The sequence below is a fragment of the Varanus komodoensis genome, unplaced genomic scaffold (assembly GCF_004798865.1).
Source record: "Varanus komodoensis strain SLA01 unplaced genomic scaffold, ASM479886v1 scaffold8, whole genome shotgun sequence".
Lineage (NCBI taxonomy): Eukaryota > Metazoa > Chordata > Lepidosauria > Squamata > Varanidae > Varanus > Varanus komodoensis.
Window position 1 is genome coordinate 26645169 of NW_025336481.1, and position 72089 is coordinate 26717257.

Below are 72089 nucleotides of genomic sequence, written 5' to 3' on the forward strand. Positions count from 1 at the left end.
TAAGCTTGCAGACATGACCCTTAGTTCATAGCAGGTAATAGCAGAAAACTAGGAGTTGGAGAAATTTATGCACCAAGCTTTGTAAATATGAACTTTGTCAATAACCTTCAGAAAAGTGATCTGCATTGAAGAACCTGTGGAAGTCATGGTTTAGGAAAATAATATGGTATTGCCATGGTGTTCAAACTCCAGCACCTTACACTTTGATTTGAGAAAAATCCAGAGCATGAAAGACTTTTATGACTGTCTTCCTTGGTAAAACAAGTAGGGTTTGAAAGTTGGGTGAAACCTCTGAACAGAGTACAATCTATTCTGTACCAGGGATGGGACAAGTGAGTGGCTCTCTGGACATTGCTGGACTGCAATTTCCATCACGCATCATCATTTGCTATGGTTACTATTCCCTACCTCTGCTCTATACATTGCATGGGGCCATCTTGGGTCTTTGCTTTTGAATTGACCAACCAATGCTCTGGTGAGAGTAAAACAGCCTACCAGGCAGTACTCTTACCACCTGTAAAGTAATCAAAATAGTCAGCATCAGTAAAGATTAGAGAACACATTCCAGAGTTTGCATATGGAACTCCAGTCATACTCAACAGAGAATCAGCTTCTTTTAAACCATAAGATGCCTATGGCAAGAGGATTTAATAAGTCCCTTTTAGATAAGAAACCTTCCTGTCCTCACACCAGATCAGGTAATTATCTACTGTATGTTATACTTTTGTGGGTTGCCAACTTAATACCTGTTTTTCATCTTATATCTCCAGCACCCAAATCTGTGCCAGTTCATACCTGTGTCACATAAATCAAGTGGTTCCATGGTGAATCGTACTCATAGGTATGCAGTCACTTTCCTCGTGCCTTCCAATGTCCTTATTTCCCCCTCCTTTGTCACTACTGGCTTTATTGATACTCCATCTCAACAGCATCTTTTCTCTATTTCTTTAATATCAAATAGACTACTGCCAGGTCCAGTTTGAGTACTGGTGAAATACTGATTCCATTAGAATAGTATTCCCAATGTAGTTGTTCCTTCCTTCTTCTTTTCCCATTGTAATAAAATTCCTGGTTTCTGTGTGTTGTTTTCTTGTCAGCTCCCCATTTGGACATTCTGATCACCAAGGTTCACACTGAGCTAAATATTCCTTGACGCACCTTATTCACACTCACCTGAACAAGAACATGGGCCAACCATGAGAGAAAAGTCATACATGCCCCAGCCATGACATCTCATGATCACATGGCTCATAAGACATTCCCAGTTTTGTACTGGCTGTACTGTACTGTACAGTACAGTTTTGTACTGGCTGTACTGTACATGAATTTGGTGCTGCTTTCCTTCTTTCATATATCACTCCATATTTATAAATCACTCCATATTCCAGGATGGCATAAAAATATTATGTTAAAAACAAGATCAATACAAGGTTAAAGCTGTTTCCAAGAGGCACAAAAATCAGTACAATGTTGGCACCTGCCTGACCTCCATGCACAGGGAGTTCTGAAGAATGGAGTCAGTACACTGAAATCTCTTATCTGGGTGGACTTGAGCTGGGCTGCAAGTTCACATGGAGTCACCAGGGGCATGTCATCCAAATACCTCCATGACCTTCTCCAACCTGCAGATGTTTTCAACTTCAACTCCCATCAGCTCCTGCCTGTATTGGAATGCTGGGAATTGTCACCCAAAATGTCTGAACGGTGCCAGATTGGGAGAAAATGGCACTAAACCATCTTTTCTTGCTTGCCAAACTGGAAGCACATTTGGTTGCGAGAGATGGCTTTTTTGGTGGCTTCTCCCAGACACTGGAACCTCTTTCCAAGGAATGCTAGGTTGATTTCTTCTCAGCTGCTTTTTGCCAAGGGGCAATGACATTGTGTTCAGACAGGTCTTGAGCATTTAAACTATATTGCTGCTGAAGGCTCTCCCTCCCTCTCACTCTCTCGTTTTCTCTCTCGCTCTCATTTTTTTCTTTTTAAACTAGCTGCTGCTTTCAATTGATGTATTTGCACTGTATTTTTAATCAATTTCTTACATTTTTATGCATTTCTGCTTTTATTGGACTTTGCTATCCTTGGCTGCCTTGAGTCTCATTTTTGGCAGGAAGGTGCATAACTTTAGTGAATCAGTAGAATAAATGTCTCACGGCTGCACTTTAGGCTATTCAAGCAGCAGTTTAGGGCATGGGAGCTCCTGAAGTGGAGTTTTTGCCCTCCAGCCTTATAATGCTGGAAGCACCAGACCATGAGGAAAGATTCAGCAATGTGGTGCCCTCTCAATTGTGTTTGCAAAATGTGATGGGCTTGGGACCTCACACATAGCCTGAGGTTCTTCTGTTAGTGGAGCATTACACAACCCTGAAGGGGTCCTAAGAACAGCTTTGCTCTTTAATAATCAGAGAAAATGAATTCAGGAAGGAGGAATGTGTTGTTCTTCCTGCCTGTCATTAATATCCCAAGCCATGATTCTTCTCATACACCTTTTCCAGGGCAGAGAGTAGGGAGATTTATGTGCTAGGAATTGCTTCAAGAGCACACATATTTCCCAATCCTATTTCCTGTGTCTGAAACTACTGTATGCTGAGAGATCCTTACCAGAGTACTGTGTCAACAGGGCTCTGCATTTGACCCGTAATTAGAGCCATACCCAAGGACGTTTCCCCCAACAATGGCTTTGCCTCTCTCACTCTCATTTAAAAATATGCCCCTGTTTAATAGCTTCGGCTCATTCAGCTGTTCACAAGGGCCTTGCCTGTCCCAAGGGACTGCATTTTAACTCTACAGGAAAGGTAGGTGTGAGTGGGAGCAGGTGGCTGCCATCAACAGCATCCAGTGTCCAGGCAAAGTGAGCGAGTGCCAAATATACCCTTGGCATGTCGTTATCAGATAACCAGCCACACCTATACTAAAAGTCCCATCCCCGTTAATGTGATCCAGCACAGGAAGAGCCTTTCCCGACCTCCCTGTCATTCACACTCCCATTCTGTTGTTCACCCTAGAACTGGAAGTCGCCTATCTCCTTTGCTGCTGGTGGTGCCAGGGAGAGAAACGTTTCTCTTTATTTCTGTTCTCTCCTTTATAAGAGACGGGTACGGTCCACTAAGAGCAAGGAACTGAGCCAAGTACAAGCTGGCTTTTGTACAGACAGAGAGCAGCACTGCTTCTTTGTTGCACTAGCCCTAGTGCAATGTGCAGTGTTCCCTATTCCCGGCTGCCACCATTTTTTGCGCTAAGCATGGCCTTGGTTAATAACTTAAGTATGCACGGGACTTCAGCCCTGTGCATACTGACTTGGAAGGCAGAATGAATTAGCAATGTGACAAGTTGCAGAAGTATTTGTCATCCTTCTACTTTTCTATATTTCGGTGTGCTAGACCCTGTAATTGAAATAGATGTATTTGGCATTGTCACCACTTGATGCTCAACACTGTGAAGGAGCAAAATATATGTGTTTATTGTGACTCAAAAGTTAAGTAAACAAAACAAACTGGCACTTGTTGGCTGCATAAGCATTCATTCTTCTGAGTCAGTAAGTGCTAGAGGCACCTTTGGTAGAAATTACAGCTGCAAGTCTTTGGAGGTAGATCTCCATCAGCTTTGCATATTTGGATCCTACAAAGTTTGCTCATTCCTCCTTTCAGAACTGTTCCAGCAATGGCAGGTTTGATGGGAACTATTGGTGAAAAGCAACTTGACACATAGTATCAACGTCTTAGGGTCTGGGCTTTGACTGGGCCATTCCAGAACATTCAGGTTCTTGTTTTTAAGCCACTTCAGTGTGTTACTTTGGCAAGGTTTACAGCTAGGCTTATTGTCCTCCTGGAAAGAAAGCCACTGTCCCAGGCTTGCACCCCTTGCAGACGGAAACAGGTTTTCCTCTAGAAGTGCTCTGTATTTGATTCCATCCACTCATCCCATTCCCTTGGAAGATCATCTTCAAACTATAATGCTATCACCATGTTTCACCACAGGTATAGCATTTTCAGAGCAATGATCACTGTTGGTTTTGTGAATTTTGCAGTAAGGCCAAAAAGTTCAGCTTGGTCTTATCTGACTAGACAACCTTTGCTCACATGTTTGCTGTTTATGCAATCTCCAATAGGTTTTCTCAGTAAAGGCTTTCTTTTCAACACTCTTCCATAAAGCCCAGATTTGTGCCCATCCAGGTGACAGCTGTCCCAGGACCTGGTTCTGCCATCTCAGATGTGGGGCTGGCTATGGGGATTGTCACAAAACACACCTGCAGGTCAGAATGGTCCACTGTGTTTAGGAGTGCACAATGTGAAGTTACTGTAGAAAGTCTTCTAGGACTTCTGTAATTGGAACAAAGTAATTTTTTCTTACTTTTTCCCTTTAACACACAGCTTGAAGAAGACCTCTGCTAAACTTGAAGGCTTGCTTACTACTTTGGGATGTTTTTGGCTAGCCTAGAAAAGTTCTCATGTTGTTTTACCTCACACTACCTCTCTCTGCCTGCTCCCAATATTACCAGCAATGCTTCCTGCAGTGCATGTAGTTTGGGGTGAGTGCTTTTGCTCAGTAGCAGAGTGTATGCTTTGCATACGAAGAATCAAATTCCTGACTTCTCTGAGTGGAAAAACACCTGCATAAGACCCTAGAGACCCACTGCAACAATGACATAGGGGGCAGACAGCTGCATTGGGATTCAGGATTGGGACTCTGGTTTTCACCTTGTCCTAAAACAGACTGGGTACCTTTGGTCCAGTCACTGTTTCTCAGTCTAGCAGATAAGAACAGGTTTACCTGTTCTGCTACATCTCACAGGGTTGTTGTGAAGATAAAATGCAGAGGAAGAGAAATATTATTTTATTTATTTATTTAAAGTTTTTCTATGCTGTCCCATTACTAAAAGTCTCTGGAAGGCTTACAACAAACAAAAAACCAAACCACAAAGAACCATAACAACAACAGCACATAACACAACATTATGTGAGTCCCCTTGAATTCCTTGCAGGAAAAAAGGTGGGATACCAACAGAATGGAAGTGTTTAAAATGACTAAAATTAATGGCCCAACTCAGGATAAGGAGGCTTCCTAAGCTGTGGGAACAGAAGGACCCAGTTTTGTGAGGTGTCATTTCATCCACCTTAATCACCACGTGGCAGGACAGAAGTGGTGCAGCCATGATGCCTGTCCTCTTGTTAAGGGTGCCATGATGTTGCCTGCAGATGTTGCCTGTAGAAGTTATTTTCCTTCTTTGGGAAAATTCCCAGTTTCTTTGGGAATTGCTGGACATTCCCAAATCCTGTGGGCTTTGGGAAGTACCTCACATCCCATTCATTTCCAGGGGTCTGCTCTATGGAGGACTAGCACTGGCTACAAACCCACATTTTGGCTGATCCCACTCCCTAGAGGCCTGGTTCTTTTAGTTAGCGGGTCAGAAAGTGCGGCTCAGAAATAACTTCACATCCCACTGGAAAACCTCCCTGCACAGGCAAACACACACGTGGATTTTTAGCGCTCTCCCCCCTCTTTTATTCTCTTCTCCTCCCCCTCTCCCCCCCCCTTCCTAAACGCCTCCTTCAAGATTGCAGCTGGGCCGGGCTCCAAAAGAGCAATAAGAAGAACGCAGGAGTTCAAACTTAGTCACGGGTTGCACAACTTCCATACGCTGGGTGACTATTAACAAGCCGGAGCGGCTGCGGCAGGACAGGAACTGCACCACCAGCCCGATTTTTAAAGAGCTGTTTGATGTTGTTTGTCTACCGTTGGGACTTAGCATGGCTCCCTTTGGAAGGAATCTCTTAAAGACGCGCCACAAAAGCAGGTAAGCCGTGCGAGGAATACAAAGTGGAGGGAGAGAACTGGATGTAGAGCAGGGGAGTCTGAAACTTTGAATTCGGAGTACCTGTTTGATTTACACGCTGCCGAGAAACAGGCAGCTCCCTGCACAGCTCTCTTTAAGACGATGAAGTTGGTCCAGATTCAAGTTCAGTTCTTGGGGCAGAGATGCCCATAGACCGTGTGGGACAGGGTGGCAAGGTGCGTGTGCGCGCGGATCCTTCCTCTTTCTTACCTGTTCTTCCACCCCTCGGAGAAGTTGGCTTTCAGTGGGCAGAAAACTTTCTCCACTCCCTGCGGCATCCTCACAAACTTTTTAATGAGACATAAAAGTCCTATAAGTGCCGTGAATTCTGCAGCACGTTGGCGTTGCTAATCCTTTCTGCAAGCTGGAAGAGAAAATTCCATTGTGGATGGATGACAAACATCCTGGACGAGAGCACGTACTAATAAATGTTAGAGCGCCCCTTATCAGAAAGGAACACTTTTTTAAAAGTTTCTGCGCACGCGATTGTCTCGCTGCAAACACTGGGGAGTCGTTAATTGAAAGGTGCGTGTTTGGACTTTCTTTTTCTTTCTTTCCTCTTTCTTTTCTTTGTTCTGTTCCTATAACCGAGCTGACTTACAGACGCTGTTCTTACTGGATCTGCCCTTTCTCACCTAAACTTTCTCAGAAGTTCGTCTGAAGGCTCTCCGGACTCAAATCTCATATCTCAACGGGTTCTAGTTCCCTTTCACTGTAAGTTTTCTAGGCTAAAGGGAGAAATAGGAGGAGGCGGCGAGGCGGTATGTGGGGGGAAGCTTGATTCTTCGCTGGATGCAAAACTTGAACGTGGTTTTACAGTATATCTAAATCATGAACTAAGAGTGTGCGTCCACGTTGCGTTGGTTGGGTGGCTTTCGGTGCCGTCTTGTGTGCTTAACAGGCTCGTGTTCGCCCTCCACCATATTTCAGGGGCTTCTCTTCGCTCCCCCGCAATAAGCGTGCCTGCTTCTACATGTCCCTCGCCAGTGTTGTAAAGAGAAAATGGCTTGCTCTGGAATTGTGTAATTATTTTTAACTGCTGGTGTGGCTTTGCATCTTAAGTGTAAGTTTCCTTGGAGAGAACCTGATCGTTTGCAGTCGCTTTGGAAATTAGAGTGACTCAACAAGGCGCTTGAACTTGGTATGGGCGGCTAAAGTAACTTTTGGAGCGCTCTCTTGTTACTGTGGTAACAATACTCAGGCTCCTGCCGTCTTGATTTCTGTTTGGCACTTACATGCTTTTGTTTTTTTCGAAAGTGAATACTTCCATTCTTTCCCCCTGTTTATTGCATTAGTCCTAGTACATTTGTGCTGCCTTGACTGCTTTTCAGAACTGTACCCACATTCCTCCATGATAAGACCAATAATTTGCAACCAAATTCCTCCCAGTAACATCATTGTCATGAACATAGGCATATACCACTGTGGATCTCTGTGTTTAGGGATGTGGGGGAAGATGTTTTGTGATTTTAATGTTAGAAAAAGCTTGGTTTATTTAAATCCTACAGATGTTTACCTTGGTTGAAGCCCCAATGGGACTTAAATCTGAGTAAACATATACCACAAAAGTTGTGGGCCTACTTTTATTCTCAGTTAAACATCATAAACAAATAAGCATGCACAGTGCATTTTAAGAAACAATGGTATGGCTACAAACCATTAGAGATACAGGGAAGGGGTGGCACCCCTCGTCTTCTGGGAAAAGGGTGTTAATCCTCAAATCTGTTATAGGCTTGGCTTGTTCTTGCTGGCACAGAGCAGTTCGCAGTGGACAGCAAGTCCTGGCACAATAACAAAGGACAGAAAATAGACAAAGGAGTCCTTCATTGCATTACAGGGCTGGATCTAGAAGAGTAATTGTACACAGTTTGCTCCTGGTGGAGATCTGTGTCTGATCATTCAAGGGCTGCCAACAGAGGCAGAGAATGGATATTGTAAAGGTGAAATGATGACATCGGTATTATTATTGTGCTGCTTTTATCAGCCTATCCCAAATCTTGTCTTAAGCTGTATCTTGAACTTTTGACTGGTACACAGAGCAGTAGCTAGTAATTGGGTATCTTTCCCACCTGTTTTTAGCTCTGTTATGTAAATACTGTTTCTTATGGTTGGAGACATGCAAGGACTCATACACACTGACTGATAACCAATGGCAGTGTTGTCTGTTCCATTATTTCTAAGGCTGAGAAACTCAAGACATTTTTTCATGAGTGACTACAAATAACAGATCCTAGAAGTGCATAAGAAATCCCTTGGAAATGCTCTATAGCTTTAATTTAGGGAATGGGTCTATAGGGTACCCATCTTGCTTGCAGAAGGTTCGTTCCCCAGAATGCCCAGGTAGGGCTTGGAAAGACCTGCCTAGAACCCCAGAGAACCACAGACACTCAACAATGACTGTAGAATGGACTGAGTCAATTAATGTAGGCAACTTCCTACGTTACTAACTATCCAGTATATTCAAAAACAGCCTCCACAGAGTTGTACTGGTGATTACACTTTCCTCCTTTTCCTGTTACTATGTATTTGAAAACCATTCTAGTCTGGCATACTGCTCGACAAGTTCTTTTCAAATGAATGACTTCAGTTAATTTAAGGAAGAGAACTAAGGTGTTTCCAAACAAGGCATCATCCTACCTCTTTTGCTGAATTTTGTGGTGGAATTTTCTTTCTAAATGTAACAACTCCTAAGCCTCTCATGTCCCCCACCCCAATTTTCCATAAATGCCTTCTGATTCACTAATTAGTTCTTTGTTTAGAAGTTCTTTGTTTGGAAGTAGTAAAGTACAGACACTATCAAATCTATAATATATACATGTTTTGTAGATTGTCAGGCACTTTTTGTTCCATTGCAGAACTGGATTTTGCAAAAATCTGTGTATGTGCATTTGTGAAAATTCAGATTTGTACAAATTCATATTCCAAAAAAATGCATGAATCCTCAGACTGCACAAATTCCCCCAAAGTGTGTGTTTAGCCTAAGATGGAAATAGGTGCTTGGTCTGTGTATGTCTTTGTGTGTTTTAAGCTATCTTTAGATTTATCATGACCAAACCTACATAAAATGATGAAACATTTCTTCAAGGTCCACAAGTTCTGGACATCTGTGCAACATGGGATAAGCCCATCTCCTATAGAATCCATAGGTTGGCTTCTTAGAAATCTAAGAACTCATTGAGTCCATTATGAATTTCTCCAACATCCCTTTTTGGAAGCACCCATACATACTCATGTTAACACAGTAGTACTTAGATTCCAGGATTGTTGTTTTGTTTCTTGTAACTGCATAAACCCCATTTAATCCTGCATTAAGTTTCCAAGAGTGGGCAGCCAACTGTTCACGAGCAGCTTATACACAGGATATGAAAGCAACACCTCTTCCCCGTTCTGCATTCCCTGCCACCATCTACTATTTAGCCAGATACTATCTGTGACAGTAGAGGCTCCACTGAGTTATCATAGCAATGGGAAGGGCCATAGCTCAGGGGCAGAGCACATGTTTTGCATGCAGAATATCGCAGAATCAAATGCCAGCATCTCCTAGAAGTGAAGGATAAACTCCTGCCTAAAACCTTGGACAGCCACTGCTAGTCAGTGTTGATAATACTAGGGTAGCTAGACCAAGGGTCTGACTCAGTATAAGCCAGTTTCCTGTATGTAGACTGTTATTTGTGACTACGTGTGTTATTAAAGGTACCGCTAGAACTAAGGATCAGTCATGTGCTTTGGAATTCGTTATGCAGTAGAATGGAGAGATGATTGTATATTGACTGTTCGTTTATGCAAAGTAAGGAATATGTTGAGTTTTGTAGCTTTCAGAAGCTGTGGATGCATGGACTCACAGGAATGTGAATTGCAGCCTCATGCGGATCATTGATTTGGAGCATGTTGTGATTTGTGGGGGTGATCCTTTTAGGAAAAGCACTAATATGATTGCTATATTATGAGTACAAAATCACATCAGCAGGCTTACCTAGCATTTGTTGAGAGAGTGCATGACTGGAGCTGTTTCCAAAAAGAGTGATGAGCATAGAATCATAGAACTGTAGAGATGAAAGGGGCCAAGAAGGCCACTGGGTCCAACCGCATAGTTAGTGCAGGTGTTAAACTATCCCTTTCATATGGCTGTTCAGCTGCATTTTCAGTGTGATCAGTGACAGTTTACTGTTGCATCTAATGGAGTTTTTAGTCTTTCCCAGAAGCATGTGGCACAGTCTACATAACTGATCCAACTGGGGTTTTCTTCCTAAATATGTTCCTTACCCTGAAGTTCCTTACCCTGAAGCAGCACATGAATTTCTGGTTTTCTTATGGCATGCTGTAATCTGGATGTTCATAGTCTGTTTCCTCTCCTTGCATGGAGCAATTGGTTAGAAATATTTGGCTATAGAATATGCCTTATTGAATGGGATTGCACTGGAAAATTATCTTCATTTGATTCTCTGAACTGCATAATTTTAAGGCATTCTTGCAAACAAGACAAACTCTGTAGGAGGTAGAATAAATTCAGATCTTTAACAAAATCAAATGTTCTACCTTTATGAAATGCTTTCAGCCACATGTGGGAAACAAGACTTCAGCTGAAAGCATAACACATGTGTGCCTGCTGTTTCAATGTCAAAGTGTACGTGTAATAGCACATTCATGGACAGTGTTCCAACAGCTATGTAGCCAAAAGGAGACCAATGGTGAACAAGCCAGGTGTCAGCATGCACAGGGCAACCCCAAGGTGTGAAGAAGAGCAAACACACCAGAACATAAGGGTGTGGCTCCCCATACATTCCAATGAGCAAGTTAACTAGCTACAGAATATTTGAACATCTGGTGAGAGAAATGACAAACTGGGAGAGACAATATAGAATGCCATGGAAAAGCCTGGAAGAGGGTCTAACTGGATGATGTATTGGAAGAAGCATTCTGTGTGTCATTATTTTGTTCTAGGTTCTGCTTGTGCAATGGTTCACTCTCTTGAGACAGAAGCAGATGCTTTATTCCAGCAATGCTCCTGTGCTTCAGAGGATCCATGTTATGATACAGGCATGAGCATTAGAGCCGCGCTTCATGATACAAGCAACACTTATTTGGGGCCTGTGTTAGGGAAAACAGCTGAATGCATCCCAGATTGACAGGGAGGGGCTTTCCTCCACAGCACACTCAGTTTAAAGCAAAGTGCTGGGCAACTGTACTAGACAGCTGCACATCTGCTTTGGCCCATGCTAACCATGACTTGCACAGGGTCAGACTGGAAACTGGCAAACATTATCTTGTGGTCTCTGGAGACATACTGATGTAACCCCCAGGAAGAGTTTTCTATTTGTGGCAAAGCCCTAATATCTTTCCTTTTAACAGTTATCATTATCTGCTACTTCAAGAAGGTTAGGCAGCAATTTCATTCCAGCAGAGTAAAAATTACATGACTTGTGCATAATACTACATAATCCATACAAAGAGCTGGAACTGGCTTACACAGAAGCTAATAAAGCACTTAGTCATACATAGAGCAGTTGGGAGAAGAAAACACATTTTCACCTTTTATAGGATGTTGCAACCTGTGAGAAATCATCAGAGGAATTGCAAATGCTTCTTGACTTTTCAGGCATGGAATTAATAATTTAATGTTTAAGTGACATTTATGGAAAACAGGCAATGGGTTATCTATCTATATTTATTTTATCTACTAAATTCTTGTTTCTGGAAGGAGGAAGGTTGGCAGAGTTTTCATAAAGGAAAAGGTTTCATAAAGGATCGCTTTCATAAAGTGATCCCAATAGTTCAGAGCCATGGGAAGTGCTGACTCTCTCTTGCATGTTCCCCTTTGCGCAATGCACTTGGCAGGACCCCACTGCATGGGGAGAAAATCAGCAGGATGGAAACAAATTGGTGAAGTGTCCCATTTCATTATGTGATTAGCAAGCTGAGTTATATTCCTGCCCCTCTCCCCTGCCATAGGTCAATCCTTCTCAGTGGTATATGGCTACGGCATGGTAAGGCCCATAGCTGGGATGCCGAAAGTCTGGCTTCATTCAGACCAGGTAATTCAGTGTGTCTGAATCTGCAAGCTGTGAAACTTTACTGCATCAAACTACAGGTACATCCAACCCATGATAAGATGGCCACTGGCCTGTATGTGTGTATGTGCATGTGTACGTATGGTTGATTTAGAGTCAGATGTAGGTGAACTAGGGCTGGTAGGAGGGGATTCCTCATGGGACTTGGGTGTGATGGCTGCTCTTCTATGGGAAATATTTCTTAGTCAAAGAGGTTGCAACTATTGGGATTAAAATTTCCTAGAAGAAATTGTCTGCTTTGGGGAGCCAAGACTGCTCATTTGTGTATTATGAATCATGTACAGAGCTCAGTTGTTTTTCCAGTACAAAGAAAGCAATACCAGCTGTCCTACGAGTTAGCCTTCCTCCAGCCCAATGGCTCCCAGCTGTGTTGAACTAAAACGCCCATCATGCCAAGTCGCAGCTGTATTATCTGTCACAGTTTTGTTCATTATATTGTTAGACTTGGAGATGACATTCTGTTCGGTGAGCTAGATCTCAGCTTTTCACTATAACTATTTCTTTAACATCGGTGCAGATGATCATGTGTTAGGACTGAAAATGAAGTGACCCCGCATTGTGGGCAGGTGGCTTTATTTCACTCCTTACCTGTTATGTTCATAGATTCAAAGGCTGGGAGAAAGAATAGAGATGGCTTTTGTAAGAAGCTGTGAATTATTGAATTATCTACCATGGTGCAGCTGTGCTTAATAGCGAGGAAAAACCCGGAAAGATAGGTGGTTGCCCATGAAAGTAATACTGTTGACGTCTTCCTTGTGTCTAGGGAGCATAGACTGTTTAGAGAATATAGATAGCTGATGTATGCTATAATTAATGATATGTAGAAAATTTCTATGTTCTTTGAGTCTGTTCGTTCTTTTGAGGTGGTTAAGACACTTGATGCAGATGGGTTTAATTTTATTGATGTGTTTTGGATGGCAGGAATTTCAGTTCTAGTAAACAAGGCCATCTGTTGGCTTGCTGTACAAATCTGTGATCTTGTTTTGATCAGTGTTAAGAAGAACATCTAAAAGTGGGATGTGTGAATTTTAAATGGTGTTGTTGCATGTGCACTTGGAAGTCTGTTTTGCCATTTACTTATTTTCCAAATATAATAAGTTAGTATTTGAGAGTGTCCTCCTGGAAGAAGAGTTAACTTGTTGCAGTGCTGTTGAACGTTTTTAGTTACTTTTAAACTGATACATTGTCATTCACACAGATAGATCCTGGATTTCTGTTGTGTTTGTTCAAAGCTATGGGAGCATTTGTGTATTATGTATGAATATTTTTTCATGTTGTAGCTAAAAACAATTTTAGTTTTTTTTGTTTTTTTCTGTGTATTATGTTGGTTATGGTTTATACAATTTGTTTATTACTGTAATATTATGTATTTCTGTATTTGTGTGAGGCTTTGCATTGTTTTGAGATTGCTTTTTACACTGGGAAGTGATGTTTACATTTAGTACAAGAGAAAACCTCACTGTAACTATGAACTATTCCCTTCTCCTCATTCATGCACATGCATATGCTTGTGCATGTGTGTACACACACACCACACACACTAGAGTGAGTCACGAACAGTTCTAAGACTTCAATGCTCATTCTAAGTTCAAATAGACATGCATGTTATTGCTACAGTCATACCAAGGCTGCAGTCTTTGCACTAGTTGTGTGCAAACGAGTCTCACTGATCATAGTTAGTCCCCATCCAATCTGCCTCGTTCTCTGAGGCAAGCCACCACTGCCTGTCTGCCGCCATCTTTGCTTCTAACCACAGGCAGCTCACTCAATCTTGTGAGAACTGCTCAACATTGGCAAAGTTTTGGGCAAGCCGGCTGCAGTTAGGGGAAAAAAAGACAGCAGTGGTGGGGAGGCAGCAGCCCCAGGGAAATAAGTGGAGGTAGTGGCAAAAGTTCATTCTCCCACTCCTTTGATCTGGTCACGTGAGCAAGTGCTTCATGTTGCCAAATGGAAGGAGCAACCCTGGCCATAATTCTTTGATAGAATCAAAATGAGACATTCAGTCTGGGGCCTTTGTAACCATCCATGTACATTTTACTTGTGCTGCTACATGAGGGCCTTGCTTCTACATACATTCCTTGAAATATGTCACTTATTTTTAACTCTCAGATATTTTGGTGTAATGCTGTTTCAATATCTGCAAGACACATGGCCCATTTAATCCTAAGCTGCCTTGTGTCTCTAAAGAAAGGAATGTCAATTGTCTGAAAGGTTGGCTTTGAACTTCAATTCCTACCATCCCAGGCCAGCATGATCATTGCCCAGGCCAGTTGAGAAAGATGAGAGTTGTAGGCCAGCACATTTGCCATAGATGAAAGCAATCTTGCACATTTCTTTATGGATATTAAAAGGGCTGTTTTCAAAAGAAATGAATTAAGGCAGATAGATTGCATAGGAAGTGGTAGAACAAGAAATATTATGAATATTTAATACTGCAGAATCCTTTCCAATCTTGCTGGAATAAATCAAGGGCTACCATTTTTAGGTGGAGATTCCACAAAGACTTTATGATCATAAATGTTCTGCAGCTGTCAGTTCTAGTAACATTCTGATAAATTAGAAAGGTAAACTTCAGGTAATGTCTGGTTGCATTCAAAGTCTATGGTATTAAGAAAGGACCCTGAAATCAGATGTTTATTTGTAAGCCGCCCCAAGGCTTCGGCGAATGGGGCAGCATAAAAATGTTTTAATAAATAAATAACAAATAAATAAATTTGGGTGTAGGTAATTCTAGCATGACTAGTAAGAACAAGAACAAGACTAGTAAGTTTGTTCTTGACAAACTGACTTGTTCTAGAAGGCAAGAAAGCAAATTAGAATCAGAATTGGACCGTCACTTCAGGAATCTAGGTTACAGCTTGGTGACTTAGGTAAACTAAAGATAGGAGAGGCAGTAATTATTGAGTATACGTAAATTCTCCAAAATTCACTTTGAAGCTCATATCAGCTCATTTCCATTTTTATTTTTGATTTACTTTGGCTCACTTGAAAAGCAAAATGAGAAAAATGCACATTTCTATATGTAATTCTCAAAAGTGTGCACTATTATCTCATTAATTGCAACAGGAAAATGTTTTGATTTTAAATGCATTTTGAAGTGCATGTTTAACAAGATAAATATTGTTCAAACAAAATTCTGAGCTTGGACATTTGTAGACTTAAAACAAAGCAAAACATTTCTACTTGTTTTCATGTTAAGAACTGCAGACAGGGTATGTTTGTATGATATGTGAACAGAAATGAAATACATTGGTAAGATAAACAAACACAGTTTATGCACATTGCCCTTCCATTTAAAGGTATGAAAGTTGTGTCAGAAGCACAGATATTACAGAGTTCTTTTTATGGAGTTAAATAATCAGATGCAATTGAGCACTCCATTGATACAAGCTGGTGTCATGCAAGAAATGGATAAAACAAAAATCTGAGATAGAGTTCTGTGGAACGCAACATGTCACATAAACCAGAAGCATATAGTGCATGTCAGACTGGCTTGAATTTAAGCTTGAAAACCTTGCAGTATATTCTGAGAGTAGTCAAACAACTAGGCCTGTGTTACATACACTTTTTTAAGCAACTAATACTCAACTGAAGTTGTTGCGTGGCCATTTTAATACACCATTAACTGCAATTTTTTATCTTTGAAACGTGCCCAGAATGAGCTGCCTTTAGCTATTTAGAAGAAGTCACTGAAGCTTAAAGCCTTTTCAGTCATCCTTGGTCCCTAATATATTAATCCTGAACTACAAGTCAGGCTATTTACATGCTGGCATTTAAGCATGATTATTTTATCTGTCATTATTTTTAATGTATTACATTTATATCATACCTTTTTCCCTCTTGCAAGGCATGATCCTCCACCTTTTATTTTATCTTCACAACAGCTCTGTAATGTAGAAATTAAATAAGGCTGAGTCAGCAACTGACCAAAGTCACTCGGAGAGCTGAGCTGCTCTCAGTTCAATGCTCTAATCACTAGTAAGTTGCAATTGGTGAGTGAGAATTCTGTTTAACATGCCTGCAAGCCCAAAGAAATTATTTTTTTAATTTCTATACTGTCCAATAACTGATGCTCTCTGGGCAATTCACAGCAGCATATTTTAAAATAATATGAAGTATACCAATTAAAACATACTAAAACATTATAAAAGTTGACAATACTAAAGTTAAAGACAAATAAAACCCAACAAACAAAAATTGTACATTAAAAAGACCCTGTTAAACCTCTCCTAACAACCAGTAGGCACGAGTAACTAATTAAATGCCCTGCTGTAGAGGACAGTATTTTACCTAGCACTGAAAAGATAGTAAAATTGGCTCCAAGTGGGCCTCAGTGGGGAGCTTGCTCCGCATAACTAGGGGACCACCACTGAAAAGGATCTTCTTGTTGCCACCATCTAACCCTCCCTCAGAGGTGGCAGTTGGAGAAAGTCCCTAGAAAGCTCACTCTTTCCCCTTGCTGCCTTCCAACATGACTTCGGAGTGACACCATATTATTTTTATTTTTAATTCATGTACTGTTGATCTTACTGTATTTTATTGTAAACCCCCCAGATAGCCCTCTGGGCTATGGGGCAGTATATACATGTTAAAAAATAAATACATAAATAAAACTTGAGTGTAGTGTCTGGGTAGTAAGAGGTCAGGAGAGGCATTCCGTCAGGTATGGTGGTCTCTAGCCATGACATATTTTACCTTTGTTTTCATGGATGGCAAGGTAAGTGCGTTCTTCACACCTACTTTCCCAGTGGTTGTGTTAATTATGTGATGGGGATGTCCTTAATGGATGGGAAATAATTTCCTTACCAGTGGAATCATATTTTGGCTTCTTAAACACAGACCATAGACTGATGGAAATTTGCAGAAGAAATGCAACCACCCTTGAGAAAGTAAAAGGCTTTTAAAAATGCATCTGACTGAGTCCAAGACTGGTTGCAATCCTATGCACACTTTCTTGAGAGAAACTCCATAAGTCTTATGTTCCTGCAACATTCATAGCATTTCACAGCTATGTAGGAGGCCCTAGTTTGACCTAGAGTCACTGAGACATCTGGATGCCATCCATAGGCATATCGCAATTCAATGATAAAAGTTCAGCAAGGAAGAGTGTCAAGCCATGAAGGGTCATTGCCAAAATATGATGTCTGACAGTGAGGCTTTAGAAAGTCAGAAAGCCTTGTATGATGGCTCCAATAACACGTGAGCAGTGTACTCAGGAAGTTGGGTTTGTAGTCAATGTAATGGGCAATACACTGCCTCTAAAGCAGGGATAAGTATTATGGCCAGAAGCAAGAGAGCACAGGAGTTGCACATCAAAACATCTGGGTGGTGATAAGTTTCCCACCCCTGGTGTAAAGCAGATATGGCCAGAGGTTGATCTACAACTTCCAGAAGTCCCTGCTAGTGTAGCTGATGGCCAGGAATGCTGAGAATTTAAGTCTAAAACATTTGGAGAGCTATTTCTGTCCAGCCCTTCTCCAAAGTGGGAAGACAGTGGCACAGCAGGTTAGCCACTGGGCTACCGATCGAAAGGTTGGCAGTTCACAGCCATGTGACAGGGTGACCTACCACTCCCTAGCTTTTGCCAGCCTAGCAATTCGAAAGCATGTAATATCAGTAAATAAATAGGAACCACTTCAGTGGGGAGGAAACAGAGCATGACGTCATGCTGGCCACCTGACCATGGAAACATCTTCAGACAGGGCTGTCCCATGGCCTTTGAAATGGAGTTCAGCACTGCCCCCTATAGCCATTTCAGCTAGTGTAGTAAACTCTGCAGGGACTCCTTTCTTTCTCCAAAGCAAAAGGACTGCTTTTTAATAAGGTACTTCCTGATTGTCAGCCAAGATTTTAGCAACTGTCTGGAGTCAAGCAGGGCCTACTTTGGTGGCCTGAGACTAATAATTGGTTAGGCCAAATTGTCAAGAGCTGTAATATTTAAGCACATGTTAATACCCTGTCTCCTCATGTTTAGTGATTCACTCAGTGAAAAGAAATTATACATGATTGCAGGTAATGATCTGGTTTTTAGGCTTCCTAGTTTAGCCTCCAATCTAAAAACTCATTCAGTGCAAGAAATACTATTTCATCATTGTACAAATATGTAGAGCATGTGATGTTTAAAAAATAGAGACATTTTCCTCCAAGGTCCCGCATATGAAACATCATATGAACTTCCGAAGTACCATCAAGACAGCATTTTTGTTTTCCTCTCAGTCATGACTTCTTTTGTCTTGCTAATCTAGAAGTGTGAATAGCATAACAATTTCATATCGATACAATTGCTGGGTGAAGAAGCCTGTTCCTGGCTGAGCTCGGAATGGGCCACCTCAACAAAACTCTAAGAAGGAGATAAGCCTTCAGTTGCTTTCCCATGTAGCTCGCTGTCTTCTCCCCGTGTCACCTGCCACTCTGTCTTGGCCAATGAACTGAAGAGAGAATGCAAGACTGCTTACCCACCTCTTATTCTGGTAACAGGGGACCCTTGGAATGTCTTTTCAATGTTTCATTTTTCCTCTCGCTTCAAGATCCATTCACCAAAAAGGCACTGCTTTACTCTGGGAAAAGGTTACCAAGGATGCTGCTGCATTTGTGTTCAGGAAAGGCTTTTGGCTGGAAGAGAATGAGGCTTCACCGCATGAGAGGAGGGAGGAAGGCAAGAAGCAACACCACAAACACTTCCTTCTCTCTCCCCAACTTCATGAGTTTTTGTAAAGGGGCAGAAAGAGCTGTCAATTGTCCCCCCACCCCAAAAAAAGATCTCCACGCCTTTGGTCATTCATGTCAGTAAACCAGCGCATAGGTTACCGGATCTAAAAGAAACAAATGAAACGTGACAATTTCTCTGCACACATCACCTATCCAATTCTCCTCCTTATCCCACAACTGCGTTTTCTTATTTTGGAAACTGTAGTATTCCTTAGAATGGGACACAGCTGTGATAAATTTTTAGGCATAAATCTCATGACTGCAATCTAACAAAAATAGAAGGCAGATAGTGTAGATAGTAAATAGAGTGACCATTTTGTCTTTAAATCTCCTTAGTTTGTTTTTTGCTGCAGCAAACTAAAATGGCTACCACTCTATAAATTGTTTCTATAAATACAAATTGGAATATCACTCTGTGTTCAAGCACTTGCCTATCACATTGCCTATTACACCCATTACATGGGTCAGCACTGCGGTCATTTGAATCAGCCCTTTTAATCAGTTTTTCTCCAAAGATTTGAATGTTGTGAAGCTTGTTTCATATGGAAAAGTTTAATTTTTTAATGTACATTTATCCATATATATGATACGATATATATGATATCCATATGTCAGAATCTTAATTTTGTAGCTAATTCTATCCATGCCTTGGTAAATGGAGTCCTACGTAGTACCTGAGTGGAGAAATCAAAGCAGGACTGACATATAGCAAATATATCTGGAAATAAAAATTTTCTTGGCCTACTCTGTTCTGTTGCTGAAATATTCTTCCTGGATTGAGGAGAATCAGATTGTTAAGTACTTCTGCTTCTCTCTTCTTAATTTGGAGATACATTTCTGTAACATAGGAATAATTCACATTAGGAGAATAGATATCTTCCTCTGTTTCAAAGCACACAATCCTTCTTTGTTTATTCATTTTGTTTCTGGAATATCCTTCAAGCACTATACACCATGTATAATTCTATTCTGTAGCAACATAAAAATAGACACATAAGTTAATTATGTTGCTTCCAGTGTAGAATTTTCCATACCTTCAAATTAAGCTCGATACATCCTCAGTTTCTCAAGTTCTGGAACTGCTAATAGATATAAAGCTACTACCATAAGCCTTGCATACTCCTGCATACGACATTGATCAGGAGTATGGTTGTACATTGATAACAGACTATTTAAAAGAAGGCTAAGGATACAATCCTTTAGGTGTGATAGACCTAATCCTATGGCTGTCTAGATTGTAGACAGCCATGGAATTATCCAAAGCCTTAGCGTGGCCTTGGAGACTTGCTCCAAGACTGGAGTGGGGAAAGGGTTTGGGGAAGAAACACATGCAGTATCATGGCGACACCTCTGCCTCCTCTCCTCGTGCACCAAGGCAAAACACTCCCCTTAATTTTTGTTTTGTTTTTGTACTTCTAGACATGTTGGTTTTTCCCCATGTCTGTTGTTATCTCCCTCTTGTGAGCACACCATTTGGACAATGGAAGGATTAAGCACTCACCTCTGAACTTTGGGGAAAGAGGAAATGATAGGGACATTGTTTTGACAGCAGACAGAAAATAGAGATTGTCTCTAGGGTAAACAGGGACAGTTGGAGCATTTGTATTGCTACAGCCCATTCAGTTCTCTGGGTGCAGCACTCAATAGTGTGAAACCAGAGTAAGATGAACTAGATGGCTTGTGAAAGGCCTTTAGCCTAAACCCCAATATATCATATGCTAACAAGTTTCAAAAATGAGAAACAGGCTTTTCTTTATTTTTGCAGTATCTTTTCAAGGGAAAGACTGGTTTGGTTAGTTTACCCACTAGCAGTTGGAAGGACCATTAGGTCACTTTCAAGCTAAATTATGCAGGAGCCTATCAATTTTCTTTCTTCACCTTTGATAGAAAGCATTCCTACATAATTTAATTGATTCACAGGGTGACTAGAGGGCAGCCAGCTTCTGCTTGGGTAGAGATGAGGCTAGACTATTCATGCATACTGGTTTCTTTGTTGGCGTCTTCCCTGCAAGGAAGAAAATAATAACAATAATTCATAAAACAATTTATTGCACCATTTCTTAGCCCGAAGGCCAAAAACACTTTATGAAAATTGATGTGTGCCCTCCTGTGACAGATACATATTGTCTACTTTTGACTCTAGTGACATGCTGCCAAATGATTACCAATTATACGGACCCAAGACCATGTGACTAAATGGGAAGGCCAGTGCTAAACCCAGTTTCTGTGCCCTGCTATCTTTATCCACTCTAGGTTTTTGCTGCCTCCTTTACTTGGTCACATCTGCATGACTTACTCCCACATCTTGCTCCTTTTTTGCTTTCCTTTGCTAGTTCTGCCTCAACTTCTGTTTGCTTGGGTACTGATTTCTTACTATCCCTCTTTAAACTGCCTCCTTTCTTTGGGGCCCTTATATCAGGCCTTTCCCTTTAGACTCACTTGGAGTGGACAACAGATGGTCTACAGGCCTGTGGCATCCCAGGTTTTTTTGAAGCCACCATGTCACAAACATTTGGCTGGACAGTGGTAGGAAATTCAGCAGTAGGAAAGGGTGTAATTCATGATGGGTGCTGGGATAAGGGGGGAATTGGCATCTAGATTCCTGCATGTTGCCCATCACCTGCTTTAGGACTTTTGCATGTATCCCCATGAGAATAACGATGTAAATATAAAGAAGAGATTGATGGATGAATTGATGATTCCACCAATGCAACCAGACCAGTTCTACTGTGGTTTTCCCCACAATAGTTTCTAGACTTTGTTAACCATTCACAAGCAACTGTTATTACACACACACACACACACACACACACACGCAAGTACAGAACTGTTTGGTGTTAATTCTTTTTCACAGTTAAGTTAAATGGGTCAGGTAGTGAAAACAGGCAGAGTTACAAGCCTAGAACAGAAAATGAATTTTATATGAAAACGTCTGGGGCTTCTCTCTTGGTTTACCTGAGATAACCAAACAATAGCAGCAGGTAACTGTCTCTTAACATTCTTAGCCTTCTGAAATCCAGTCACATAGTCTTTTAAAAAGCAAAATAAAAAGAATAGTCTGTTTAAATGTGCACAAGATATCAGTCTGTTTTTTTCTAAATTACTTTCAAACTTAAAGCATTCAGTGTCAATTTCTTTCTACCCTATGCTGGGTGAACTTATTTTCTGAAGTATCCAAAGGTGGCTACTGTTGATATGCATATACAGGCTAAAAAAGGCAATTTAGTAAGTCCAGCATAATATTCATATTATCCTGAAAGTGCTGGCAAAGTAACAGTTTAAAGAAAAAATGCAAATTATTCCATTATTATATCAGTGTGTTTCCCCCCTATTTAACTAAAGTGTGACAGTGTGCAAAATGTCTATATTAAAATGCACATTTTTGAATATTTTGTGAATATGATCATGAGCATATGAATACACAAGCATTGAAAGAAAATGTGCAGTTCCATTGAGTTGTAGTCTATGTGTAAATCTGTAAAAGTTCTTTTGAAAAATTTAATAATCACAGAGGTAGCTGTGCTGCTAATGATAATGCATGCATTTTTCAAAAAAATATTGAGAGTTAAATCCTGTGGCCCCATGAAGTCATCTGGGAGGCCGTAGGATTCTTCAGAGTCCAGGCACTGAGATCCTCCAGCCTTGGTGCTCAACTCTGAATGCCTAGCCCCTACTCCAATCCCTTGCTACTGGTGCAAAAAGAACAGTGCCACTGTCCCCCACAAGGCTGAAGCTAGGTCACAGCAGGAAAAAGTGTTGTAAGCCGCCCTGAGGCTTCGGCGAATGGGGCGGCATAAAAATGTTTTAATAAATAAATAAATAAATAAATAAATAAAGGCAGACAAGAAACAAAAAGAAGAGTACATGTCTGGTACAAGGCATAACATTCCAAGCATAGGATGCATGCAAGTCTCCGAGTCTGGAAACTTACATGCGTCTGCCCAGGGTGATAGGGTTGCACACTCACTCTGTGTACACATATTTCTCAATGCTCAAGCTAGTATAAAATTACTAAAATAAACAATCTGACCATTAAACAAAAGAAAAAAATTCCCTGCTATTTTAAACTTCTGTTACATTGCCACTTGCAGTATCCTGGTCGATAACTGATAAATAAAACATATTCTCATGTTTCTTCCCATAGGATATGCTTTGTTGGCTTGGTTAACAAACTTTGTTTCTTTGTTAAAGAAAATATTTTTGTGATGATGATGAAACTGTAAAGCCTTAGTTAAAAAGGAAATTACTAATCATTTAACACACACAAATGCTATAGGGTCCTTACAGGAGTAAATAAAAGAAAAAGCCATATTAATATGTCTACTAAACCCATTTTTCTTTACAATGGGTAGTATATATCACAGAGACAGCTCTGTTACTGAAAAGGATGTGGGAAATGGAATAAAACTTCAATTATTTTCAAATGAAAGCTTTTCTTCAACAGAAGAAGAGCAAATCATATGTCTAGATCCACACAACACCTTTAGCAAAATCTAGAGAACTAATCCAAAGTTCCAGGAGATTGTGAATGTAGCCTCAATTTAGTACCGCCCACTCCACCCCACACACACACACAGAGTCCTAATTTTTTATGCAGAATTCATATACTATGTTACTCTTATCAGAATATTATGCAAGAGGCTTATTAAACTTTTCTTCAGCTTCCTTTGGCAATGTCTTTCAGATTTCCATGTTTGCTTTAGCAGTATGCGGAAGTTTGCAATCTATTTATTCTGATCTGTTCAGAGTGGGGGGAGGTGATAAAAATAAATTGTGTCCAAACTGTAGCAAAGCGTGAAAATTTCAGAGACATTACTCACTGTACAGGGCTTTGCCTTACTGAAAGTAGGTACATCCTTATTGCTACAGTTTTTATCTCGTTCTGAATTTGCAGGCTTTCTGGCTACTTGTGCTCTCCAAAAAGTCAGCCTCCTAAAGACTTAATCCAGGATTTCTGCCCCGAAAGCTGATTGAGTTTGTTCTTGTTGAAGCTGGGTGAGTCGGAGCTGAGGATTTAAGCATCTGGAGAGGCTACAAGGACAGGACAGGATAAAAACCATAAACGAAAGACAGCACAGACCACCCTATTTGAAACATCTTACCATAAAGTAAATGCTGAAGCACTGCAATCTGAGAAAATTCTCTGAAATTCCTAACATTCCTGAAATTCCTAATTCCTATGGGTGATCCCTAGGTAAATACGGATCAATATGGGCATTTACCAAACATTCTACCAAAAGAGGTAGAAAAATACTGCCTCTTTTCCAGGAAAATGAAGAGAGTGTGGAAGGGAAGATGGGATTTCAGCACAGCAGTAATCTGTTTTCCGTATTTTCCTGTTCTAATGACAATTGGAGAATGTTCCTGCAAGCATAAATAAAAATTTCAATCATGAACAGTTCCTTAGAGAGTACAAATGTGATATAATAGATAATTCACATAGAATAACATAAACACATAAACATATATGCTCTGTGTTAGCACTTCATAGTTTCTAATGACCATGGTTTTTGTTTCAACTATGAATTGTCTTGTAGAAAAGCAAAGACGAGCAAAGAAACTTGGAGAATTTTTCTGTGTTTCTGGTTTATTTCTGTCCATCTTGCCAACTTTCATAGGAATTTTGTTTTCAGGCTGCTCTTGCTGGGTACATCTGTTTCAGGGCAGAAAGTAATACAAACAAACCAGAGATAAAGTATTGTTTTGGACTCACATATCAGAGAAAACCAATACTTTAAGTAAGCCAGACTTCATAAGCCAACAACAAATCATGGGTTCTATTTGTGGTTTATAGCTGGTTAACAACCATGGTTTGTGTGTGGAGATAGGTTTAGTACCACTAAAGGCAAAGGTTATTTAAAGGTTATTTAAACAAACCATGTCATGGCTTAGTGTTATGTGTGAATCTGGACATAGACAAGCAATGCAACAGGAATCTGATTCTATGCTTGCACTATCCCTGGGAAGTAAGTTCAGATGAGAGAAGGTGATGAGCCCAGGGCTACCTAATTAATGTTATAACTGAACATGGTTTGGATCTCTTGGTCCTCATCCAAGACTCTGGACTTGGATCAATTGATTGTCTGATCAAGTGGACAGTCTACATCTGCATTACAGTTCAATTGACTTCTTCAAGTAATGGTAATTAAAGGAGGAAAAGATAGTGAATCTTAACCTAATTAATATCTAGCTGAAATTATATTGTAAAGGCAAGTGTGAAATGGGTTTTCACCTGACAAGGTTACCCCTCTGCCCCCAGAAATCCCACATAGTTATTTAATGGTGGTTGATTAAATGCAATTTCATGTTTATTTGTGTCTATTTATTTATTTGTATAAATTGCAGATATTATAAAGAGGTAAAAGTATTATAGGTATTATATGTAAAGTGATCCATAGGTAAATACCTAACTATATCAATAGGTAAAATGATTACCATATCTGATAAGATAGCAACTGAACTTGGCATGCAAGTGGAAGGAGATTATCATCCCATGGACCACTATTTTAAGTGAAATAGGAAGTGTGCTTTTCATGCATTTTTTCCTGAGGAAAAGCATGCATTGTGTTAGTTTTCCTTAGTGGACACTGGAGATGGTTTATTAACGATTCTATAGCTGCATTGCTGAGATAGCCACTTTCTCCTTGCCTGGGTCATTTATTCTACTGGGGCCACAGGAGAAGAGTAAATTGTGCACTTACGTTGTTTCACATGTGGACTTGCCACTGCTATGCTCCCTCCCTTTGCTGTTGTCACCACCACTGCCACATCTCCCATCCATGCCATTACCATGGCTACCACCCACTTTGCAGATCTCTATAGAGTGAGCTGGAAGGTGATAGAGCTCTTTGAAGAGCTACATATTGATATTCAGTGAGGACCTGATGCTCCAGTGACACATCTTTAGAGTCTCTAGAGACACCTCCTCCCAACAAAACCTGGCTCAGAGGAAAGACCTCCTTGCTCCAGGCATTTGGGTTTGACCACCTCTCTGAAGAGTTGTGCCGATCCTTCTTCCAGCTGATGAGGCTCTCCAGAGAACTCAGCTGCAGTGCATAGCAGGCAGTGGTGGCCCTGTAGTAGGTAGGTAGGGGGAGTGGGAGGAGAGAAACAAACTGGATTATTCTGGGGAGGAGGAAGACAGATGCAGAGAGGCTGGAAGACTCCAATGAATAAGCTTGAGGGAAGAGAAAGATGGCAGACATGGACGAGTGAAGGAAGGATGGATGGTCACAGTGGCCAGAAACAGCACATGTGTTTTCCCACTCCAGCCAGTTGGAGTGTTTGTGCCGGTACAGTTTACTAATGTTACCAACTAAACTATGTTTTCATAGTAAATAAATTCAAGGCCTTCACTGTTCACTTCATTTTAGTAGTAGTAAATGGCAGGACTGACACAGCTCTTGACTTATCTCTTGGCATTTTGCCTCCTTCACAAGAAGATATTTGGAATGAATTCTAGTTACCTTACAGACACCTTTGGATGCATAATCAATTACATTGTGCCTGACAGATGGTTGGATTTGAGCTGCAGGTGTATGTAATACACACACAGGTACAAGCCCCTATACAAGCATCCTCTTGAAGGTACAGGATTCATGTTGTACTTACTTTTTGTGAGGGACAGGGCAAAGAAAAATAGAGTTAACACAATAGACTTGTGGAGCATTTGGAATTACTGCAGTGAAGAACATCAGTGTAAGTGTACATAACTGTGCACACTGTTCCTTTGTAGTATGCCTCTTATGAATATTGACCCATAAGCCAATTTGCATTTGCAGTAAAAGAATCCAGTGTGAGTTTAGACCAAAATATGGCTCCCAGCATCTCTCCAGTTAGCCCAGCTGAGAATTGTAAGTGTGCACAGTACTGTGTTCTAAGGAAGCCTGAACAGAATATCTTCCAGCATGAACATATTTGTCAACTGAACCAGATTCTTTGGACACCTTTGGTTACACCTGCAAAAAAGACATCCTGCAGAAGAAATGGTGGCCATCATGAGTGCCAGGTTAGTAATGGATTCATTCCATGAGCCAAGCCAGTATTTCAAAATGTCTTACATTAATTGCATGCTAACCATACCATGACCTATACTAGACACCAATGGGAATTCTAGTTTGAAGAACCCTGTTCTGTTTATGTTGTTCTAGCCAAGGAAGAAGCTGGGCATGAAGCTGTATGTGTCTTGCTCAGCAATCAGATTGTTTTGTGCTAATTCTGTGTCTGGGCCCTCTAACTATTATAATGACTTACTTTTCAATATTGCTATGCCATCTCCAGTGATTTCAGTATAAACTGAGAAAGCTGTTTAAATTTGTTGTTGTTGTTGCTGTTAGTCGCGAATTCATGTCCGACCCATCATGACCCCATGGACAACATTCCTCCAGGCCTTCTTGTCCTCCACCATCCCCCGGAGTCCACCCAAGCTCACACCAGCTGCTTCAGTGACTCCATCTAGCCACCTCATTCTCTGCCATCTCCTTCTTCTTTTGCCATCTATTGTTCCCAGCATTAGACTCTTCTCCAGGGAGTCCTTCCTTCTCATTAGGTGGCCAAAGTATTTGAGTTTCATCTTCAGTATCTGGCCTTCTAAAGAGCAGTCAGGGTTGATCTCCTCTAGGACTGACCAGTTTGATCGCTGTTTAAATAGTGGAGCCTAAACTCAAGGGGCCAAACAGTGTGTTGTAATGGACTATTGTTATGGGTAGTGACTCTCTGAGGATTCCATGAGTACATGGTGGGTTTGGCTCCCACCATAAAGGTGTCCTGAGCACATAACTCCATCTCATTCTGTATAAGTTGAATGATAAGCAGCATTGGTTCACTAGCCTGGGCAGCTTGGCATACAATGGGAGCAGCTGTACTGGCTTGTCATTCATACCTGTGAAATCAGAAACTGCATAACCTGAATGGACTCCTAAAATAGTCCTATACAGTCCTTCTTTCCATCATCATCATCACCACCACCACAACTAGGGAGCGATGAGAATTTTTGCTAAAATTTTGCGAAGTACTTCATATATGGAAGACAAGAAACTTGAAAGTTTAAAAGTCATATTAAAAACTCTTTGAACATGGTTAAAGAGCTGAATTCATCCATCTCTAATCACAGGCCATTGTAGTCAGGGGCCTTTTCCTAGTATATTCTACATTTGATTAATAATAGTAAAACATGCAGAAGTGCTTTTGCTTATTTATTTTGTGACTCACTTACCTTAAATACTTAATTATAATTAAGTGTCTGATCTCTCAACAACTACTCATTTATATCCTGCTTTTTCAGGAAGATTCACAATGCATTTAAGCCAACATAGGTTAATTGTTTTCTCCCATCTGAACCACCCTCAACCATTCCTATGCACACATTTGGAAGTTTATTCAAACAGTGGGACTTGTTTTGGTGTGTGCTAAGTCAGGATGAAAGAATACTTTGAACCAATCCTCTTCTAAGCACTTTGTGTGTGTGCTTTCTTCAGAATGGGTTTGGCAGAGCTACTGTGTTTTGTTGGGTAAGTCATATTGAAATTTCAAAGTGCAAACATGTCAAATTCCTAAAGTGACTGCCCAGATAGTAAACCAGAAATGGAACATATTTTGTGAAAGGTCAGCACTTTGTTACAACTTGCTCTTTTCATGTGGGCTATTTGTTCAAGCTTCAGTCCAAGGCTTGCGGTAAAATATTTGGTTCCGTATCTTGTGTGCTCAACTGGCGGAAGCAAGGGTTGGCTGTGCATTACAGTTCTCCTTAGTTCATTACTTCTTGACCACAGTGTTCCAACAGACCATAGCAAATACTATTTCTTATCAGATAGTCCTATTGATTTGTGCATTTCCTTTATTGTTTTGAGAATGGGCTGGAAATCAATCAATAATGCTTTCAAGGTTCACTGCATTCAAGGTCAATCATATGTCTGAGGTGATTTCAGCATTCCAGCTACTCAGATTTGTCATTTGCCTCAGAGACTAAAATTCCTCACAGGCTAAGCCTAGCGAACAAGATTCATGGTCCAGGTAGCTGGAGGATCTGGGAAATGTCTCATTCCTCCTGCAGGTTCACCTAAGCTGTCTAAGGGGAGTCTGACAAATTTATTACACCTGCCAGCAACTGCAGAACTTCCAAACAGGAAGTCCAGGGCAGTGAGTAAGTGGACATAAAATAAATGTGTAAGTCTAATTGCAGTTCCATTTTATGTGTAAGTTTTGCTATTTTCTAGCTCCAGCATAAAACAGGATTCCAAAATAGAACAGAAGCATAGCTAGGTTTTACCTTTCGATAAACATGGAGCTTGAAGGGCTTTGATTATCAAATGGAATGCAGTCTTAACTGGAACATTTCAGCCTCAGGAACTTTGATACATCCATATTTATCTACTGTTTGAAATACACAAAAAGGGGGAGAAGCTGAAAGTTGATATGCCTTTAATTTTTTTGTTGAAAGGAAGTAATAGCAGTCGTGTCTCAGAAATTTTACTTTAAACTATAGTTAGTACACTGCCTGTCTGGGAAAAAGTTACTGAGGCTGAAGGTTGTCTAGAAGTCATATCTTCTGATATGCCCTAATTACAGATCTGCTTGGAATGCCTATTATTATTCGGCACTGACAGAGCAACACCTGCAGCTTTTCTGTTAGGCCCCTCACTTTTTCTTTCTTATGGCTTTATAGGTTCACCCATTGAGGCTGATCCAATGAGCCCAGTCTCACATTAACCTTCCTTTCTATAACAGTATATTTGTGTTTTGTAGGCATGGATGAATCTGTCAAACTCCGTTTTGCTCAGATTCTCCAGTTTTCAATGTTACATTTGTTCCATCCTGTATCTGTATCAGTTACATCAAACAAAAACTAAATCGCATGGAAATTTAAGTATTTTATGTGCATTTCTCAAAATGTATGAATTTTTGTGCAAATTGCTTAAAATATGTGTGTGTCTGTATCTGCTTTTCCAAATGTACTCTTTAAAACATCTTTGTACAGTTTTCTGGGATAATCAGTCTGTGTTTATTCACTTTTCAGTGACATGTAAGTAGTTTATTTTATTTTATTTTATTTTTAATTTGCAAACTGTAGCACAATACTCTAAAAAAGTGCAAATGTCATCATGTAACTGCAGTCTGGTTGATTTGGAATTACCAAATTGTTAGATGAATGGTTTTCCCACCTATCTCTAGTGCTGTGTTTTGTTTTGTTCCATTCCAGGAAAAGGCTGGGCAAGAAGTTTTTCTCTGTGATAGTATGGTCTTTTACAAGTAGGAATGATTTCTGAATGATCTGAGAGAGCTGTACTATATTACATTTCTGAATACATAGTAGCTGGAATAGAATCTGTCCATAAATGGTCATGGGAAGCAGCTTATTTCCTAATATAAACATATGTCATGTGGTAGTTTTTTTGGTGATCGTTATTATTATTAAAAGCTTCATTTTTGGAAAGAGGAACAAAACTGTTTGGTTTAAATAATCACTGACAAGCAGAAGCTGTGTTCAGAGCATCCATCTTTGTTGTGTATTCCCAAGATTACCTATAATTAAAGAATTATGATGTAATTTGCCTGAAAGGGCCATATGATATTAGACCTTATTGACTTAATCTTCTGAAATGTGAGATGACAAAGAACAGATGTTTTAGATATTATTACTGTTGTATGGTTCTGCTTGTTAAGCTTGGAATTGATGGCTCACTTTAGATGAAAGGAATCACACAGCAAGCCAAATGATTATAAATGGTAATTAATACAGATAGGGACAAACAGCATGAGACCCTCCTGAGTTCTACAGGTCCCCCTTGGGCTATTTCACTGGCATATGATTACATACAGAACCCCTTCGGTTCTGGTCTATATGGAATAAGCCAATATGCACATGGGAAGAGGGTGACTTTTGCTTGGTCCTTGTAGATGCTGAGACACCACCCCACCCTCATACCCTTTTCTTACATCTCCTTCAATAGCTCTGCAGTTGCAGTAGGAGTGAACGGCTTATGACACCTTCCATGCTGACTTTCCCCATACTTTCTATCATCACCATCATGAAAACAGATATCACTAAAAGAGATCACTATTACCAGTGCATTCAAAAGGTGGCCATTGACATTTCTGGAATAATTGGCCCAGGCCAGCAATGGGACACCAAGCTAAATATCCTGTTTCTTCGCATCTTTGTCACAGGATTGGCTCTCATGTTATTTTGCTTATCCATGTGCCTGTCTTTCTGCCTTCTTGCACAAACTTGGTACAGATGCCATATATGTGTGGTAGGTTCTGAGCATTGCTGTGCACATGTGTGTCACTGATAGCTGCTTAATGAGACCTGAACCCTTATTAGGAGAAAACTCTAGCTTCTGCATGCAAGATGCTGCCCATCAAGTCAAGAGATGCTTTAAGAGCGAAATGGTGCTATTGTTTTTTATTGGAAACTTGCCTGTGAGGATTGGATGGCAAGGATGTAAACCGGATAGAGTGCCATCATTTATTACTCCTGCTTTCAGGGGTGTTGATCCATGCCTTACCTACATGGGCACAGTGTCTTTGCCACTGACACATAATGTCATGATCAGTCATGGGGACATAGAGAACTGATTTATCCCAGGTCAGACCATAGTTTCATATAGCTCAATAGCTGTCCAGGACACTCACACAACCTTGCCCAGCTAATGCAGAGGTTGCATTCACAAACACAATTGGATTTTTTAATTGGCATTGCTGCATTAATTTTGTCTCAGAACCTATTGCTATCCTATTAATTATGCTGATTTAGCATAGGATTGTTGAAAGTCAGTGTAGTGAGGTTGAAGTCTGCAACATAATCATAATAACAATCATAGTAATACACATTAGCTTTGGACACAGAACCTTGAAAGACTCATACGATTAAAGGAGGAAAAGTATCTGTGAACAATTAGCTTTTTAGTTTTTACTTTAGAATTGGAGCCAAGTCAGTAAATCTTCTTGTTCTCTACCAAATTTCATTTTAAACTTAATTACTGTTAAGGACCTTAGGGCATGGGATGATACCCACTCCAGAAAGCAGATCAGGACATGGAAAATTGCCAGGAAATTATAAAAGTAGAAGTTGATCTCTTCTTCCATTCTTACTTTTTCTCCACAATAGCTGTTCATGGATTTCTATCTTATCTACTGGCCTTGCATTCAAATTAAGCACATTGAGTCCTTAGGCCAAGGTCTTTCCATCAGTATGTGTATAGAATAGCTAATGGTTTTTACAGATATTCATCTGTGAGTCTATTCTATCCCATTTTTCACATTAATCTGTAAATAAAAATTTAAAAATCCATACAAATATTCCTGTTTAAATACAGCTTTTTAAATCTATTTTTCAATGAATTTTTGTGAACATATTTTATTTTTTGTAGGGGTGAGTACAGGCAAAGACTGTCTTGGGACATGTCCAAAATATTAAAAAAAAAATGACTGCCCAGAGCTATCATCTTCCAATCCACATGTAATCTGCGATCACAGCATCTCAACTACCCTATTGGTGCTAGGAAAAACTGTCTTTAAAAACCGTTTTTTCTCTACCATTTTTCAGTCTGTACATGCAGCTCTCTGTTTCTCTCCCACCCTCTCTGTAGGAAAGTTACTCCTACAGTTTTTTCCAGTGGTATTCTGAACCTCTTTAGCTTAACAGTTAATGCTAAGGCTCAAACCACAGAACACAATCACTTTTAGTATTTATATTCACAATTAGTATTTCTCTACTCCAGATGGTGAAAGAGTTTTATTAAGGACCAACCTGAATGCGCATGGCTGTCCTGCAAACTGCACAAGCTAATTTCAGTCTGCACGTCCTCTATTCTTAGGGCCTTGTTATGATGGTGGGGATTCTTGCACTTGCTTTACAGCCCTACAGTTCATACTGCAATCTGAAACACCTTAAATCGCTCCTAGGTGCTTTGCTCTATGACTTGCAGAATGTTCAGGCACTGAAGGAAGTCAGGATGAAAGCAGCTTTAGCTAGGGCATGCTGCTTAGGAATAACATAGAATTATAGAACTGTAGTATTGGGATGGGAACCAGCAAATCATCTGGCTCTGGTCCCTGCCACTCAGCAGGACATCCTAAGTGTAAAGTATTTCCTGACAGATGCATGGCCATCCTTTGCTTGGATATTTCCACAACCTCCCTAGGCTGCTATTCCTGTTTAGTATCAAGCCTCCTTGTGACACCTATTTAAAAGTGATTTATACATATGCGCACACCAGCATCATAAAAATTGAGTAGCTTTGCTAATGCATTCCTTTGGATTTTAAAAATGTCACTGTGCTTATACAGAGAATAAGGTGATTTATACTATGCAATCAAATACGTTGTTTTCATCTTCTGCTAAATTTCCACTGACTGTGGAAGTTTTATGTTTCATGAAATTTCTACATTTTCACTTTGAAAAACAGAGTTCCATGCCTAATTGTAATCAGTGTTAATATCTGCTATTTGAACACAGTTTGGTTTCCTTGGATTTTTCATCTTTTTTTTTTTCAAATGTATTGATTGCCAAATTATATTCAGTGGATACTATTCATGATGGTTATGTACAACCTCCAGTGTCAAAGTCAATATGTATTGCAACACCAGTTGCTGGGGATCATGGACAAAGGCGTGTTGTTAAAGTTATGTCTTACTTGTGGACTTCCCACAGGCCATTGTGTGACCAGAATGCTGGACTAGAAAAGTCTTTGGTCTGATTAAAACATAGTTCTTCAGTTCACAGAGTTTCATGGTTATATTCAGCAAGACCTATCTGCTGCTTCACACAATTCTAATATGAGTTCTTTGTCTACACAGTATCTTAATTAATGCTGAACAATATGGGGTCGTGTACAAATGTATTACCTGATACAAGATACAACCATGACATTCCTCCTTTCTAATAGGAGGCCTGACTAGTGTCTGCTGATGTGCCCAGAGACATAGAGTTTAAATTTTCAAGGGCAGTATTAATAGGATTTTCACTGATACATTTCCCATTCAGTTCAGTGGAGCCAAAATGGAATAATTCTTGGCAGATTTCTCCTCTGTGCTTTTATCAGCACCTGGTAGATATGCATGAGGCTATCAGTTGTACTTGATAAGAATTGTGTTAATGTGTTTAATCATCTTGGGTTTCCTTACTTGTTGTAGCCATTGGATACTGAGTACCTTAAATAATTGTTCATTCCAGTCTGGGTCTTACTCTTTTATATATTCTGTGGCTTAAAGCAAATATCTGCTTCAGAGATTGTTGACATTTATTGCAGATCTCTGTTGCAATCCTTTACATATATATTAATTTCATTTTAACTGATTATCTGTTGGCTAAGAATGGTCTTTCTATGGCCTTTCTGGCTATGCAAACTTGCAGAGAGATGGGGGATTTTTTTTTAAAGATTGCAATATGTTCAGAAGAAATGTTGTCAGTCTTTGTCTTTTTACTACTCTCTTTCTCTCCTTTTTTATGTAATAATTCCATTTTATGTTATAATTGATATTACTATCAAGCTAATATGCTTTAAAAAAAACAGTAACAACCCACTATTATATCCATATAGAAACACACTCTGACAATGTGATGGTCTTTCACATTCTGTGACCCTCTAAATGTTGTCATCTTGATGGGGCAGCTCTGCTTGCATCTTAGAACTCCTTATTGGCTGCATGACCACAGAGATGGAATCTGATTGGCTGAATTTTGTGTTATTCTTGCTGTAGTGGAAGGTTTTTAAGCCAAATGGCATGCAGCTGCACCATTTCAATTTCACAACTGAGTTCACAACTCCCAGACTACCCCTTCATCATGGTTTGGGGACCTTCTGGGGTGATCTAGCAGTTTAGGTTCCCAGCCCTTTGCCAAGTGATTGACAACTAGTGGTGCCACAGCTTGAATGTCACATTTATTCACTGTAACTTTTTGCTTTGTGAGACCTTTGGAAAAATCTTTTAAGTATACTCTATATGTACTAAATAGAGTTTGGGGGGAAAAGCACAAAGCACTATTGATAGCTGCTTCCAGATGTGGATTTCTGCTGGAGATTTACCAAAGCCTGAACCTGTGCATCTTCCAGAAACTGTGTAAGCTCCAAGAAGGAATTTGATTGCCATGGATGGAGCAGATTATGGGGTATTGTCATCCACTTTTGAGTCCCTGGAGCAGGGCAGGTCATTAATGCAATTGAACAAATATGTAGAGTTTTGAAGAATCACAACTTAAAATCACAGCTCTAAAAATACTTACTAGTTGGTCCTATACTAGTACTTTAACATAACTGTTTTGTGACTCCTTCAGCCCACCAGATAGTGAAGATTGCTATTGTCTGTTAAAATATTGGATCTGGAGATGGCTGGTCAGCTAAAGATTCATTGGGAAAAACACTAACTTGGTTTTTGTCAGCAAAACGAGTAACCACTGATCTACCAAATGTTGTTGTTACAACGCTAAATGGATACAAACGAAGTAATATTATTTTGCACATTAAAACATTTTATTGATCTAGAACTATACATATGCAAAGATATGCAAGATGCAGAGTGCTAAATACTTGGCACTTTTGAAGGAAGTAATCATACTAAATCTCCACTTTTCTCTGAAGCTTTCCTGTGTTGTGAGACTGCTGGTAAAAATAATATATGGAGGTTAGTTTATTCTTAAGGGATTTTGTGGGAACCAGCTAGTTAAAACCTTAATATTGGAAAGTAACCAGAATAGGATGTGAGTGGGAATATGCTCTGGAGGGCACAAACCAACCATGGGCAGTGGGAGGCTGTATGCCAAACAGGTGGGAGAGGGTTACAAGAGCATACTGTAGTTTGCTTACTATTGTTGGTGCATAAGTAAGGTGATTTGAGTGAAAGGAACATTTTAGTAGGCTTTTACATTTCTAAACTTCTCTCTATGTCAAGTTGACTTTTCTTGTAGTCTAACAGCTGTTTATAACACGGATATGGAAAAAAATGAAGCCAATCTCTCCATCACAGTTTTTTACACCCTTTGGCAGACACTTTGGTTGGAAACAGTGAGGTCCCCATCACCTACTTCACCTGAGAGTCATGTATTAATTTGCGGCTTACAGCAAAACGTTCAGTGTTTCATTCCAGCTGGCCATGCTACTACACTCCTTCACTTCTGCCCCACCAGTTCCCTGGAATGTGCTCCTCACCTCCAACAGCCAACCCTCCCTGCTCAGTCCTATTTGAGCTGCTCTAGAATTTCCCTAGGTCTTCATTTTAGCCTTGTTATTGTTACTTCTGGCATGGTTAGAGATTCTCCAGAGCTGCTGATACCTCCCTCTTGTGTGTGGATGGTGCCATTTTGGCTACACAACAGTCCACACCCAGCTAATGAGGCTGATGTTAGGAGTATGGAGGAGTGAAATGTAAACATAAAGGTGTTTCTAGCTGTCTTTTATTACTTTTGAAAGGTAAGCCAGTTCCACTCTTATTTCAGCAGCTCTGCACTATATATAGCATATCTGCTGAAGGCATAATAGAAATGCTGTGGTATGCTTCCACAAATCTTTAATCATTCTCATTCTATCTGATTGAAAATAAACTGCTTTCAGGAAGAAAAGTAAAGGGGCAGACATTTCAGAAATGTTCTCATGTGCTTGGTTCAGGATTCTTGTTCTTATGTTACTTACTTGGTGGCTGAGGAGTGTGTGAGATGGCCTCATTATAATTGTATAATCATATTTCTGGCAGTCTGCAGCCTCCTCAGCTTCCCACAGTTCTAATGGAAACCTCCATAAAGGGAAGACCTCATGAGCTAATCCTTCCATCAGGGCTTTTTTCAGATCAGGAAGCAGAGGCAGCCTGGGCAGCTGCAGAGCATTTCAGAGATGTGCAACAGAAGAAAAACAGATGCACAGTATCCCTCCAGTGGTACTCAAATCACCAGGATAAGAAATTAAAATTAAATTAGGAACTCCTCCAGGAATGAGGGAGAAACAATTGAAGTCCATTTCATTAGGGAAACACACACACACTTTCAGGTAACTGGAATTTGGCACAGCACTAACCCTAGATGTGGACACCACATTGCTCCTCTGCCCTGTGAAAATGGCAGAATGAATGAAACAGCATAAAAGGGTCCAGCTAGTCCAGAGCTGTGCATCTGAAACTGTTGCAACATTTGTCCTTTGTCTGAAGAAATGTGTTGTAATTGTCACCAAAATGTCTCAGCACATAAATTGGGCCAAATTTTAAAAGGCCTTTTATACTCATTCCTTTTATACTCATAGTATTTCTATTACTGGGGAGGTGGGGAGAGGAAAAATACTGGGGGACAAATGGTGAGTGATCAGGGCAGACATGCATGTGCATACACTGGGAAGTTGCAGCTCATTCTGGAAAGCCAGGCATATTGATCTGGTTAGATACCAATAGGGAACTACGTAAGATGAACACTTGTTGTTGCTTTGCACATTTGCTGCAGGAAATGTCAGTGCCTTTTCCTGGAATAGCATGTCTCTGCATCTGCCCTTTTGAACATGATTTATACCTAAAATACCCCAGGCAGCTCATGCAGACTGTACAATCCTATAGTTAGTTGATTAGTATCCTCTGTGCACCCAGGGGCAGGGAGGGGAGGAAGCTGTGAACACATAATGATCGCAGGAGGAGATATGCTTCATACATGATGTCCTCTTCGTGAGTTTTCTCGTTAATGCACCAGTACTGGTTCCTAACAAATAGATTGCCATGCTATTCCTGATCTTCCCGTTTGGTTTTTCATCTTCCTCTGGAGGCTTTTGCAAAATTACCACTCTAAAACTTTAGATCAGGGTGCGTGGGCAACTTGTGGCATTCCAGAAATTTGAGCCCAAACCTACCATGAGCCCTCAGCATTGGCTATGATGGGAAGGCTTGGTGGGAATTGTGTGTGGCCCATCCCTGCTTTAGATCTTCTTACCATCACTATTGCTCTATATCATCCACATGTGCCAGCAAAAGTTTGGCATTTGTATGCAGGTGCACATGTAGCATTATGTCAAAATAAAGCCCTTTGAAAGGAGAAAAAATGTCCATGCCCAGAAGATACGCAATACAGTATTTAGGGACATTGCAGCAGAAGTAGCAGTAAACAAAAGAAGAGCAGTGAAGGGCTGCCTCTTACAGGCTGCGGATTTATGTATTTGTTCATAAATAAGCATTGCTAACTTGTCCTTCCACAAAGATCCCAAAGCTGCTTTCCTTAGTGTTATGCAATTCTGCACAAGGGATTTGGGTCAGAAGAGATGTGGCTTGCTTAAGTTCCACTGAAATCCAGGGAGACCTTCAGTGGGATCCTATGTGTTCATTCAGTCACCAGTTCCACTACATAAGAGTATGCAGGATTGAAAGGCTGAGCATGCCCATTATATGCTTGAGGCATTTATTGCAGGGGAAATTTGATTTCTCTGGTGTAGTTGACCTCTTACCCCCATGCCATGACCTCTGCTGCTTGCTGTAGTTGAACAGCAGTCACCTGTGGTGGTTCCCAGCTGCTGTTGAGAGGGCCAGTAAAGCCTGCTTAAAAGATGCTGGATTGCATCTACTTGGAGTTACTTCTTTAAGGATAATTAAGCAATCGGCTAATAGGCACGCACTTTGTCACAGCTGTAACCATTTTGAACTAACACCTTATCACAAAGCTCATCTGCAGTTTAAGGGCCTTGAATATGTATGATAGCTAATGCAACACGAAGATATAACTACTGTCAATAATATTTTATTTCTTTAATTTCAGATCACCAGTGAAAGAGATGGGAGCCACTGACCAGGAAATTGTAGTCTGGGTTTGCCAGGAAGAGAAAATTGTCAGTGGACTGACAAAGCGCACAACCTGCATGCAGGTGATTGAAGCCCTGCTTGAAGAACATCAAGCCACCTTAGCAGAAAAAAGGTTTCTTTTTGGACAGCCCAAAGATTATTGTATTATAGAAAAATGGAGAGGTTCCGAACGGGTTCTTCCACCTCTCACAAAAATGCTAAGGCTCTGGAAAGCCTGGGGGGAAGAGCAGCCTAACTTGCATTTTGTCTTGGTCAAAGCAGATGCCTTCCTTCCCTTCCCATTGTGGAGGACAGCTGAAGCTAAGGTGGTACCAAATCTGGAAAAGCACTGGGATCTCAGCCCAGCAAATTACATGAAGATGTTGCCAGTGGACAAGCAGAAAAGGATTGTTAGGAAAACCTTCCGGAAGCTGGCAAAACTGAAACAGGAAGGGGTTCTGAAAGAGAGGGACAATATAGAGACACTTATCCATTTGATCCTTTCTCAGGACCACACCATTCACCAGCAAATCAACCGAATGAAGGAACTGGATTTAGAGATTGAACAGTGTGAAGCCCAATTTCACCTTGCTCAGCTTGAGAGCAATGGGGAAAATTATGTGCAGGAGTCCTACTTAATGGCTACTTCTACTAATGCTGCAGAACAACAAATGGAAATGCCTTTCACCCATCAACAGGTGCAAGATAGTGCATATAGAAGTGAGAGGATTTTACAAGTGGAAGAAGGACTGAAGTATCACAAACTACTGATTGAAAAGCTATCTGCTGAAATAGAGCAAGAAGTAAAGGCAATTGAAAAAAATGGAGACATGTGGACAGAGGAGGCATCTAAAGCTGATATGGAAAGTACTGATGTACAAGGTGTCAAGGATGAGCTGGAGAAAAGTATGCAAGATGCCTTAAGAATCCATTCACAACTGAACTGCATCCAGCAGGAGCTAAAATACAGGGACATAATGCTTCAAAACAAGGAGAAAGAATATGATCTCCTGGCAGAAGAGCTTAATGCTTTGCCCGCAAAAGACGCAGCTGAGTACAGGTACCCACCTAGTGAGGAACAAGCAAAGGAGAGTGAAGTTGCCACCAAGAGCTTTACAGGGACAGACCTACTTCATAAAATGACTAATTTAGACATAAATGACACAGACTCAGATACTGGAATCAGTTCTTCTCACAGTCAAGACTCAGAGACAGCAATAGGGGACACCTTGCTGTTATCCACATAGTTGAAAACTATGCTTATTTTATGGAGACCGTGCCTGGAAGAAACAATGGATTAATATGGATAAGGTGGTGTCTTCCTATGGGTCAGGTTCATGTGGATGAAGCTGCCTTGAGCAGGATATTCAATATATAAATGAATAAATACTCTTCCGTCATACAAATTAGAAATACACTTAATTCTCAGCTATAGAGAGGGAGGCATGTGAAAATTAAATTTCCCTATTCATATAATTCAATTGACAATTCAGTCTAAACATTGTCCATGTAGATGTGTCATACAGCATTTCAAATGCCTTCAATAAGAAAAGACTCACCAGACTCTGGTGGTAATGAACCATGAACTGATTGCAAATCAGTTGCCCTCTCATAGTAATCTCAGCTCTCTCTCCATTTCATCTTTGCAGTTGCTGAGAATACTGCTTCATTCCCTACCTGCCAACCCACTGCCAGACAATGCCTTGAATAGTTCTGGAGATTAGGAACCTGAAAGATCAGGGTGGATAGCCTATGAACAGGGTCAATACTAGATATTGTAAAAAATTCAGGACTCAGACCCATAGGACACAAATGTGCATAATCTTTGGGTAGAAGAATTTGGATATGCAAATATAGACACAATTACTAAGGTTTATTTAAATTTCCTTGGAAAAGCAGCCAAGAAATTTCTTATCCAAACCACTCAAACAGAATCCTTCAATTAAATTGGGCCTGGCCTCAGATCATGCCAAACCAATGGAAAAAGGCTATTTGCAAAGCTATATTGCCACATGGGGAGAGGAATTATTGAGAGGGCTTCAGCATGTGGGAAGGGATGGTTAATCCTTCTCTTCCCTTGAAAACTGCCCCCTGCATGGTAATTAAGTTGAGAAAAACAGTCCATTGGCACCAGTGAGCACTCAGAGCTCACGGTTCAGTCCTAATGTGGACCCTACCTAACTTTCCTACACACATTAACACTTGTTTACACAACAAGGTGTCAGAGTGAGGCAAGCAGTGGGGCAAGAGTGGGGGTATTCGCCCTCCTCACTTTTTCAAGCCAGTAATTCCATATATCACAAGGAGATGTTTACGGCTTGTCACAGCATCAAAGAAGTAGCAGTACCCTATGAGCTTGGCTTGCTAGACAGTTAACCTGTTCAAAAATTAGTGTTTCATCTCTCTGAATCTGATGCACATTTCACCGAATAGCATTTTTCCTGCCTCAGCCTATGACTGGAGGGAAACTTAGACTTGGGTGTCGGCACCCAAAAAAGTGGGTTTTACAGTGCCATAAAAGTGAATAAGAATTTGGCAACTTTTGTTTGGTCTATTATTTGTTACCACAAATGACATCATACAAATGTAGTAAATAGAAGGGTTCTATGTGTGTGTATATATAATAGCTAGGCGAGAACAAGTTCAGCCTACTCCTGAACTTATATTTTAGACTAGGCCTACCAAACTGGTAGGTCCATACCTTATACAGTATGTCAACCAGGTGATATGGAACACTAAACAACCTGTGGGTTTTAATACAAAACAGCCATGTTGCCTGTAGCTATGAGGGGAGGTTTATATATGAAGCTGTTCAACAAATTAAAGGCCAATGAGAATGGATGAATGATGCATTATTTGTACTTTGAAAAATTCTTTCTTGTATTTAGACCTGGAGTTCTCCCTCACACATAAACATCAACTGGCTGCTGTGCTTAAAAAACCCCATTTTAATACAAGAAAGGAAATATTTCTCCTGAGTACTGAAGACTACATTGTGTATGTTATGAAAAAGTTTTGCATAGAGATTTCTCCTGACTGCCTCATGTTTTAAAAAATGTGGCTGTAGCATTTGACATTATATTAATGCCTTCAGGATAACATTGTTGAGCTTGCTAATCTGTCAGTTCCTAGTGGAAACATGAATTAATAGCAGATTGGCCATCATAGTTTGTAATAATTTATTAATACATTTAGATACCATTATATATTTTGTGTGCTATATGGTATAATTCTCAAGCCTCTGGTGTTTAAAAAAAAAATCAGCTGATGCCTATCATTAGTTAGTCTGAAGTATTCCCACAGTTTATGTAAGACACCTCAGAAGATCATTTTCAGGTCTTTAACATTGTACAGGTTGCACTTAGCTAGCACCCCTTGTGCCATTACTTTATGAATAAGAATTGAATTCAAGGATTAGATTGAGGGCACAATCAGAGGCAGTACTAGGTACTGAAAAGATCTAAGTCTCACGTCCCCAGGACAAAATAAAACATACAAGTTTGCACTTGTTAATTCATACATGCTCAAAAGTCTCTTTCTATATGTATCTTTAATAGACTCTGACTCCTAAATATACCTGAATTTGGAAAAGAAAGGTATGTATAGATGAGAGAGAGGAGGACATTGGGTTTCAGAAAATAAAGTCTGAAGTAGAAAGGTTCAAGGAGGGATAACAGGAGGTCAAGTGGGCAAAAAGCCAGCTAAACCAGAGATCAAAAATTTAGAGCTTCAGCCTGATGGGCCACCCCCTGACACCACCCATGAGCACAACACCATACATGTTTAGATGCAGATGTCCTACTGTTCCCAGCATTCTTTAACTATCAGGGCTGGAAGGAGGATTTTGGGTTTTGTTATGCTTGTGGCTGTTTTTTGTTCTAAACACAGATTTCAGCTATACTACACTGGATTATCTTCCATTACCTATTTTACATCTATGTAATGTTAAGCGTTAATTCCTTATTAATTTAAAGAGACTTTTAATAATTCAGGGTGTAAGCCACTGGGATTTTATCCAGAACATCTCCCACTGAGGATATCCTATGTTCTTCCATGTGCCATTCATTATTGTATTCCTCCTTTTTTCATGAGTCTTTATATTTGATCATTTCCTATAAAATAGGTAGCATCCATGTTACAATGATAATGTAAGCTACAATCAGATATTACCAAGGTATGTTTATGTTGGAGTAAAACTGGAAAACAACACATTTTCTTTGTAGGAGGAAGTAAAACTGCATCTACTTCACACAGTGGTTATTTGGAATCTAATGATTCATAAGTTTATTTTGCGCTTTTCATTGACTTGAGAGCCATATCCCTGCCATCTGGTTTTATTCAAATGTGGGATATGGTCTGTCCCTGCATGCAGAAGATGTACAACTCTCCGCTTCATCTGATTAGTGGAGGTTGGCTAGGGTGGAGCATGAGTCATCTATGCTTTCTCTCTTTCCAGTGTGCAAAATGGCCACTGGTCTCAAGCTTTGGAAATCTGGTTCTCTGGATTTAATAGGGTTCATCTCCAGCGATTAGAACTGCAAAGTGAGCATGCAACTGGGCCTTCAATGTACAGAATACAGCGATGTATCCTACAGGCTGTCACAGTGCCTTCTAACACACAGTGGAAAGAAAGCTTTATTGAAATCTAGGATTTGCTTCCACATAATTTTCCTTGTCCCAGCAACTCAGGTACTTGTCATATACACATGGAAGTCACAGAGTTTTTGGTCAAGGGAAATGTTTTGGGGAATAAGATTTAATGGTCTGAAACAATGTGTGCATGAGACATTATCTGACCCATTCAGTAAAGCTGGTGGATGTACAGACCTTAGTCCAGCTAAAACTGCAACTTTATGCCAAGTTACCTGGGATTTATTCCATATTTATCCCTGTTGAAGTCCTGAATAGAAACACACATGGTCATGTGATGTGGTTGGTTGTCCTTAAATCTTATTGAAATAAGTGAGACTTAACTTAGGCATTACTAACTTGTCCTGTTATTTTTGATGGTAGTTAAGTACATGCAACTTTAATTTGTTTGAGTGGCAGAGGCTGCAAATCATCATTTAGTACTGCCTGTATTATGTACAAAATAATTCCTTAAACTCTATCACAATATATCTCCAGACTAAAGTGAGATATTTAAATTAAAATATTTATGATCACTGACAGATCATCTGACAGCTCTTGTATCTAGAATGTCAGCTTGGAATTTAATTAACATTCAGTTCCATAGAAATGTATCTGAGCAATGATTAGAGTTGTGTCATGTATTTTTTAAAAATAAAATGCTTCTACAAAATGAAGATTCCTTCTTGACTGTGTTATTTGAGCTGCAATAAAATGCTGCAGTTTGCAGCATGTGGGAGGATTGGATATGAGGTATGCTCACATAAAAGAGACTATATGCAAAAGATATGGGGTGCATTCACTATGCTTTATACTGTGATGTGGTTACCAATCCACTGGAGTTTCAGCAGATGCTTCAGCCTTGGAGCTGTGAATCCAAACTGTCTAAATTATGTCTACAGGATCATTCCTCCAAGAAGCATGATGACTACTAATACATGTGAAAATGATTTCAGACGTTTTGGACCACTGAAGCCCTCTCATGAATACAGCTGAAGCAGAAACAATGCAATGTAATATCTTAATTATAAATATAGACATTTTTTCTACTGAATTAAATGGGACAACCAGTGTGACCCTCTCTGTGGGTCAAACTGTGTGCATCTGAGGATGGGTGTGTTTTTTTTATTATTTTTAAACTCGAGACAAAGTGTGTGTGGGACACGAGACACTGGAAAGAGAAGGGTTAACCCATTTGGAGGCAGTTGAGACTCCCCCCACTTTTAATCATTTGGGGAACTTGAATCTTCCAGTGCATGGTATTCCCAGTCTGAATTGGGGCTGGATGTAGCGACTCTACAGTAAAAAAAAAGTCTTTAGCACTATGTTACACAATTGATTCAATGTGTCATTTAACACTGTGTGTATGTTTTTAATACATCTCTTTCCAGAAGCTAGCTAGCTAGCTAGCTAGCTAGCTAGCTAGCTTGCTTGCTTGCTTGCTTGCTTGCTTGCTTGCTTTCAGGGGGGTGCTTTTGATAACATCAGCTTGTTGATACTTTGTTCATCCTCATATTATTCTACCTTGCAATGTTCTGAATCTTATTCACTTACCACTCAATTGTCCAGAATCTAGAGATGCCTTAATAGAACAAGTAAAATATTGACAATTACATTTCCTTGTGCATTTCCTCCCATCCTCCTCATGGACATTGCTCTTGATAGATTTGAATGAATGCTTTACAGTCTTCAGTTCTATCTGGAAGTGTAAGTGTCAAGACATTAAAAAAATCTATGATGTTAACAATTCTTGCAATTAGATATGCTTTTAGTTTTGTCCCTTTTTGTTATTGTTTGGAGATATTTGCATTCCTTTTCCTTGTTTTGTTACAACTAAAATAAAATTTTAAAATGTGTACAATATATGCTTATTAGCAAAACTAATGTTAAAATTCAATAGAAAAGGAATTTTGCACAATATTGCTGAAAATGTGTTAAATGGGCAAAAATATGCACAAAATCATGTATTAGGTGGAATGTGTTCGAAAGTTCTTGTTCAGTTTTGTGCAACTTGAAAATAAAATCAAGTTTAGAATGCACTATCCTTATGATCAGAGAAATTCTCAAAGTTCAATCACCCTAGTTCATCAAAATGGGGATTTCTTTGTGTCATATAGAATAGGACTACATGAATGATTTAGTTTTTTTACTTAATTATGCTTGTAGCACAAAATATCAGTTCCATTTTGTAACTTGGTTGAATTTGGCTGCAATCCTGTACCCACTTCCTGGGAGTAAGCCTCATTTAACTCAGTTGAACATATTTATGAATAGACATAGGTTTGTACTGTTTGTCATTGTTATTCTTGAAATCACATGTAAACAACCTGGTCCTTGTGGGTCCTGATGTGCACTCAGACAACTTTCTTGGCACCTGCCCAGGTACCCTGCCCTTCCTAACTGATATTTTAAAATGAACACTTCTCCATATTTGCAGCTGCCTGTGATTGTTTAGAAACAGATTTCTGTTGGTGTTGAACAGTGTGGATCTAAAGAAACTGTTCAGTGTCTTTGGCACAGACCCCAGCCTTTTAAATAGCACTCAGTATTTCATGCAGGTTACTTGTACTTTGTTACATCTCCCATGCACAAGCATATTTGGTGCATGTATTCAGCATAGTTTCTTAAATGTCCAAATTTACTTGTAGCTATAATTGCAGTCGTAGTTACGATCATTCCTTTTTTCCTTTCAAGGAACTCAAGGTGGCCTACATAGTTCTCCTGTGCCCATGGTTCGAAAAGGTTGCCCACCCCTGCTTTAAACATTCACCATGCCCCTGCTGCACCACAAAGGTGGTGAACTCCAGCACTGTAATGCCTCATCATTCAGTGAACCTGGAACTTCCCAGCAGATTTGCACTTGAGTGGACGGCTGTGTGCTCCCCCCGCCCGCAGCGCCAGAGTTCACACCTCTAACTTAACTACAAGATACTTTGCTAGTCCTCTGTGCTGGTAAACGTATACAGAATGCCCTGCAGAGCAATATAATTGAAAGGAATACAATTAGTCTCACGGAAAATAGCATCTTCTAATCATGTCAATGTCTCTTTAGAAAAACATACGAGGAAGTCAGCTGTTGTTCCATTGAGACACAGGAAAATACTTTTGCAGAGCTCATTAGAGAACTCCATTTAAATGTACTCTGAACAAATGTCAAAAGCATCAGAACAAGATGCCATGGGGGTTTCATATTGATACAGACCTTTTTAGCTTGCAGGCTATTGATTGTTTAGCTGGTGCTCATACTAGGAAAGAAATCGAGTGTCAGCAGGAATTGTGATCCTTCATTCTTTTCACACAGAATGTCTCCTTACAAGGCTGCATGCATTCCTCTTCCCACAAGCACATCCTTCAGTGAGCAAGAAAAGTTTGAATTACTCTTTCTTTTCCTTTTGTGGGTGATATTACCTTGCCTTTATTTAACTCTTTGAATTTAAATGTCTCTAAAATTGCCAGGCTAATCTTCACCATGAGTCAAAACGATTTTCTACAGTAAAGAACCAGGTGCAGATTAAAAAACAAGTCATCATATTCATGGGCTTATGTTCAAACATGTTTGTATGCCCCATTGTCATAGGACATAAAGTACACAATGCATGTAGCTCTATTATGCTCTGCTCTGCTCTGCTCTGCTCTGCTCTGCTCTGCTCTGCTCTGCTCTGCTCTTCCCTTCCCTTCCCTTCCCTTCCCTTCCCTTCCCTTCCCTTCCCTTCCCTTCCTCTGCCAACTCATTGCTGCTCAAATCCCCACCATACCATACACACTGTTTGCCTACCCACCAGGGAAATTACGTTATCAACAGAAAAGCAATCAACAGAATGCAGATGCTTTTGAGCAGAAACTCACATAAAGGGTTAAGGAGTGTTGCTTTCTACTGCTAATTGTTCAACTAACCAGCTTTGGCTGGTGACCCAGCTATGTCTCTAAGCTAAACTACTGTGGTGTGTTCTATATGGTGGGTTCCCCGACTCCTAGGCTGTGGACCAGTACTGGTCCATGGCCTGTTTGGAACTGGGTTTCACAGCAGGAGGTGAGCAGCGGGTGTGTGAACAAAGCTTCATCTGTATTTGCAGCTGCTCCCCAGTGCAAGCATCACCATCAGGAATTCTCATTAGGGCCCTTTTGGGTCTTGGGCCTCAAAAGAAAGAGGGAGCAGTGGCGACGATGGTGGCAACAGCAGAGCTGGGAAGCAAGTGGAGTGGAGAAGCCAAGGAAGGCATATGGAAGGTGAAGGAACTGGAAAGCAGGTAAGGGCTGGGCTGCAGGGCTGCAGGTCGGAGGCAGGCTCCCACTGAGTCTGCATGATGGTGAATTATATAATTATTTCACTATATATTACAATGTAATAATCATGGAAATAAAGTGCATGATAAATGTAATGTGTTCAAATCATCCAGAAACCATCCTCCCGCCCCTCAGTCCATGGAAAAGTTGTTTTCCATGAAGCCAGTCCCTGGTGCCAAAGAGGTTGGGGACTGCTGCTATATGATGGGCTGCCCTTGCAGACAGTTTGAAAACTACAGCTTGTGAAAAATGCGGAAGCCAGGCTACTAACTCAGCCCAGTCTAAACATATAACTCCCATTCTGGCCCACTTGCACTGGCTGCCTCTATGCTTTTCAGTCCAATTCAAGGTACCTGTTTTGGCATGGGGCCAACATACCTGATGTAACACTCTTTTAATTGCTATGTACCCAAACATCTGGGCTCTTCCTCCCAATGCCACCTCCAAGGGAGGCTTGGCTGCGGTTAACAAGAAGGAGGCCTGCCTCTGTGGAACCCCCCAAATTACTGAATAATCTCCCATGGAGGTTCATCAGGTAACTTGATTATCTTTTCAGCATTTATTTATTTATTTATAACATTTTTATGCCACCCCCATCACAGAAAGCCTCGGGGCGGCTTACAAAGCATCAGGCTGAGACAGAATGATCTTTCTTCTGCAATTTGGCAATGAGGATGGATATGTAGGTAAACAGAAAACTCATTTCTCTCAGAGGCAGTTCTTATGTAGCTAAAATGGTAGCAGCTATGCAGAAGAGAGAGACAGCAGCAATCTTTGCAGAAGTACCAAAAATCCCTTTAAGAAAAATGCTAATACACACACACAGTCAATATTTTTTGTTTATTTTGTATTAGTTGAAACCTGAACCTCAAATGATATATTATCTTTTCTGAAACGAAGACACAGTAGGGACTGTACTGATGCTGATACAATGTAGTCCTCTGAGAACTACTACATAAACGGCAAATGTCCCCACCATTTCTTTTCTCTCTTGCTGATTCCTTCTGCAAGTGGTGGGTCCCAACAATTGTGCTGAGCTGCTTATGCAAGGGAGATTTAATGCTTCCTAGAGGAAGCCTGCAAATGAGTGGAAGTGCTCATTTCTTGAAGAAGGGATGTCAGCAAAAGAACCTTAAAGGAACAATAGCAACCTTCCCCCTTCTGGAATTGAGCATGTCCACTCATTTCATCTTCCCCAGAAGTGCTAAACAGTCATTTTGCAAGCAGTAGCAGATGCTTGTGCAACACAATTGATGGGCAGAAGGGAACCAGTGGGAGAATAAGTGCCCCATTAGATTCTACTTGTATTGCTTTTATACCAGGCTAGAATAGGTCACTTGCCTGCCTGAGACTGCTTAGGTATGATCTAAATGATTTTCTCTTACATTTCCCCAATGCAAGATTGTCTACTTAAAAAAAAATATCTGACTGCAACTAATCATATAGCATTACCAAGAGGTATAATGGAGGCAAACATAAGTTCTGTTGCTTTACTTTAATGTGTTATTCCTCTCAACAGAATGAATGCTTGCTATTATTTTCATTCTGTTCCATGATTTTGAAAGTCGTGTGGTAGTTAATTACAGCCATCTGCCTTTGGCCATTTTGTGGAGAGAAGAGGGTTCAGTCCTGCAATCAGGACTGCATACAGAAGTAATGTATAAAGCTAGAGTAATACAGATTGCTGTGATAGCTTTTTGCCAGACCTATGACATCAAATTAAAATTTAAGAGAAGGCCATTGTTAGATGTGTAGAAAAGCAATAGACAACTTCTGTGATCATTCACTAAATGTACGCTCATGTATAAAATAACAACAAAGAAATTCCTAATGGTGCTTTTCAGAGTCATTTTGTGAGTTAGGATTCTCTCTCTCACACACACACACACATAAATTTCATGGGGCTTTTACATTTATCTGATTCACAGAATGTAGACTTAGAATGTCTATGAAGTTCATGAATACCAGCTTCCTGGACTCCATAACTCACATTTCCCACACTTTCAGGAGACGTGTGATTGCTATTCAAAGTACACTGGGTTTGCTGAACAAGAACCAGCATGGCACCCTCCACCAACACTACCACTATTCATTCTTGATTGGCATGAAATGGATGCATGAGGGCAGCGTCTCATTGGCTGTGCACTCCCAAAGTTAGTGAGCTGATTTGTTCAGTTTCTTGGTTCATACACTAGGGGAAATACGATGATGTAAAAAGGCACACAGCTTGAGCCTGGACAGGTCAATGCCGCACTTCACTGCATACCGATCCTGGCCTGGTTACAACTGCTGTGAACTGCCTATGGGGCATCTGGTTCCCTGGATATGTCTTGACACCTAAGTGACCACCCACTTTACCTCTCCCTATAAATGGCCCTGACATGTGGTTTAATGCACTAATGGTTTCCATATGCTGACCTATCACAGTGAAATAAGAAACTGAAATATGAATCAGATTCACTCTATTTAGGCTGGAGGCTACAATGGCTGCTTAGTGGATTCCATGGGCAAGGAAGCTGCATTTCAGTGAAATCCACTTGTAATTTGTCTGGTTTAATATATTGTCTGGTTTTAGCTTAAATAAACCTAGGGCTGCTCAAACATCGACCTCCACCACCCTATAGATAACTTGGTACTGGAGCATCTTATCAGACACCACAGTGCACTTTAACTTGCTTGGGCTAAATGAAAAGTTTTCCCAGATTGCTTAGCAGCCTGCTGTCTTTCCCACTTGCCTTTTGTGAGGCAGGTGTGTGCGTGGAATGGCATGCCAGGTTAAGACATGACAGTGATTGAAAACCTTCCCCTGTGGACATCACTCCCTGCAAACACTTGGGAGGCATTTATACTTTTGACCATAGTGACACCGTCACTCCTTTCCCCCTGCACAGCTGTAGACCAGACTAACAATTGGTTCCATGTTGCCAGAAGCTACAAATGGTTGCCTTATGTACTGAAGGACAAGTTAGATGTGACAGGGCATTGTGACCCAGATTGAGACTCGGCAAATCTTTACCAAGTGGAGGGTGAGGGAGAGTGAAAGCTTAAGCAGCAGAACAGAAGGGAGAAATTTCATTCTCTAACACACATCTTGAAGCTACTTTCTCTTTCTCACCCTCTCCTCACCCCCACCCCAGAAGTTGTCACTTCCAGCTACAAAAATCTCACTGAAAGAAAAGGAAAAATATGATCCATCTCAGGAGGACTGGAAGGACCTGTTTTAAGAGGGATATATAAGTTCAGTTCCCCCAGCCTATCCAGAATCTTACCACTACCTGTTTTGACAGGACTTGGCAATAGAATGCTGTAAAATAGACACAAAGAAGTAAACAATCAAGTGATTTCACTGTGATACCAAAGGTCTTAACTGGGCTGCCCCGAAATGTATAGTAAGCAACTTCTTGTATTGTTCTAAAAATACAGAGACACTTCCAAAAGCATTTGCAGACAAGGTCCTGTGTATTGGGTGAACAATATCCATCTTGGCATCACACCCAGCACAGCCCAAACTTCATGAACACTGGGTCCCTTCCCTCTTCTGAATTCACGTCCAGTTGACTCCACAAGGTGAGTGTGATGACATACACCCGTTAAAGTGATTGCAGTAAGCCACCTAAAACAGATTTATTTTTGTGTTTCCATTGCATTAGGGGTCAGTTATGTTGTAGCCAGATATGAAGAAGTATCGCAGTTAAATTGCTAGATTTCTTTTATGTGGCAGAATCACCTGAGGTTCTCCTAAGTAGAAGGGCCGCTCTCCATCATCAGACAGGAGATGAAAGGATATTGGAAAAGCAAAAAAAAGGATCAAATTAAAGAAAAAGAAGGAGAAAGAAAATTCCGGAAGGCAGTTGTCACTCAGGGACAACAGCCAGGATGTAGCTAACTTTTGCTCCCCTTTAATCATCTTTTTCTGGATTTGCTGCTTGACTGCTTTACTTACTTTCCCTTTAGACTGTTTAACCTACTTTGTGCTCAATATTGATATTTTTATTGCGTAAATTACAAATGAAAGATCCCACAGCTCTATTTAACTATGCACTGTGGGTCAGAAAGAGAGATGATAAAGGGAATTGAGGTTAAAGAGGGACTTTCTTTAATATATGACGGTGCTCTCTGCTGTGCCATTTCTAGGCTCTGTGGGACTCCAGAGAAATGAAAAGTCTGACAGGGAGGTGAAAGAAAGAAATGTATTAAATCAAAGGATCAATTTGCTGGAGAGAAAAGAAAGTTACGTTAGAAGCTGAAGAAAATTCTGTAATAAGAACTGTTCTGGGAATTAGCAGAAATATCCCTCTAAGATAAGGAAAAGATAGCATGCTCAAGATCAAAGAACACGTGAGGTGAAGAAAAATGATAGATAGTCTTAAGATGCAGAAAAGGAAAAAAATAGCATCAAGGTGGCAAAATTTATCATAGGACAATAGTCAGGGGAGTAATCTAGCACAAATTCCTGCTTTGCAATCTTCCTCTGTTTTAATAGGCCTTCAGCTAAGTTTCTGGACTATCATCTTTCTGGTAAGGTGGAAGCAGTCAGGGAAAGTTATTCTTCCTCATACTCTGTCTCAGGTCTACTGGTGTGCTCAGGACTGGTCTTGCTCACACTTGATAGAAAGAGGAACCTGAGAGTGAACAGCACAGTTTCTCAAAAGAAGACATAAACCTATTGTGAATGGTGTATGTGGGTGTGCATGTGCCCTGCCCACTTTGAACCTGCCCACCACAAGTATTGGCCCATGGCAGATGAATCCAGACATAAATGCATAGGCAGTGCCCCAAATTCCCAAATATGAACTGAGAGGAAACTCTTGGGCAGATGCTGGGATCTGATCAAAGGAGCTACCTTGGACTGAATCTTCTTTGGCCACATTCCTCTACTCAATTTCCTAGAAGGAAAAGGAATTTACTTCCAAATGCTAAAATGTGCTGGTCACACTATATTGTAATAAATAATTTAATTTAATAAATACCACCCCTCTCTCACACACACATACCTAAAGCATTGGTTTTATTTCAAGCACCATTCTAAGGCTTCACCTTCAAGTGATTTGGGTTGTGCAGGCGGGGGGGGGGGGTTGCTCCTTTCTTTGGTTTTGTCCTTCTTTTGTCCATTTGTGTTCTTTTAAGTCTCTGCTCAAACACTAAAAATGTTGAGCTCAGTGGATTGCACCAGAGGCTTTTTAAAATTAAGCCCAAATGTATATATGTGGTGTTTTTACTTGTCAACAGAACTGGGTGCTCCTAAAGTGAAATGAAGAATTGAATTCATTTGTAGATTTTATGTGAATTTTCAAAAGATGAAAAGCTCTGCTAGACATCTTCACCATCCAGGGCTCATGTGTCAATTATTTCCTTTTTCTTCCTAGTGAAACCTAACAATGTTTCTATTGCTCTTGTCATTCAGGTTGATTCTCCCAGTACAATAAGATTATGCTGATTTTGAGGATTACTTTTAATCTAGCTTTCAAGAGATATTTTATGTCAAAACAAGGAGATGATCAGACAGGAAGTACCTATAGTACCAGAATCCTTATTCTGAACCCAGAGTAATGAGTGACAGAAAAGGCATCAGAGTTATGCCCCTGTGAAATCTGTGCATGGGAGATAAGATAGAAGCTTATATGGTTACATTCTTCACAGGATAACATCAGACTGTTTTTATCAATGTTACACAAAGACACACAGAAACTTCAATCATCAATAAGGGCTGCATCCCACAAAACTGTATCCAAAGAGAAATAAACTTTATTAGGTATTTAGAAGGAGTGATTGGAAGCATAATGCTGATATCTGTCCTAGGTAACAGATGTGCATCTCAACAAGAGTTGAGATGCACAAAAATATGTACTGTCTAGAGAAAGTGAATAGGGAAACATTTTTCTCCCCCTCTCAATAACACCAGCACCTGACTGGCAGGAGCTTCAGGACAAATGAAATAAAGTACTCCTTCACAAAGCACAGAGTTCAGCTATAGAATTCTTACCAGAAGTTGTCATGATGGCCATGCATTTGGACAGTATGGACCAATCATGGAGGAGAAGGCTCTGAACAGCTATTACTCACAGTTCCTATGTGCTACACCCAGCATAAGAGGCAGTATGCAGCACTTGCTGGGGAACACAACTGAGAGCATGCAGTAGAACCCCGGACTCGCTTGTGGGTTTCCCACAGGCAGCTGGTTGGCCACTCTGTGAACAGAATGCTGGGCAAGATGGACATTTGCCCTGCTCTGGCATGGCTCCTGCTATGTAATAATAATAATAATAATAATAATAATAATAATAATAATAATAATAATATATTCTTGCGTTCATTTAGAGCTCTCAACAAGCATTCTCAGCCCTGAGGTATGGCTCTGGCCTTTATGACATTTCCACACCAAGAGATGTTCTCTTTCCTCTCCTTTTACATGTCTCCTGGATAAAGCTTACACTCTTGGTGTTTGATGTGTGTCTGCATTACCTCAACTGTAAACATCAACAAAACTGATGTTATGCATAGCTTGTCACACTTACTGCTATTCCTCCCTCCAAATGTTTGATTTCTCATATGACATGCTTGTAACACCTACACTCTCGTGCTAACAAGGCTTTCTCTTCTCATGGGCAGTTTCCTGTACTTCTATGGTGCATAATGAACAAGAAGGCTCCTTCACCCCACACAGAGGAAAAGTAACCAACCATGGGGGGAAGAAATGGCTCTCTTCCTTCAGAAACAGTACTGTGTATAATGTGCGAGGGAAGGGTTGTCTAAGTATCTGTGTGTGAGAGAGAAAATGATAGGGATGAGACAGACATTCATTTAGTTCACATTTTAATGCAAATTAACCTGATTTTATAATTTTGAACTATTATGTGAACTGAAACTCAGTAATCCTTTGAAATATGCAATTTCCCAAATTTTTCAGTGCTGTTCTTCAATTAAAAATGCATGCACAAATATGTTTATAATGAGAAATAATGTTGCAAATGCCTTATATTAGGAAAATTGCTTATAAATGGTATATATATTTAGCAAAAATACATACACAGCTGTTTGTAGTGGAATAAAAGTACATAAAAGTGGTTATGAATTTTTATGAAAATGCTTTGCAACCCTCCCCCCAAATGTTTGAAGTCTACTAAAATTAAGACTGTAGAAATACTGGACATTTTAGATAACTAAATTTAAGACTGGGAAACTGAGAAACTGAAAGATAAGAAATTAGCAGATGTATCCATCACTAGTAAATGGAATGTATGTACGTGTGGAAATAGAGTGAATCGCGTGTTTGCATGTGTAGCTGGATAAACTCTCTGGCCCCATCCACTTCAGATGTTGCCTGATCCCATAACAGGGATGTCAGAGAAACCTGAAACAATAAAATGAGTTTTGATTTCTATGTGTCTGGATTGTAAATTGCTGAGTCAACAAGTTGTTTTGTGAGTGTGCATGTGTGTGCACACACGTAAGTGTTTCTTTCTGAGATGCACATATTCTGTGGACTTGCAGACCAATCTTCACCTCGGAGAATGAAGATTTTTCTTAATTTGCATTCGCCCTAATATATACTTGTGCACTTGTGCAAATACACTAATTCCCACTAGTTAAGACCTATTAACCCATGTGGATTAGCATATTTGTGCAAGTGTAAATTAGCAATAATGCACAGCAGTAGAAATAGAATAAAATTCTGGTTTTAAAAAAATCTGATTCCATCAGTGAGTGGATACCTGACCTTACTCTGTTGCAGCCAAAGCAGCAAAGAGTCTTGTAACATCTCGAAGTCTTAACATATTATATAATGGCAAAGCATATGTGGCTAGAGCATATATCACTAGATGCTATTATTATTACTGCACAATACAAGTGTTGCAATCTAAACAGATATCAAATACAATAAAAATATCTACAATAAAAAATATATTAACAGTTTAAGAATTTAAAACAGCTAAACCAGATAATAACAAAGAAAGACTTGGTAAAACATCTGGGATTAGCAATCCTATCAAGCCTCTGGGTATCCAGATACGCCTTTAAAAGTGTCAGCATAAAGGGCTATCTTAACCTGGTGCCAAAAAATATGGCAAGTTCAGCACCAGTCAGGCCACAGTGGGGAGGCTTTCCCATAAATGGTGGGGGGGGGGGGCTACCACAGAGAAAATCTTCCCCACTTCAGTCTTTAAGGTACCACAAGATTTGTTTATTTATTAGATTCATATCTTGCCTCAAAGCGGCTTATACCATTCAACCTGCTGCTCTCAATCTTATCCCAACAGCAACCCTATGAGGTGGGTTGGGCTTATAGTGTGTGACTGGCCCAAAGTCACCCAGTTTGGTCCATGGCTGAATGGGACTGGAAGCTAGATCACCTGAGTCCCAGTACCATGCTCTTAACCACTACACCACACTGGCTCTCTGTTTGACTGCATTTGGATCTTTAGTTTAGGGATCTTCCTTTTATTTATGTACTCCATAGAGTAATAGGAATTGAAATATTATATAATCATAGAATGGTAGAGTTGGAAGGGGCGTATAAGACCATTGAGTCTGGCCCTGTGCTTAACATGGGACTCTAATATTTAGATGGACCCATTGGTGAAGCTCTGATCACAGAGCAGATGATTTTGGGCACAATTCTTACTTTCTTATCTGAAATGAAACCCCAGTGAATTCAGTAGGACCTTTGGGTAGACATATATAGGATTGTCTACAAAAGAATCAATGACAACAGACTTTATTAAAAGTAAAATCATCATTGGGTGATTAAAAGGAGAATAGTGAACTGATCTTAAAGAGGCAAGATTGTGGCCTTTTAAAGTCTTACATAATGCTACCTCTTCTGAATTTTTAAAATAATTCCATATTTTGCCCACAAGGCTGTAGATATTACAACACAGAGAAACTCACTCCACCAGCAATACTCCATCTAGAGAATTTCAGTAAGCTTCTCTGTTTGGATCTTCAAGTTCCCTCTGGTTGGGATTTAGTCTTAATTATTCTTTGATATTAATTTAGAAGGGAGTGGCATGGCTAATATCCAGCTGACATGCAGAAAACATATCCTGCAGTTTAAAAATTATGGGATTCTTCAGTATGATGTAACTATAATGGAGTTAATTAATGCTTGGCACATGGCACAGGGCAGGCCTTGGGATCACTACTGCTGTAAGCTCCACCATTGGGTTGAACTCACCATCTGCTTCAGGTGAAAAATGGATATCATGAATGCTTGGATGCACAGCATTGCTCAGTAGGATCCAAAAACAGGATAATCCAAGTTCTGTGGTAACTCTATACCTATTGCAAATATAGGATTTGATCCTGTCATTACTAGCTATAGTATCATGGTTAAATTCTGCTTGAGACATCAAAATGTAGATACAGTACAGAAAAGCCCAATAAAGGGATTATTGCATGCAATTTTTTATTTAAAAGATTTCTAGAATTTTCATGTGACTGCTCAGTACCTTAGCTGGAAAACTGACATCTTCTGTCCTGTCTCCAGGTCATTTACTTGTTTTTTATCATTGTAACAAATGGCAAGTGGTAGAACAAATGGATGAAAAAGAGTTGGGTGAATTGAGGGACAAGTGTTACAATACAGTTGCTTTTTCATGGAAACAATAGAAGCAACATGTCATTTCCCACAAGGTAGGATGGACCAATTAAGATAAGGGCTAACTGTGTATAAAATATAATCTCTACCTATACCTCACCTTGACTATTCAAACACAGGCATCATATTAGCTGTGTAGTAAATAGAAACTTATGTTTACATTTTTATATAATACTGTTGTCTTTTCAGTGCCAAGTTAAGATCTCCCCCGACTCTTAGGTATCTGTCAGAATATGAAAAGGTTTTTAATCAGGATATGGGGTTTCTTACTGTTGATTATTAAAGTTGTTTGGATATATTCTGCATGTGTGCATTTGCTCTCCATTTTTTGTATGTAGACTATTTTTATATGATGCATAATGCTGCATTTCCATGAATTTAATCTCTGCAAACTGCCTGGAGATGTATGGATATTGGACAGCGTAACATATAATAAATGCTATGAAATAGTCACAATATCAAAAATGAAATGTGCATGGGGTACACAATTATTTGGCCACAGGTCCCACAGTGGTATCCAATCTAAATGCCTGGGATTGCCGACATTAGTATTCTGGGAGTCATCTTAGAAGCTGGCAATGTTACAAATGATAATATATGTTACTTAATATGCCTGTATTTTGTGTGCACTGTAATGAATTCATCCCAGACACAAAAGCATTACTCAGTAAACTTAGACTACCATCATGCAGCTTCCTATAGATAAACTGCCTATGAATGTATTTTTCCCCTGGGTTTCCCTTTATGATACCCCAGTTTCCATCTTTTAAGCTACACATGTACATACACAATGTAACAACTATTTTGGCTCTGATACATGGAAATTCAAGCAGGGGAAGGCATGAACACATGAGGGCAAGAGAGCAGTGCCATGGTCAGATGTTCTGTGGGAAGCATGCCATTCTCCTCCTCCTCTTTGCACAAGTCACAATCAGCTCTGCCATCTATTTGAGCCTCCATGGAATGATCTACTGACCTATAACTGCAATACTCTGATGCTGATTTTCTTTCCAGATGGAGTTATTCTGATTATTTGTGACAGTTTAGTCACTAGAGGAAAAAGAGAGGTAGAAGAAATCTGGCATCCCATGAGACCTTTCTTAAACCAAAACAGATTGGAGTTTGCTTACTTGAGTATCCCTGGAGCTGCAACACCGTTCTTCAACTTGGATAATAAAATTCCCTTGAGAAACAATTTCTAATCCAAGGTTGCAGCTACTTTAATTAACATCTGTTCAGTTTCAGATATTTGTAGCTTCATGACATATCTCTTTTGTTTGATTATTGTATAAGGTTGTTCCATGCAATTTTTTGTTGTTGTTACTAGCTCCAGGGCTAACAGTTTCAACTGTTTTAACTGAAATCTTGGCTGAGTCTACTTTTGTCATATCACTGACTGAGAAACTCTAACATGGAGCTCCCAATACATTTCCTAAACTTGAATAGACATTTTTGGCTGGTCAAACTTTCACTCTATTTCCAATCATTTTGGAACAAACACTAGAAGCAAAGGAACCCCATGATGCCCAATGAAACATTCTGAAATCTATATTTATGCTATGTTCTAGAGTAGTGAAAAGTTATGGGAAATATCAGGCCTTCAATATCTCTCAGAGACCTATTGACCTATTACTTGGATTTACAATCCATCAGCTTTGCCGATTTCAGAGTTCTCTGCCTTATTAAACATTTCAAGAAACAATTAAATATAACCAGCATTTCCAATGAGGAACGGTAGTTTCCAAATTCCAGTTTGTAAGAACTGTTCTTTACTGCCTCTCATACAGATCTCTGAGAGAGGCATTTTCAAATACATTCCTGTCCTACAAAGCTTAGAACACTTAAGCAACAATCCAATCCAGATGTTCAAAGCACTCCAAACTCAGAGGATCACATGGCATCCAGTTCAGGGTGGAAGGAATACAGAAGTGAATGCCACTTCTGAATACCTGCACATTTCAGCATCTAATTGAGGTACTTTGGATAGGAAAGGTGGCTGAAGCACCACCAAGATATCAAAAATTTTAGAAATACCTGCCTCCTCCTGTTCCTGCTCATCTTTCCACACTGGCCACTGGTGGGTGGGGTGGATACTGCATGCACTTAAGCCAAAATGATTTTCAAATCTAATAGCAGGGCTTCTGAAAAATGTTTGGCAATCTAGACATCCTCTTAGGGTTCATAGGACTGTACTGTTATTTACCTAGAAGTAAGCCTTCTTTTCTTTGTAAACCAGACAGAGAGGTTAGGCATGTGCCATTCAGGAAATGCATATGCACTGGGGAAAATGCCATGCTTCAGATTAGGGTTCTCTAAACTTAAAAAAAAAAAAAACAACCCATGGTGCTTTATTCATTCTATCTTTATTGTTCACTGCTCTGGAATCTATTAATATAGAGAGTGGTAGATAATAGTACCAATAAATAAATAAATAAAACAAGTTGAAGGACTCTTGTTTTGCTGAGACTGATTGGATAAGGTTTCATGATAAGTTTCTAACTGCCTGCCACATTCAGATAAGATCGTTCTTGTTCCAAACCACCTTTAGTTGTGGCCCTGACCCCTTCATCTTTTCTGCTGTTGCACATGGATTAGGTTTCCATAGGAGGCCATATGCACCCCTTAAATGATTGCTTTGGTTTAATCCTGGCTTCTCATGTTGTGTTCCTAAGCAACAATGTGATAGAACTATGTTATGAATGTTCCTAATGTTTAGAGGCTGGTCTAGTTCGCCTTTTACATGCCTTTGGCATATTGGTTGGAGGTTCAATGGGAAGCAGGACATATGATCAGAGATTGAAGGAAGTTCATTGGCTGTAATTCCATTAGAAAACTTTGAAAGCGCTGACATCCCAGTTAGAATGGCACCTTTGGATTTAATGGGGTGAGATTTCACCTGAGGTCAACTGATAATTCTCCCTGATGCATAAAGAGAAAACAAGGCATTCCTAACCTGAAATGACTGCCACCACATTAGCGATGGAGATTTTAAAGGTTCAAATTAGATTATTAATTGAATTTGCTATAAGCAATTCTTCCTTAAATCTCTCCTAAGAAGCTTTGCTCTCTAATCTCCAATTTTGCCAGCAGGGCTTTTGAAGTTTTAATGATGGAGTGCTACTGTTGATGCATGTTGATACAACAGTATGCAGCTGATACATACTGTTGAACTGTACAGGAATATGTAAGTGTAAAGTAACATGATCCTGGATGACTAGGAAATACACTAGCGCAGCAATTCATGTTACAACATAAAGCAGGTTCTCACGTTTTTTTCTACAAAGTTGGTTATATCCTGCAGAAAGGGGGTAAAGTGTGTAACTGTTAAAGTGCATTTGTATGTTTGAAACACACAAAAAAGATACACCTAGGAGTATTAGCCAATTAAATCTGCCCATTGTGCTTGAGTATGCATGAGTGGGTATCTTTTAAACAATGCCTTCAAATATGTAGTTGATGCAGGGTGAAAATGTAGAGATTGTGATATGACTGAAGTGTGTGTGTGTGTGTGTGTGTGTGTGTGTGTGTGTGTGTGTGTTCTGGGAGCTCAAAGCTTCACATATCAGAGTCATTCAAACTTCAAGTGTATCAGTAATTGTGAACTTAAATGGAACCCAGCATAAGTGAACTGTGGGACACTTTCAGTGCTGCATGGTCTTCTTAACATCTGTGACTGCCTACTAACAGTACTACATCTGTTGTTTATAGTACTACAGTATGGTAATATAATACAGCTTAACTCTTGCCTATGCATATGTAAGGCATACAAGAATAGGGAGGAGGTCTCTTATATAGAAAGCAAGAAAAATAAGCTAAGGTAAGGAATGAAACTTAAATAGAGACTTGATGGATCAGGCCTCTCTCAGCAACCCATTTCCTACACAGTTAATGTTAACTTCTCAGACAGCCTTGACTATCAGGTGGTATAAAAAGGGAAGGAAGGAAGGAAGGAAGGAAGGCAGGCAGGCAGGCCTTTGGAAAGCCTACAAGCAGCCCAACAGGGCAATAATCTTCTCCTGCTATTGTTTTGCAGCAACTGCCATGCAGACACATGGTCTTTCTGATCCTGGAGGTGGCATATAGCCATTAGGCCAGTTAGCAGGTACAGACCAATCTTCCATGATTTGCCCAACCACCTTTTAAAGCCATTAAAGAAATAGCCATTAGCAAATCTTGTAGAAGCACATGCCATGGATAAACTCTGCACTGTGTAAAGTATTTTCATTTTGTCTGCGTTATTAGCCCAAGTGCACAAAAAGATCCCCCTAAAGGCAGCAAGAGACCTGTTCTGCACACATGTGCCCTCATATGCATTTATATAGTTGTCCATCCTATAATTTGTAGGAAGCACATAGCTTATTACACTTTTAAGATGGCAAGCTATATTTAGACAGAGGAGGGTTGTGCTCTGCAGAAATTGCTGCTGAGAGACTACTCAGAACTTCATTACAATGATGTTGAAGTTCATGTACAGTATTTACTCTCCCAGACTTATCCCAAGACCCTTAAGATGGCTTTGTTGTACTATTACTATCTGCATAGAACATGCTGTCTTCATTGCACGCTGCATGAAAATCATTGGGGACTGTCATAGTTTGAGTCATTGCCTGGATCCAGGTAGTATAAGTTATGTGAGGGTTAAAAAACCCTGAAATAGTTCAGAGCAGACCACAGGTTATTTTAGGGCTGTTTAAACTCTCAGATGACTCTGCCATCCTATTTCATGTGACTACCTGGTTTTGGATTGCACAACAAGCTGGAATGGGCAAGCTGGCCATGGGCTTAAATAGCCCATGGTGGGCTTTGGTGATATTGTGAGCTAGGTGAGAACATTCAGGAGCAATGTTCATGGTTTCATTCCCATAAGTATTTGTGCAAAATCTTAGCATATGAAGCAACATCTCTGGATCTAGTTTCCATTTTGTTCACAGAGTGCTCTAGTACAATACCCTGAAGACACCTTCCTTATGTAGAAATGTACCTTTGGATTAAACCCTTTGAATATTAGAGAATTATATTCTTTGAGCTATTGGTAACGCCACAGAATAGGCAAGATTGTAACTTGCCTTTTGTCAAATTACACAGAGATGGAACTTTGATAGGAAGTTAGAAGTTAAATAGGATATATAACCTAGGCTCCTCAATTTCTGACTGCATATCAAACTTGATTTTATGAACCTTTCAGTGTGAGATTATTCTACTTGTAAAGGAGCTTTTTTCCTTTTCCTCCCAGTGATTACAAAGCCAGATTGTAAGCTGAACAAAATAACCCATTCTTTAATGAAGTAATCAGATGTCATCTCGGCATTACAGTGAATTACAATAGTAGGAGCTTTATCATAAGCACCTTTAGTAGCCCATTTTAAAATTGTAGCCCATCTTTCCCATCAGCATATTATGTTTCTCAAGTTGGGGATTTAGCTGACAAAGCAGCATTAGCTATCTGATCACTAATATGGAATAAAATGAATAAAAGCTGGCTCCAACTCAAAGAGATTACTTTTGTTTATTCACTACAAGGTGTTTGCGATAAGATCTTAAAACTGGAAGTTTTCAAGCCCCCTTAGGTGAAGCAATTCTTTTCTTTTCTTTCATCTAAGGTTTTATTTGAAATTAGGTACACACACATAGCCACACTTTATGTTTGTATACGGGCAAATTGTAATCATAAATGATTATATAGTTCTGGCACAAGGGAATTTACAGCCTCCCATCCAAATTAAGGACAACCAGAACCTTATTCAGGGAAGCCTTTGTTTTCAGTGATCTGTTTATTTGACATTATGTAGAATGAGGATGAATTTCTAGATGTGATTAAAGGTGAAAGTTTAACATCTACAGCAACAGAATCAAGATCATACTTTCAATAATTCTACGTACATGTGACAGAATCTCTGTTGAGCCAACATAAACAATACTTAGTCCTTATTGTACTAGAATAACCTCTTCCAACATGATACCTTTCAGATGGGTTTGACCACAACACACATAATCTCCATTACCATGCCCAGTGATGGATAAATTACACTGTATCTAGAAGATGTAATATAGACATTATTTACTATTTACTAGTTATCTCTTAATAACTAGCCATGGAACTAGGTTTTTGGAGCAGTGTCTTCATCCTAATGCTGCATTAAATGTGGATTTACTTTAATTCTACATTATGCATTAGTGAACAACTCCACACTTAAACCAATGTTTAATTTTTCTTTATGTCTTCTCTGTCCTTTGCAATTTGATATATTGGAAGATTGTTTTAGAAATGCTCTATGTCATGGCAAAAGCTATATGATTCAAGTAGTCTTTCAAGAAAACCAAGTGAAAGAAAGAGCAGTTCTGCATTTTAAACTTTGAAAGGCTGCTTAAAATATTCAGGAGCATATAACAGATGTAGTGAAGGAATCCAGAAAGAGATGGTGATCCCTGAATCTAGGTAGGCCAAGAGGAATTTGATTAGTCAGACATCGTCTTCTTCCATTAAAAGCTGTTAATCTTTAGATCTCCTTTTGACAGGTAAGATAAAGCATATATGCGGCACATTTCCTTTGGTTAATACTGACAGGATGTTTCATTTTGAACAAGGAAAAATTCCTGCCATTGCTATTAGAGCCAAAAGTAAGATAATGTGGATATGGAATATTTTATAATGATAATTTGGGGTTGAGCTAGCCCTTAGGCACAGAAAAGCAGCTGTTTTAAGCATCATTTCCTTGGAAGTACAAGCCCCGCTCCCCGCCAGTCAGTGTGTGCCAGCCAGTCCTGTTTATGGACCAGTGTCACCCTGATTGTGAGTGGAGGGAGAAACAGGCAACACAGTCTATCACACTCCTTTTTTACCCTTTCCTTCCTGCAGCCTTCTCCCCTGTTAACTGGTAGCAGCAGAAATCCTCTCGCTCCTCTTTCTGAAAGAAGAAATCACAACATTTAATAAAAATATTTAACATTTCAGAAAAAATGGCAATAGAAAAAGGTTTTAACATCTGAATGGGTATATACACACATACAACACAAAATTCCATATGTGTAGCAGAGTTTTAAAACAACCAAGGATCAATCCATCAAGCTAAGCTAAGGAGATTGTGCTCCCTGGGGAGCTCAGGGAAAGCTGCAAAGATACATTGTGTGTCTGTCAGGTGGGTGCATAAGTACATTTTCTTGCCAATGTCTGAAGGCTGTCTAGCTGTAAAAATTCTTATTATTTGTGAGTAGACAGGCAGATGGGTTAATTGGGGAAGATTTTGTGGGCAATATACACAGAAATGGATTTTGGATGCTCTTGGGATTTGCTGCTTTTTTAATGACTCTGAGATGAAGATTATCCTTCCCAATCCACTTTGCGGGCATATTTTCTCTCTCTCTCCTTGTTACAATGGGTTGCGACAGAATTACTCTAACTCTTACTCTTACTGTTAATACGGATTTCTCCACACTGTTTTGCACTCATGATCATGATCTTGATTGTGCAATAAGATTCTTGCTGAAGCAGGGGAATATAGGTCCAGTTCGTGCTCACAAAAGAACCCCCTAACTTATAGCACAGCCATCTTGATTAGTTTCATATGAAACAACTTATGCAGTTTTCAGGGTATTAATTGGTACTGTCTCAATGTGACAGTTGCCCATAGAAACTGAGACACATTTGTCACAGTTTGCCGTTATCGTGGCACCATGATCTTGCTAACCTACATTAGCTATGCACATTGTATCTATTTCTGAAGTTGCTGACAATTTAACGAGTCAGAATTTAATTGATTTATACCTTCAAATCTCCAGCAAAGTGAAGTTAGACTTGACTGCTGCAGTCAATGAAAACACAAAAGAACATCTGTTGTCTTCTTCTAGCCTCCAGCCATTCCTCCAGGTATCTTACAGTGAACTAACTTTTCAAACAGCCTCTGGTGCAGCTGTGTTGGACTATCAATAAAGTACATCATTTTTCAAGGAAAGGAGGGCATAACAAAATTCTGATTATGGCTTAAAATGAAAACAAGTATCAAGGTAAGAAAGATATTGTTTTCAAAGGGATCTGAAACATGTGACATTTTACAGACAGTCCCTCTATGGCAGAGTCCCACCACCACCACCCCCAGCTCCACTCCTTGTGTGCAGCCATTGCATTGTTCAGATGAGTTTCCCAGGTGCGCACAAGAGATCAAGGGCTCTGGTGATAATGATGAGTAAGGCTCAGAGGACGGAGAGTGGATCGTTGTTCCAGGAGCAGCTCAGAGTTCTCACTCTGACATTGGAGTTTTTGAGACTAGTGAGGCCTCAGGTGGCCAACTACTTCCAGAGAGCCAGCCTGAGACAGCACTGGGTCAAAGCACTTCAAGGACAACCACTGAGCCTCCTCCCATTCCTGATTGTCGGAAAGAAGCAGCTAGAGAGCAGGCCGAGGAGGGTTCCTTGGGAGTTTGGGATGCTCGGTCACGTAGACACGCTCGCCAGCCTGGGCAATTAGAAATTGGATGGGAGGAGCAGCAGCAAGCACACTTCCAGAGCACACCTCCCTCCAGAAATGGGCTCGAAAGGGTTCATAAGCAAAGTTTGGTGAGACTAGGGTCAAAGCAAGACATCAACTTTCTACCTTGAGTGTTTTCACAAAATATTGTGGATATTTTGTAGCTGTATGGAATAAAGACATTCTGAACAATGATTGAAGTGCTTTCTTGTTGGGAAGGGATGCCTGGCTCATGACATGGCTGGTTCAAGACATGCATCAGGTGGGGTGCAAATGGTCACACACACCCCTCAGAAGTCAAATGATACAGTAGCTAGGTCCAATCAGGTTAGCTGAGCCATAAAATCTCACAAACATCCCCCTCCTCCCATTAAAATAACACAGCTAAGCATTTACTGCCCTTTTGTGGCTCCTTTGTGAATATGCTGCCTGGGGCAACCACCATTCCCCGCCTCATGGACCAGCTTCATGCTTCAGCTTCCTGAATAAGAGCCCATATAGAAGATTAAATAACAATGCAGTCCATGCCTGGTTCAGTCAAGTTACTCAAACATCATCATTATCTAGTACATATTTGACTTCTGTTCCATTTCTTTCAGGAAACTTAATTTCCAGGCAAGAATTCTAGGGATTCCCTTGAAACCAGTCCAATGGGAGCCAAGTAAATGAGAATGGAGGTAGTACTTGGATGTGCCAAGTCTAAACAGTACACACTGTACAATATAATTGCGTGTTTATGTTTGCCAGTGGCAGATTTCAGACTTGTGGTGTGCTTATGCAACTAGTAGCCTTGGGAAGCATTCCATCTGAAAACAAAAACAAAAACAAAAGACAACACACACAATGTATTGGTAAAAGCCTTATTTTCTCTCTGTACAACTATGCAAGGTTAGTATTGTTTATCTTCAAGATCTCATAGAGATTACCATGACTTCTCAAAGAGTTTTTACTGCTAGTTATTGTGAAACACATTTTTTTCACTTACATGCCAACTTTCATTTGGTTTGTAAGACCCCCTTTCATTCAACTTGATGTGTACCTGGTTGAAGAAAGTGTGAAATAAAACATAAAATATCAAACCAGCAAGTGAAAATCTGCATGGCTAAGTAGCCTTCCTGCATATTGCCAGTGAGCGTATATCTTGGCTGCACGCTCAACTGGCTGGATCAATTATATGCTGCCTAGGGGTTGTGCGTCCACACCCAAAGCCACCAATTGTTATAGATAAGTAGTAACTGCACATAAAGTTGCATCTGCATCCAGAAATAGCCATTAATTGGCTGTGGAGGCAGCATGTACCCAGTAGAAATTTGTCAGGCTCCCTTTCACTCTGTCCTTCAACAGTTTTTGAAGTCCTTTTAATGCCAACTATTCTTTTGATTAGTGATCTGCTGTTTTCATTATATTTGGTATGGGATTTTCACCTCTCCTACCCTTTAACAGTAGTGTTTTAGAGCATAATTCTATACATTTTTAAACAGAAAAACATCCTACACCTGGGACTTTTTCCTGTCTAACTATGACAGAATTGTGTCTTTAATGGGGTAACAGCACCTGGATCTAACCCAAGAATTTTACTGCCTTGTTTTATTATAAACAAATGATGGAGGTAGTCTCAGATGTGATGTTTGGGTCCCCAGACTGCTGGTTCTGGGAAATTTCAACATTCATGCTGAGGGCATCCTGCCTGGTGCAGCTTAGGCTTTCATGGTCTCCATAACAACCATGGTGTTGTCCCAACATATCATTGGTCTAGCACATGTGGAGGGACATACTCTAGACCTGATCTTTTTCATCAGATATGAGGATGATGATCTGTGTGGGTACTTGCCTGCTGAGTTTTAGACTGATGGCAGCTTTTCCTTTCTACAAGTGTGGGGGGCCTATTAAGATGGTCTGCTCCCAGGCACTAGTGGGTCCAGACTGTTTTGAGAGCTCTTGGGGTGCATTCTGGCTGATACGGCTGGAACTCCAGTTGATGGAGCACAGAAATGCAATGGAACACAGAAATGATCCAGACAGTTGATATAGTCACTCCTAAGCCCCCTTTCTGTTGTAGAGCTTGTATGGCTCCATGCTGTTCCTCAGAGCTGAGTGTGATGAAGCAACATAGTGCACAACTTGAGTTCAGATAACTCCTATTGGGTGCAGTCAAACCCTTGCATATATTTACAGTTGGGCTTATTTATAGGCAGTGAGGGCAGCAAAGAAAATTCATATCTTCAATCTTCTCTTTGCTGACCAGTGGAGCTGGGTTGTCTGGGCCCATGCTGTCCATGGCTCCAAGGACATCTTAGACCCATCTGAGGTCTGCTGTAATATTCTCTGACCCTTCCAGGACAAAACAATAACAATAATAAAAATCTTGCTTCCACTGGGACATAGACTCAAAAGCTTGAAGCAGTTGAATCTGTTAGATTCAATTGGACCTAGATCGCAGTCTAGTCCAATTGCGGGAGATGGGTTTCAGCTAGCATAGCTTGAGGTTGTTGGCAAGCTGGTTGGACAGGTTTGTCCAACCACCTGTATACAGGATCCTTGACCCTTCTGGCATATAAAAGCCAGAAAGGAAGAAGCAACTTACTGGGCCAGGGAGGTAATTGATGCCTCTTTGTGAGAGGGAGTGATCCCAAGGCTCCCGAAAGAGGCAAGGATGAAACCATTTCTGAAGAAATTTTCCCTTAATCCAGAATAACTTAATAACTTCAGAATAGTAGCAAATGTTTTAGCAAGGCTTTTGAACAGGTAATTGTCAACCAGGCATTCTTAGACAGACTAATTACCGGGATCTAGCAAGGCAAACAAGCCTTCCCAGATTAGTTCCCCTGTCAGTTTATTTAATATGTTGTCTTCATCAGTCTTCATCACTGTTGGTTTTAATTTCTTGTAAACTGTCCAGAGCCTATGAAAATGGAGTGGTATATAAATATTAAGATAAATAAAGTAAACATTTTAGCTTGGGTTCTGGCCTGATTTTGGTGTGGTCACCCTGTATGATGGTCATCCTGTATGATGACCTATGGTGAGAGAGGGGGAGTGTGACCCTGTTGATACTCCTGGACCTCTTCTAAGTTCTAATATAAGGCCTAGAGATCATGATTACTGTCAACATCTGAGATGAGAAAGGAAGAGAGAAAGAAAGCTAGCAAGCTAGCTAGTTCTTGGATGATGTTTATTCTATATAGTGTCTATTGCATTTTAAGACACTCTGGACTGAAAGCCACTCTTTGTTTGAAGAGTCTCGGCACCAGAGGGTAAACAGCTTTCAAATATGCCCACATGGAGGAAGCACCATGATGAATAAGAACATATTTCTGTTGGTTCTCCTGGACCTCTCAGCAGCTTTCGATACCATCAACCATGGTATCCTTCTGGATAGGCTGGCAGGACTGGGAGTAGGAGGCACTGCTTGGCAGTGGTTCTGCTCCTACCTTGATGGCCGATTCCAGAAGGTGGTGCTGGGGGACTTTGGCTCTGCGTTGTGGCAACTTTGCCATGGAGTACCGCAGCGTTCCATTTTGTCCCCCTTGCTATTTCATATCTAAATGAAACCACTGGGAGAGGTCATCAGGAGCTTTGGGCTGCGGAGTCATCAGTATGCTGATGACACCCAGCTCTACCTCTCTTTTTCAACTAACCCAGGTAGGCAGTGGCTGTACTGAACTGGTGCCTGGCCGAGGTAATGGGCTGGATGAGGGCCAATAAACTGAAACTCAGTCCAGATAAGATGGAGGTTCTGTTGGTGGGTGATTCGAGCTCCAGGGTAGGTGACTTGGGCCTTGCCCTGGACGGGGTTGCACTCCCTCTAAAGGACAGGGTCCACAGCTTGGGAGTGCTCCTTGACCTGGAGCTGTCCTTGGAAGCTCAAGTGACAGTGGTGGTGACGAGCGCTTTCCTTCTGCTTCGGCTAATCCATCAGCTGTGTCCCTACCTGGAGGAAGATTGCCTAGCAACAGTGACACATGCATTGGTTACTTCCTGGTTGGATTTCTGTAACACGCTTTACGTGGGACAGTCCTTGAAGACAATCCAGATACTTCAGATGGTGCAAAACAGAGCTGCCAGGATGCTGTCGGGGACTGGGCCTTATTCTCATATAACCCCAGTCCTCTATCAGCTCCATTGACTTCCCATCGAAGTCCAGGTGCAGTTCAAGGTGCTGGTTATTACCTATAAAGTCCTAAATGGCTTGGGACCAGGATACCTAAAGGAACGCCTTCTTCCCTGTTTGCTCTCCTACCCCCTGAGATCGGCAGCAGAAGCCCTCCTCCGGAAACCCTCTGTGAAAGATATTAGGAGGCAGTGTACCTGGTGGAGGGCCTTCTCTGCAGTGGCGCCCCATCTATGGAATGCGCTCCCCAGAGAGGTCCACCTGGCACCATCATTATATGTTTTTCGGTGCCAGGTTAAGACCTTTTAATTTAATCAATATTTTAATAAGTTTTAATATTGAATTTTATCATCATATTTTAATTGCAGCCAGAGTGGGTTGTTAATTAATTTATGTTATGTTAGATATTTGTATTTTATTTGTGTAAGCCGTCCTGAGGCTCTTGCAAAGGACAGCATACAAATATCTTAAATAAATAAATAATAAATAAACATATTTCCTATGTGTCCATGCAGCCAGTGGATCATCTGCATCCAGCCTTCAGTCACTGATTGTAATCATTCTTTTGTAATAGTTATACAAGTCAAGGCTGTTTTGACAGAGAAATTGTCATGTTGGTTTTCAGTTGGTTCATTGGATGTTCAAGTAATGAACTTTAGTAATAACTATTGATAGTTATACATCTCCTTTACACCAACATGGTGATGATGTGAATTGCAATCCAATACATTTGGATGACACTAAATTACATTATTTAATTGAAGATGTGTGTTTTAAAATGATGCATGCTCCATACATTTGATTTGTGAAGATCAACAGAAGTCTTACTGAAACAGTTAACTTCTGACTGGGATAAACTATTTCAGATTGCAGGTGAGGTCTCACACAACAAATGCCCTGCAAGGAAAATGATTCTCACAGAGAACACTAGCAGGCCAGGGATAACACCAGGCTAGAAGTGATGTTCCTGATAGCTAGCTTTTACGTGCAAGGATTTGAAGATGGGAATGGAGAATCCGTTAGTCAAATGAGTGTCCATCTCCAGTCTGAAGGAAAAAAAAGTCCATCTTTTATATAATGCAATCATGTAGGCTGTAATTGAAAATAGAGGACAAAATAGAAGGTATTTCATTGCCTCCTTTCTGCTAATCCTCTGTTATAATTACAAAACTACTCTGTGGAGTTCTGGCCCACATGTCCCCCTTCTTTTAATGGAGAGGAATGCAATTGTCTTCTGGGCTGTACATGTAAATAGTCAAAACTTTACAGTGTTTTAGTATACATGAATCATTGATGAAGCAAGGGAGTAAACCAGCACACTTCTTTTTTATTTTTGGAGGAGAAAATTTTTCCAGAATGCTGATAGCAGCCATTTAGATTTCATAGGGTGTCCTAGTCAGAGAGCATTTTAGGGAAAAGAGGTGAAATGTTGCCAGTGGGGGAAACAATACACAACTTATTTTTTTCTGAATAGAAAATACTGAAAAATCCATAACAGTGAACACCAAAATATTGGAGCTTTGAAGAAATCCAATATTGCATTGCTTTATACCTTGGGGACCAAAAACACATTGCCATGTTGATATTCCATCTCTAGTGCATCTCTAAAATGGCTAAGCTGAAGATAGAGAGAGTTGGGAGAAGAGCACTAAATGTGAATTTGTGGAATTCATACACACAAGCACTACTATTTTCCACCATGACCACAATTGTATCCCTCATGGAGAGAGATTAGTGTGAAATAGATGGTTCATGGAGACAGCTGACAGGCATCATCATTATTATTTTTAATCACAGTTGTTGCAACCACTGGGATTAAGAGCTGGTGCAGCCTGATGGTTACATGCCTGAGTTATGAATCAGGAAATCCTTGCCTTGATTCTTCCCTCTGCCATTAACTCGCTAGGTGGCCTTAGGCAAGCCATTGTAACTCAGTATCAGATTGCCAGCCTGAACTATGAAGGATAACAATGCTGGCTTTCCTTACAGACTTGTGACTAAATAATTGCATGTGAAGTGCTTTGAACACTTGAAAGGACAATGCAAATGTCCTATTATTTCAATCATTTATGGGTGTTTTTCTGTCTGCTACTTGGTTAAAACTAATATTTTCCCATGTGATTTTGCTATTTGCCTGAATGGTCATATGCAAGAAAAAGCTCCAAATATCCCATATTCTATATGTGGTGGGGGGAAATCTTCACACAAGCCAAGGAATTACTAAATGAATGGCAGCTGAGGGAAAGAGACTAGAAACAGATGGCCATCTTGTGGTGGCCATCTTTGGAACCTTGGAGGGTAAGATTGGGATTTGAAATGCTACAACAGCCGTACTTCACTCACAGTCCTGAACCTCTCCATCACTGCCATGCGCTATGGCACTTCCAGTGAATGAAAGGAAGACCTATCAGAAAGATTTGGATTATTAGGATAGGATAGGATAGGATTACAAGACTGTAACTAGCTCATGTGTTTTATCCCAGCAGAACTGTCTGCATAACTTCAGTAGAACTATCACTATGACAAAAAATATCTTTAGGGCAGCTTGCAGGGAAATGTAAACAGCTCTGATGCAAAAGAAGCAGTGGGTGTGTTGTGGTGTGGCTGTATTTGTCCTGCCTGGGTAGGATTAAATATGCTAATTGCTGCAATTCAGTACTGTT

The 72089-nt window shown here is 40.2% G+C and overlaps 1 protein-coding gene across 1 annotated transcript; it reads left to right on the forward strand.

Annotated features, from left to right (window-relative positions):
* Positions 1 to 5663: 5663 nt before the first annotated feature.
* RASSF9 (Ras association domain family member 9) lies at positions 5664 to 43649 on the forward strand. Its single transcript, XM_044455740.1, has 2 exons — positions 5664 to 5791; positions 38321 to 43649. The coding sequence occupies exons 1-2, from the start codon at positions 5745 to 5747 to the stop codon at positions 39588 to 39590; spliced, it is 1317 nt and encodes a 438-aa protein (XP_044311675.1). The 5' UTR covers positions 5664 to 5744; the 3' UTR covers positions 39591 to 43649.
* The last annotated feature ends 28440 nt before the right edge of the window (positions 43650 to 72089 follow it).

Bases quoted from the DNA above. Each gene is read 5' to 3' on its own strand.
- RASSF9 (XM_044455740.1), top strand. From the start codon at position 5,745: ATGGCTCCCTTTGGAAGGAATCTCTTAAAGACGCGCCACAAAAGCAG. The intron at 5,792-38,320 runs GTAAGCCGTGCG...CTTTAATTTCAG, and splicing joins AAGACGCGCCACAAAAGCAG to ATCACCAGTGAAAGAGATGG.